The following is a 72,089-nucleotide window of genomic DNA, read 5'->3' as shown; positions in this document are numbered from 1 at the left end:
AAACGATGACCCCGGACCAGTCGAACGTTCCTAAAATGGTCAATTTTGATGACATTTTAACATTTAATCTTTTGACTGTAAATTACTGTTGGATGGGAATTATTACTTTTTCAACTAAAATAATTGTGTTTAAAGTAATTTCTGTGCCTGAAATTAGTCAAAATTGAAGCTTTTGAATAAGCAAAACTCTGTAAAAATGGCAATTTCTGTCACTGTGAGGGTTTAAAAAGTGGTTATTTAACATGAGGCACGATCCAATTGACATTTTGAATCATTTTTGGTACAGTCCAAAAAATCAATTTTCTGATGAAAAACGATGACCCCAGACCAGTCGAACGTTCCTAAAACGGTCAATTTTGATGAGATTTTGACATTTAATCTTTTGACTGTTAATTACTGTTGGATGTGAATTATTACTTTTTCAACTAAAATCAGTGTGTTTAAAGTCATTTCTGTGCCTGAAATTGGTCAAATTGAAGCTTCTGAGTAGGCAAAACTCTGTAAAAATGGCAATGTTGGTCACTTTGAGGGTTTAAAAAGTGGTTATTCAACATGAGGCACGATCCAATTGACATTTTGAATCATTTTTGGTACAGTCCAAAAAAATCAATTTTCTGATTAAAAACGATGACCCCGGACCAGTCGAACGTTCCTAAAATGGTCAATTTTGATGACATTTTAACATTTAATCTTTTGACTGTTAATTACTGTTGGATGTGAATTATTACTTTTTCAACTAAAATCAGTGTGTTTAAAGTCACTTCTGTGCCTGAAATTGGTCAAAATTGAAGCTTCTGAGTAAGCAAAACTCTGTAAAAATTTCAATTTTGGTCACTGTGAGGGTTTAAAAAGTGGTTATTCAACATGAGGCACGATCCAAATTACATTTTGAATCATTTTTGGTAGAATCCAAAAAATAAATTTTCTGATGAAAAACGATGACCAGTCGAACGTTCCTAAAATGGTCAATTTTGATGACACTTTAAAATTTAATCTTTTGACTGTTAATTATTGTTGGATGTGAATTATTACTTTTTCAACTAAAATCAGTATGTTTAAAGTCATTTCTGAGCCTGAAATTGGTCAAAATTAAAGCTTCTGAGTAAGCAAAACTCTGTAAAAATGGCAATTTTGGTCACTTTGAGGGTTTAAAAAGTGGTTATTCAACATGAGGCACGATCCAAATGACGTTTTGAATCATTTTTGGTACAGTCCAAAAAATAAATTTTCTGATGAAAATCGATGACCCCGGACCAGTCGAACTTTGCTAAAATGGTCAATTTGGATGAAATTTTAACATTCAATCTTTTGACTGTAAATTACTGTTGGATGGGAATTATTACTTTTTCAACTAAAATAATTGTGTTTAAAGTCATTTCTATGCCTGAAATTGGTCAAAATTGAAGCTTTTGAGTAAGCAAAACTCAGTAAAAATGGCAATTTCTGTCACTGTGAGGGTTTAAAAAGTGGTTATTTAACATGAGGCACGATCCAATTGACATTTTGAATCATTTTTGGTACAGTCCAAAAAATCAATTTTCTGATGAAAAACGATGACCCCAGACCAGTCGAACGTTCCTAAAACGGTCAATTTTGATGAGATTTTGACATTTAATCTTTTGACTGTTAATTACTGTTGGATGTGAATTATTACTTTTTCAACTAAAATCAGTGTGTTTAAAGTCATTTCTGTGCCTGAAATTGGTCAAATTGAAGCTTCTGAGTAGGCAAAACTCTGTAAAAATGGCAATGTTGGTCACTTTGAGGGTTTAAAAAGTGGTTATTCAACATGAGGCACGATCCAAATGACATTTTGAATCATTTTTGGTACAGTCCAAAAAATCAATTTTCTTATGAAAAACGATGACCCCGGACCAGTCGAACGTTCCTAAAATGGTCAATTTTGATGACATTTTAACATTTAATCTTTTGACTGTAAATTACTGTTGGATGGGAATTATTACTTTTTCAACTAAAATAATTGTGTTTAAAGTAATTTCTGTGCCTGAAATTAGTCAAAATTGAAGCTTTTGAATAAGCAAAACTCTGTAAAAATGGCAATTTCTGTCACTGTGAGGGTTTAAAAAGTGGTTATTTAACATGAGGCACGATCCAATTGACATTTTGAATCATTTTTGGTACAGTCCAAAAAATCAATTTTCTGATGAAAAACGATGACCCCAGACCAGTCGAACGTTCCTAAAACGGTCAATTTTGATGAGATTTTGACATTTAATCTTTTGACTGTTAATTACTGTTGGATGTGAATTATTACTTTTTCAACTAAAATCAGTGTGTTTAAAGTCATTTCTGTGCCTGAAATTGGTCAAATTGAAGCTTCTGAGTAGGCAAAACTCTGTAAAAATGGCAATGTTGGTCACTTTGAGGGTTTAAAAAGTGGTTATTCAACATGAGGCACGATCCAAATGACATTTTGAATCATTTTTGGTACAGTCCAAAAAATCAATTTTCTTATGAAAAACGATGACCCCGGACCAGTCGAACGTTCCTAAAATGGTCAATTTTGATGACATTTTAACATTTAATCTTTTGACTGTAAATTACTGTTGGATGGGAATTATTACTTTTTCAACTAAAATAATTGTGTTTAAAGTAATTTCTGTGCCTGAAATTAGTCAAAATTGAAGCTTTTGAATAAGCAAAACTCTGTAAAAATGGCAATTTCTGTCACTGTGAGGGTTTAAAAAGTGGTTATTTAACATGAGGCACGATCCAATTGACATTTTGAATCATTTTTGGTACAGTCCAAAAAATCAATTTTCTGATGAAAAACGATGACCCCAGACCAGTCGAACGTTCCTAAAACGGTCAATTTTGATGAGATTTTGACATTTAATCTTTTGACTGTTAATTACTGTTGGATGTGAATTATTACTTTTTCAACTAAAATCAGTGTGTTTAAAGTCATTTCTGTGCCTGAAATTGGTCAAATTGAAGCTTCTGAGTAGGCAAAACTCTGTAAAAATGGCAATGTTGGTCACTTTGAGGGTTTAAAAAGTGGTTATTCAACATGAGGCACGATCCAAATGACATTTTGAATCATTTTTGGTACAGTCCAAAAAATCAATTTTCTTATGAAAAACGATGACCCCGGACCAGTCGAACGTTCCTAAAATGGTCAATTTTGATGACATTTTAACATTTAATCTTTTGACTGTAAATTACTGTTGGATGGGAATTATTACTTTTTCAACTAAAATAATTGTGTTTAAAGTAATTTCTGTGCCTGAAATTAGTCAAAATTGAAGCTTTTGAATAAGCAAAACTCTGTAAAAATGGCAATTTCTGTCACTGTGAGGGTTTAAAAAGTGGTTATTTAACATGAGGCACGATCCAATTGACATTTTGAATCATTTTTGGTACAGTCCAAAAAATCAATTTTCTGATGAAAAACGATGACCCCAGACCAGTCGAACGTTCCTAAAACGGTCAATTTTGATGAGATTTTGACATTTAATCTTTTGACTGTTAATTACTGTTGGATGTGAATTATTACTTTTTCAACTAAAATAATTGTGTTTAAAGTAATTTCTGTGCCTGAAATTAGTCAAAATTGAAGCTTCTGAGTAAGCAAAACTCTGTAAAAATGGCAATTTTGGTCACTGTGAGGGTTTAAAAAGTGGTTATTTAACATGAGGCACGATCCAATTGACATTTTGAATCATTTTTGGTACAGTCCAAAAAAATCAATTTTCTGATTAAAAACGATGACCCCGGACCAGTCGAACGTTCCTAAAATGGTCAATTTTGATGACATTTTAACATTTAATCTTTTGACTGTTAATTACTGTTGGATGTGAATTATTACTTTTTCAACTAAAATCAGTGTGTTTAAAGTCACTTCTGTGCCTGAAATTGGTCAAAATTGAAGCTTCTGAGTAAGCAAAACTCTGTAAAAATTTCAATTTTGGTCACTGTGAGGGTTTAAAAAGTGGTTATTCAACATGAGGCACGATCCAAATTACATTTTGAATCATTTTTGGTAGAATCCAAAAAATAAATTTTCTGATGAAAAACGATGACCAGTCGAACGTTCCTAAAATGGTCAATTTTGATGACACTTTAAAATTTAATCTTTTGACTGTTAATTATTGTTGGATGTGAATTATTACTTTTTCAACTAAAATCAGTATGTTTAAAGTCATTTCTGAGCCTGAAATTGGTCAAAATTGAAGCTTCTGAGTAAGCAAAACTCTGTAAAAATGGCAATTTTGGTCACTTTGAGGGTTTAAAAAGTGGTTATTCAACATGAGGCACGATCCAAATGACGTTTTGAATCATTTTTGGTACAGTCCAAAAAATAAATTTTCTGATGAAAATCGATGACCCCGGACCAGTCGAACTTTGCTAAAATGGTCAATTTGGATGAAATTTTAACATTCAATCTTTTGACTGTAAATTACTGTTGGATGGGAATTATTACTTTTTCAACTAAAATAATTGTGTTTAAAGTCATTTCTATGCCTGAAATTGGTCAAAATTGAAGCTTTTGAGTAAGCAAAACTCAGTAAAAATGGCAATTTCTGTCACTGTGAGGGTTTAAAAAGTGGTTATTTAACATGAGGCACGATCCAATTGACATTTTGAATCATTTTTGGTACAGTCCAAAAAATCAATTTTCTGATGAAAAACGATGACCCCAGACCAGTCGAACGTTCCTAAAACGGTCAATTTTGATGAGATTTTGACATTTAATCTTTTGACTGTTAATTACTGTTGGATGTGAATTATTACTTTTTCAACTAAAATCAGTGTGTTTAAAGTCATTTCTGTGCCTGAAATTGGTCAAATTGAAGCTTCTGAGTAGGCAAAACTCTGTAAAAATGGCAATGTTGGTCACTTTGAGGGTTTAAAAAGTGGTTATTCAACATGAGGCACGATCCAAATGACATTTTGAATCATTTTTGGTACAGTCCAAAAAATCAATTTTCTTATGAAAAACGATGACCCCGGACCAGTCGAACGTTCCTAAAATGGTCAATTTTGATGACATTTTAACATTTAATCTTTTGACTGTAAATTACTGTTGGATGGGAATTATTACTTTTTCAACTAAAATAATTGTGTTTAAAGTAATTTCTGTGCCTGAAATTAGTCAAAATTGAAGCTTTTGAATAAGCAAAACTCTGTAAAAATGGCAATTTCTGTCACTGTGAGGGTTTAAAAAGTGGTTATTTAACATGAGGCACGATCCAATTGACATTTTGAATCATTTTTGGTACAGTCCAAAAAATCAATTTTCTGATGAAAAACGATGACCCCAGACCAGTCGAACGTTCCTAAAACGGTCAATTTTGATGAGATTTTGACATTTAATCTTTTGACTGTTAATTACTGTTGGATGTGAATTATTACTTTTTCAACTAAAATCAGTGTGTTTAAAGTCATTTCTGTGCCTGAAATTGGTCAAATTGAAGCTTCTGAGTAGGCAAAACTCTGTAAAAATGGCAATGTTGGTCACTTTGAGGGTTTAAAAAGTGGTTATTCAACATGAGGCACGATCCAAATGACATTTTGAATCATTTTTGGTACAGTCCAAAAAATCAATTTTCTTATGAAAAACGATGACCCCGGACCAGTCGAACGTTCCTAAAATGGTCAATTTTGATGACATTTTAACATTTAATCTTTTGACTGTAAATTACTGTTGGATGGGAATTATTACTTTTTCAACTAAAATAATTGTGTTTAAAGTAATTTCTGTGCCTGAAATTAGTCAAAATTGAAGCTTTTGAATAAGCAAAACTCTGTAAAAATGGCAATTTCTGTCACTGTGAGGGTTTAAAAAGTGGTTATTTAACATGAGGCACGATCCAATTGACATTTTGAATCATTTTTGGTACAGTCCAAAAAATCAATTTTCTGATGAAAAACGATGACCCCAGACCAGTCGAACGTTCCTAAAACGGTCAATTTTGATGAGATTTTGACATTTAATCTTTTGACTGTTAATTACTGTTGGATGTGAATTATTACTTTTTCAACTAAAATCAGTGTGTTTAAAGTCATTTCTGTGCCTGAAATTGGTCAAATTGAAGCTTCTGAGTAGGCAAAACTCTGTAAAAATGGCAATGTTGGTCACTTTGAGGGTTTAAAAAGTGGTTATTCAACATGAGGCACGATCCAAATGACATTTTGAATCATTTTTGGTACAGTCCAAAAAATCAATTTTCTTATGAAAAACGATGACCCCGGACCAGTCGAACGTTCCTAAAATGGTCAATTTTGATGACATTTTAACATTTAATCTTTTGACTGTAAATTACTGTTGGATGGGAATTATTACTTTTTCAACTAAAATAATTGTGTTTAAAGTAATTTCTGTGCCTGAAATTAGTCAAAATTGAAGCTTCTGAGTAAGCAAAACTCTGTAAAAATGGCAATTTTGGTCACTGTGAGGGTTTAAAAAGTGGTTATTTAACATGAGGCACGATCCAATTGACATTTTGAATCATTTTTGGTACAATCCAAAAAATAAATTTTCTGATGAAAAACGATGACCAGTCGAACGTTCCTAAAATGGTCAATTTTGATGACACTTTAAAATTTAATCTTTTGACTGTTAATTATTGTTGGATGTGAATTATTACTTTTTCAACTAAAATCAGTGTGTTTAAAGTCATTTCTGAGCCTGAAATTGGTCAAAATTGAAGCTTCTGAGCAAGCAAAACTCAGTAAAAATGGCAATTTTGGTCACTTTGAGGGTTTAAAAAGTGGTTATTCAACATGAGGCACGATCCAAATGACGTTTTGAATCATTTTTGGTACAGTCCAAAAAATCGATTTTCTGATGAAAAACAATGACCCCGGACCAGTCGAACTTTCCTAAAATGGTCAATTTTGATGACATTTTAACATTTAATCTTTTGACTGTTAATTACTGTTGGATGTGAATTATTACTTTTTCAACTAAAATCAGTGTGTTTAAAGTCACTTCTGTGCCTGAAATTGGTCAAAATTGAAGCTTCTGAGTAAGCAAAACTCTGTAAAAATGGCAATTTTGGTCACTGTGAGGGTTTAAAAAGTGGTTATTTAACATGAGGCACGATCCAATTGACATTTTGAATCATTTTTGGTACAGTCCAAAAAAATCAATTTTCTGATTAAAAACGATGACCCCGGACCAGTCGAACGTTCCTAAAATGGTCAATTTTGATGACATTTTAACATTTAATCTTTTGACTGTTAATTACTGTTGGATGTGAATTATTACTTTTTCAACTAAAATCAGTGTGTTTAAAGTCACTTCTGTGCCTGAAATTGGTCAAAATTGAAGCTTTTGAGTAAGCAAAACTCTGTAAAAATGGCACTTTTCGTCACTGTGAGGGTTTAAAAAGAGGTTATTTAACATGAGGAACCATCCTATTGACATTTTGAATGATTTTTGGTACAATCCAAAAAAACAATTTTCTGATGAAAAACGATGACCCCCGGACCAGTCGAACTTTCCTAAAATGGTCAATTTGGATGAAATGTTAACATTTAATCTTTTGACTGTAAATTACTGTTGGATGGGAATTATTACTTTTTCAACTAAAATGATTGTGTTTAAAGTCATTTCTGTGCCTGAAATTGGTCAAAATTGAAGCTTCTGAGTAAGCAAAACTCTGTAAAAATGTCAATTTTGGTCACTGTGAGGGTTTAAAAAGTGGTTATTCAACATGAGGCACGATCCAAATTACATTTTGAATCATTTTTGGTAGAATCCAAAAAATAAATTTTCTGATGAAAAACGATGACCAGTCGAACGTTCCTAAAATGGTCAATTTTGATGACACTTTAAAATTTAATCTTTTGACTGTTAATTATTGTTGGATGTGAATTATTACTTTTTCAACTAAAATCAGTGTGTTTAAAGTCATTTCTGAGCCTGAAATTGGTCAAAATTGAAGCTTCTGAGTAAGCAAAACTCTGTAAAAATGGCAATTTTGGTCACTTTGAGGGTTTAAAAAGTGGTTATTCAACATGAGGCACGATCCAAATGACGTTTTGAATCATTTTTGGTACAGTCCAAAAAATCAATTTTCTGATGAAAATCGATGACCCCGGACCAGTCGAACTTTGCTAAAATGGTCAATTTGGATGAAATTTTAACATTTAATCTTTTGACTGTAAATTACTGTTGGATGGGAATTATTACTTTTTCAACTAAAATAATTGTGTTTAAAGTCATTTCTGTGCCTGAAATTGGTCAAAATTGAAGCTTTTGAGTAAGCAAAACTCTGTAAAAATGGCAATTTCTGTCACTGTGAGGGTTTTAAAAGTGGTTATTTAACATGAGGCACGATCCAATTGACATTTTGAATCATTTTTGGTACAGTCCAAAAAATCAATTTTCTGATGAAAAACGATGACCCCAGACCAGTCGAACGTTCCTAAAACGGTCAATTTTGATGAGATTTTGACATTTAATCTTTTGACTGTTAATTACTGTTGGATGTGAATTATTACTTTTTCAACTAAAATCAGTGTGTTTAAAGTCATTTCTGTGCCTGAAATTGGTCAAATTGAAGCTTCTGAGTAGGCAAAGCTCTGTAAAAATGGCAATGTTGGTCACTTTGAGGGTTTAAAAAGTGGTTATTCAACATGAGGCACGATCCAAATGACATTTTGAATCATTTTTGGTACAGTCCAAAAAATCAATTTTCTTATGAAAAACGATGACCCCGGACCAGTCGAACGTTCCTAAAATGGTCAATTTTGATGACATTTTAACATTTAATCTTTTGACTGTAAATTACTGTTGGATGGGAATTATTACTTTTTCAAATAAAATAATTGTGTTTAAAGTCATTTCTGTGCCTGAAATTGGTCAAAATTGAAGCTTCTGAGTAAGCAAAACTCTGTAAAAATGGCAATTTTGGTCACTGTGAGGGTTTAAAAAGTGGTTATTTAACATGAGGCGCGATCCAATTGACATTTTGAATCATTTTTGGTACAGTCCAAAAAATCAATTTTCTGATTAAAAACGATGACCCCGGACCAGTCGAACGTTCCTAAAATGGTCAATTTTAATGACATATTAACATTTAATCTTTTGACTGTTAATTACTGTTGGATGTGAATTATTACTTTTTCAACTAAAATCAGTGTGTTTAAAGTCACTTCTGTGCATGAAATTGGTCAAAATTGAAGCTTTTGAGTAAGCAAAAGTCTAAAAAAATTGCAATTTTCGTCACTGTGAGGGTTTAAAAAGAGGTTATTTAACATGAGGAACGATCCAATTGACATTTTGAAGGATTTTTGGTACAGTCCAAAAAATCAATTTTCTGATGAAAAACGATGACGCCCGGACCAGTCGAACTTTCCTAAAATGGTCAATTTGGATGAAATTTTAACATTTAATCTTTTGACTGTAAATTACTGTTGGATGGAAATTATTACTTTTTCAACTAAAATAATTGTGTTTAAAGGCATTTCTGTGCCTGAAATTGGTCAAAATTGATGCTTCTGAGTAAGCAAAACTCTGTAAAAATGTCAATTTTGGTCACTGTGAGGGTTTAAAAAGTGGTTATTCAACATGAGGAACGATCCAAATTACATTTTGAATCATTTTTGGTAGAATCCAAAAAATACATTTTCTGATGAAAAACGATGACCAGTCGAACGTTCCTAAAATGGTCAATTTTGATGACACTTTAAAATTTAATCTTTTGACTGTTAATTATTGTTGGATGTGAATTATTACTTTTTCAACTAAAATCAGTGTGTTTAAAGTCACTTCTGTGCCTGAAATTGGTCAAAATTGAAGCTTCTGAGTAAGCAAAACTCTGTAAAAATGTCAATTTTAGTCACTGTGAGGGTTTAAAAAGTGGTTATTCAACATGAGGCACGATCCAAATTACATTTTGAATCATTTTTGGTAGAATCCAAAAAATAAATTTTCTGATGAAAAACGATGACCCCGGACCAGTCGAACGTTCCTAAAATGGTCAATTTTGATGACATTTTAACATTTAATCTTTTGACTGTAAATTACTGTTGGATGGGAATTATTACTTTTTCAAATAAAATAATTGTGTTTAAAGTCATTTCTGTGCCTGAAATTGGTCAAAATTGAAGCTTCTGAGTAAGCAAAACTCTGTAAAAATGGCAATTTTGGTCACTGTGAGGGTTTAAAAAGTGGTTATTTAACATGAGGCACGATCCAATTGACATTTTGAATCATTTTTGGTACAGTCCAAAAAAATCAATTTTCTGATTAAAAACGATGACCCCGGACCAGTCGAACGTTCCTAAAATGGTCAATTTTGATGACATTTTAACATTTAATCTTTTGACTGTTAATTACTGTTGGATGTGAATTATTACTTTTTCAACTAAAATCAGTGTGTTTAAAGTCACTTCTGTGCCTGAAATTGGTCAAAATTGAAGCTTCTGAGTAAGCAAAACTCTGTAAAAATGTCAATTTTGGTCACTGTGAGGGTTTAAAAAGTGGTTATTCAACATGAGGCACGATCCAAATTACATTTTGAATCATTTTTGGTAGAATCGAAAAAATAAATTTTCTGATGAAAAACGATGACCCCAGACCAGTCGAACGTTCCTAAAACGGTCAATTTTGATGAGATTTTGACATTAAATCTTTTGACTGTTAATTACTGTTGGATGTGAATTATTACTTTTTCAACTAAAATCAGTGTGTTTAAAGTCATTTCTGTGCCTGAAATTGGTCAAATTGAAGCTTCTGAGTAGGCGAAACTCTGTAAAAATGGCAATGTTGGTCACTTTGAGGGTTTAAAAAGTGGTTATTCAACATGAGGCACGATCCAAATGACATTTTGAATCATTTTTGGTACAGTCCAAAAAATCAATTTTCTTATGAAAAACGATGACCCCGGACCAGTCGAACGTTCCTAAAATGGTCAATTTTGATGACATTTTAACATTTAATCTTTTGACTGTAAATTACTGTTGGATGGGAATTATTACTTTTTCAACTAAAATAATTGTGTTTAAAGTAATTTCTGTGCCTGAAATTAGTCAAAATTGAAGCTTCTGAGTAAGCAAAACTCTGTAAAAATGGCAATTTTGGTCACTGTGAGGGTTTAAAAAGTGGTTATTTAACATGAGGCACGATCCAATTGACATTTTGAATCATTTTTGGTACAATCCAAAAAATAAATTTTCTGATGAAAAACGATGACCAGTCGAACGTTCCTAAAATGGTCAATTTTGATGACACTTTAAAATTTAATCTTTTGACTGTTAATTATTGTTGGATGTGAATTATTACTTTTTCAACTAAAATCAGTGTGTTTAAAGTCATTTCTGAGCCTGAAATTGGTCAAAATTGAAGCTTCTGAGCAAGCAAAACTCAGTAAAAAATGGCAATTTTGGTCACTTTGAGGGTTTAAAAAGTGGTTATTCAACATGAGGCACGATCCAAATGACGTTTTGAATTATTTTTGGTACTGTGGTAAATAAATAAATAATACCCTATTTTTGACTAGACTTATAGCATAACAGATAGCTCAATAAATAAGAGTCAAGATTCGAGGTAGTAGGAGTTTGTGCAGGTTTATTACAGCATAAGGACAGGATCAGGACAACCTGCATAGGAACAGAATGACAGGGCCCAGCAGGACAACTGGGGCCCAGCAGGGGAAAAGAGGCCCAGCAGCTGCTGGGGCTAGGTCTGGGATGAGCGCGCTCACATTCAATAACAAAACACAGGCATATATACATAGCGCGAACACATAGCATTACATTGCAGTAGACGTAGCAGTGGGTGGAGCAGAAGGCGTGACGCGTAGCAGTCGCGAAAGATAACAGTAAAAAGAGGTGTAACTGGGCGTATACATAGACATGTGGTGCAAACGTAACAGAATATGTCATGAATGGGCGGAAACATAGGAGGGGGCTACCTAAGGAGCCGGGACCTCTAACCTAATGGTGCGCGAAAACTAGCAATGACGTGTTACTAGGAGAAGCTGGGGGCTACGAACTCTGTGCTAGGAGCAGAGACTAGAGTCTGGAGGGTCGGAGCGACATGTACCTAAACCCTATCTGGTATCTAATGTTTAGGGAACATGTTGATATAAACTATAAGTCATGAGGGGAAAAGCTAACTTGATTCTAAGACTGGACCATGCATTATTCTACATGTAGTGCGTGATGAAGAATACTAAATGACCATTAAATACAGTATTTCTCTAACGTGGAGCCGGGTAGGCTAGACAATGACGGAAACTATTGATGCAGTTCAGTAGCTCAGGAATGCAGAAGAGGAGGACTGAACTGATAGCTGGAACTATAACATACTTTTGGCAGACTCAGAGGCAGAGCCAAGCTGCACCGGGCACTGCGAGGCAGGAAGTAAGTGAAGGGTCGAGGATACAGGTGGGGGCTGTATCGCTCCTCAGCGAGGCTTTCAGGAGACAGGAGCTGAATCTGTGGTCCGGGCCCTTTTGAGGCCTGGAAACGGGGACTTTATAATGGAATAACGTGCACACTGAGAAACGTGGCAACATTACTTTACATAGGCCTGATATTCGTAGTATTCACGAGGACTGGAAACTAACATACTAGAGGTGGACACAACTGGAATTGCGTCATTAATCGGACATGGGGAATAACATATGCATATTGGTCATGCACACATAACATATGATGGATGAGGCGTAGGGACACAGAACATGGCAAAAGTTACTTTTCCACATTCCCTCCTTGTCACTACGTTTCCATCAGGAAACATCAATTTTCATGATACCATCTATCATTTCATACAGTACCATTTGCTCGTCTCGAATTGTCTTGGAACGGGATTTAGAACGGGGCTTGGGACTAGGAATACAAGAGGTAGCACACATGCTGCAAATCGCAGGGCCACATTGTATACAGAGGCAGCAGCTAAATATGATCGCTACTGCTATACTTAGAAAGGACAGGACTTTCCATCCCCATGCGGAAATTATATTCCAGAACCAACCGGACCATGTCCAGGTGCCTGGATCTTGGTGTAACAGATGGGCAATTTTATGGAGTCTGGTTATAGCTGAATAAACAGACGGCGCGTTATTTGGAATGAAAATGCAGCAACTAGATCCGATGACTCTACAGGCCCCGCCCCTATCGGCCAGTATGACGTCAAGGACGAGACGATTTTGCAAAACGACAAATCTCATAGCAGATTGTTCTTCGGTTAGGTTACCTAGAGCAGAGGCAGTCTCATTAACTACAGCTTCAAGGGTTCTTGTTAACCTACGGATCAGTTTACTATTCTGGACAGGTCCTACAAAGAAGAAGAAACCTTTATTGAAATCTGTATACTGTTCTAGAGTAGTTTCAGTATAATCGACAATTGGGGACTCCCTTCTATGTCTAATGTGTACTAGATGTGTGTTTCTGTGATAATCAGATGGGGCTAGGAAAACAGGTGGCAGTAGGAAGGCAATGTAACAGGTTCCCTCCCAATCGAGGGGCAGACGGACATATGCAGTTTGACCACAAATGAAATAAGAATGACGTGAAGCTTTGAAAACAGATTTCCCACTGTCACTATACTGAATAACAGTAGTACATTCACTATGTCCTACATGTACAGAACCATAATTACGGACACATAATTCGCCTTTGACAGGTAGTACTGAAATAGCAGGTAAGTCTGGAGTAGTATCAGACTGAACATTCAGGACCATGAAATTCGACGAATAATTACCTAAATTATATACTTCATTTTCTAGATCTAAACCTGTTCTGTGGGGGAAACCTTGCTTGTCTGGAAAACATGTACTGTTAAGAAAAGACATATCTGTTGAGGATGACGTTAACGTGGACCATGCTCCACACGAACCATTGTGTGAGAATGGATAAGGAAAGAGTGGCAGAACTCCCTTTGATGTCTGGAAAGGGGGGAGTCGACCACACACCCAACAATTAGTGGCATTGCTGGTCTGGTGTGAATAATGTAACATACGGATAAATGTGTTGTTACGCATAGCAAGGCGGTAAGAATATTCGTGAGGAGGCAGATCACTAAACGTGTGCTCTACTGTAGCATTAGCAGACATATTTACATGAGGAACTGGAAAACACAGGAAAAGTGCGTAACTAGTGCAGGAAATCATTATGCTGAGAAATAATATGAAACTCAGAAAAACGATACATTGAAGTGAACTTCGACTGACTCTCTCACTATGGGGGTCTATTTTATACATGTCAGAAACAATCTAACCGTTTCACCTAGGGGAGGACTTATACAATCAAACTGACTGACTTATTTTACTAGACCTGAGCTTTAACTTATACTCCTGTTGCGGAGTTTTCTCTAACAAGGGAGGGGTTGTAATAATGTCTTGTGCGGGACAGTCCTTTAAAACAATGTTCTGGCAATCTTTCGAATCCTGGAAATCCTTGGAAATGTTTTTAGAAATTGGTTTCAATCCTTTGAAAAGTTTTACATGAGAAAGATGGACCCATCCTTTCCTGCCTTCCAACTTGACGGCAGTACGGGTGGTCAAGAGGACCTGGCGTGGCTCCTTCCAACGTGGTTCCAGCGGACTTGATCTGTCGAAATTCCGGACCATCACAAGGGAGCCTGGAACGATCTTGTGCGTTGCCACCTCGGTATTGTCTGGAAATGCGGCGGCAACCTGTGAACGACATGAGTTGAGGGCAGACATCAAGGAAGCTAGGTAATCTGTCAGCATATTACATGAAACATCGGTAATACTTCGGGGTCTAGGAGTACCCCACATGTTAGGGGGGCGGCCGAATACGACCTCATACGGGGACAGACCTGATCTGGAATGTGCGCCCATGCGCATATAAAATAAAGCGACTGGCAGAGCTATTAACCAGTCCACACCTTTGTCCTTACAGACTTTTGCAATGCGGATTTTCAGAGTCTGATTATGTCTCTCTACGAGACCGGCTGCTTCAGGATGGCGTACACAATGGAACTTCCACTGGTACCCTAACAAAAGGGAAACGTGCTTCATTAACTCTGAGGAGAATGGCTGACCGTTATCAGAATATACGACTCTAGGGAGTCCGTATCTAGGGAAAAATTCACGAACCAACTGCTTGGCAGTGGTCGCGGCTGTGTAATCTGGGACTGGATATGCTTCTGTCCACCTGGACAAAGCGCATACAACTACAAGGACATACTTGAAACCTCGACATCGCTCCATCTGAATATAATCCATCTGGAGGACCTCAAAAGGATGGTCAGGGGGCTGGAAACCACCTTGTTCCACCGGGACACTTTTACCTGGATTAAACTGACAACATATCATACAGGTACGGACTTTCTGCTTGGCTGCAGCTCGTAAATGCTTGTTGAACCAAATGTTCTGGATACTGTCTAACATAGCTTTTTCTCCTAAATGTGCTGGACTATGTGCGGTATTGATAATGACTTGAACCATAGAATCGGGGAGAAACCATGTGGCTCTACCCTTCGTTAACCATCCTTGATCTGTCTGGACCCCTCCTTGTTCAGACCATTTCTTGATTTCATCGGGAGTAGCATGTAACTGGATATCTATGACATCTTGTGTAGGGTCCTTAACTGTCATACATGTAATCGGATCTGGAGTATGTGTCATGTTAACTGGAATGTCTGGAGTCTGTGCTGTAAGCTTGGCTGTGCGGTCTGCTAGATCATTACCTTGGGAGATAATGTCAGTAACTTTCGTATGTGCTTTGCATTTCATGATAGCAATGGATGTCGGTAAATGTATGGCATCTAACAGGGCTTGAATAAGGAGACCATGCTGAATCTTGGTTCCATGAGAAGTCATGAAACCTCTCTCCTGCCAGAGCACTCCGAAGTCGTGTACAACTCCGAATGCGTAACGTGAATCTGTGTAAACATTAACTTTCAGGTTCTTGGCATGTATACAGGCTTGTGTCAGAGCGACTAGCTCTGCTGCTTGAGCGGACAAGGTATCAATACGGTGTGTTTCAATAACTTCAGTGTCAGTAGTCACTGCATACGCGGCGACTAGTTCTCCTGTATTAGTTCTCATACATGAACCATCCACATAAAGTGTCAGGTCGGGATCTGGTAACGGAATGTCTGTCAGGTCTTGTCTTGGCTTTGTCGTAATGTTAACTACTTCCACACAATCATGTGGGTCTGGATTTGAATTAACTGATGGTAACAGTGTAGCAGGATTCAGAACGTTGCAGCGTCTAATTTCTATGTGTGGCTGGAACAGTGTCAATTCATAACCTGTTAAACGTGCAATTGTCAAGTGCTGAGTTTGTGTTCGGTTTAAAAGAACTTCTACTGAATGTGGGACTTGTACTGTCAGGGAGTGTCCTAAAACTATAGAATCACTTTGTCTGATAGCTAGAGCTGTGGCTGCAACTGACTTGAGGCACGCAGGTAACGCCTGGGCGACTGGATCTAGTGTGCTCGAAAAATAAGCACAGGGCTTGTATTGTCCTGCTTGATCTTGTGTGAGAACAGACAATGCTGTACCTTCGCGTTCAGTAACAAAAAGTGTAAAAGGCTTACTGTAGTTCGGTGTAGCTAGAACTGGAGCTTGACATAAGGCTTTCTTTAACTCGTTAAAACTAAGTGTATGGTCAGATGTCCAAGGGAGGACAGTCGCTACGGCTGCCTCCTGTGTCGTTAACCGTATCAGTGGCTTGGCTAGAAATGCATACTGGGGAATCCATTGTCTACAATAAGAAGTAAGGCCGATAAAAGCACGTACCTCCTTCTGGGTTCTGGGCTGGGAAAGACTCGCTATTAACTGGATACGGTCTGGTGTCAACTGCCTACCCCTCTTGGACAGCAAGTGTCCTAAGTATACCACTTGCTGGACACAGAATTGAAGCTTCGAAGGTGACACCTTGTGCCCCATCTCGGCGAGAAAATACAGAACTGTAAGGGATGCTCGCTCGCAAGCACGTTCAGAACGGGCTGTGATCAGTAGATCATCGACATACTGGAGCAGGGCAGTGTCAGTTGGCATGTGAATATTGTCTAGTTGTCTCTTGAGTGCTTGACTGTAAATACTAGGACTTTCTGTGAAACCTTGAGGAGCGCGTGTAAACATATAGCTCCTTCCATTTAAACAAAATCCGAAAAGAAACTGGCTGTCTGGATGAATAGGAACACTAAAAAATGCATTCTTGAGGTCTATGACAGTGAAAAACGTGGCTTCGGAATCAATGGCTGTTAACAGGGAAGAAATGTCTGGGACAACTGGGTACTGAGGAATAATACATTTATTAAGCTCTCGTAAATCAATCACTAATCGATATACTGGGGGTGCATTTGGATCAGTACGTTTCATGACTGGAATGATCGGAGAATTACATACATTGGAGTCAGTTTCTACAACTACTCCTTGAGCCATGAGCTCGTCAATAATTTTGGATAAGGCTGCTACAGCCTCAGGTGGCAATCTGTACTGTCTGATTCGTGGTAACACTACACCTGGCTTGAGAGTCACACGATGGGGTGTGATTTGCATGTAACCTACATCAGTTGGACCTTGCGCCCATAAATGCTGCGGAACATTAGACAATCTCGAATCAAAATCTCGTAATACATAGTGACCCTTAAAGTCACGTAGGAACAGACGTATTCCCTCTGGGGAACAGCAAATAACTGCACCTAACTCTTTCAGTGTCCTAATGCCTAACAGATTTTCCGGACATGACTTAGTAAGTAACAGATCAGTAGTACGGGACAATGGACCTACCTCTAGAGTGACTGGCTTAGATATCTCATTAACTATTGGTTTTCCTGAAAATCCAAGGGAAACATTTCTTGAGCCTGAGAGTGGAGCCCCTGGAACTTCGGCATGACTAATTGTGGTCCTACTTGCCCCTGTATCGATCAAAAACTTTCTGTCTTTCCCTAATACTTGACTGTGAACATAGGGACCTTCTTGATCTACAGGTATCTCGATGAGAGGCAAGCCTACCTCCCTCTCTAGGCTGTTTCATGAATATGACTGATACTCTGGATACTCGGACTGTGCATACTGGTACATCTGTGACGTAACATGCTGTGTTGCAGCAATAGGCTGCGGTACTGAAACTGTCTGTTGTGCATTCTGTGGCTGAGGAATCTGTGAAACTTGTTCTTGTCTTGGCGGACGTGGTCTTTCTTTAGTCTTACCGGTAGCTATGTTGTGTTTCAGAACTGCACACTCGTTTATAAAATGACCTGGCTGTTTACAATAATTGCAGTTCCCTTTAACGGGAGCTGCAGGATGACTGGCTTGATTGGCTTGATTTGGACCCCTCTTCTGACTGTCTTGAGGAACAGATTGTGCAACTAGCACTTTCATTTTCGTGTCTTTCATACGTTTTCTTTCGTGTTCTTGCTCTTCTCTAATTCTATTCTGGTGGTACTGAAGCATCTGGAGCATCTGGGACGGAGTATTTGCTTGCCAGGTGCTTTCGACTTTTAAAACTCGGTTTTTAATTTGTGGACTTGAATTCTCGACTAATTTGGTGACGAAAAGATGAGGGTATGACTCACTACTTGTCTTGAGACCACTATTAATACTGAAACATTTTTCAAATCTAGAATAAAAATCACTAATATCTTCATCTTGTTTCTGTTTACAGGCTGAGATTGCATCCCAGTCTTCTTTCCTCGTTGTCAATAATCTGGGTAAAACTTGAATCAATAATTCTGGTAATTCTTTACATTTATCTCCAAGACCGGTACCTGGTACTCGTGCCTTGTCTTCAGCTTCTAGAGCTGTCCAATCGATCTTTTTCTCTCCCACCTCCCATTCTTTTTCCTTTAACTTTTCATACACCCCTGCGGGTAACAGGACCTTTAACATTTTAATGATATCTGGGTAAGTGTATTCTCCCATACGGAGCATGTCTTTTAATTCTCTATGGAACCCTGCTGGATCTTTGTCATGACAGGGAATTAATTTCTTCATTTCAAGAAGTTCCATCTTTGATATTGGAGTGTATACAAACACTCGTTGCATTACGCCACCCGCCCCTTGGACTGGGTGGACTTCTCGTAACGGATTCTGTCTGTCCATGTAGAATGGCTTATTTTCTGGGGGTGAAACATGAACAAAATGCGGGTTCAAAAACGTTCTATATTTGTGGCGCTGTTCTAGAATGACACTAATTAAATCGGTACCTAGACCTCTCCATCTATACTGGAGTAACTCGTTCAGGATATCGTGCAACGGACCTGGATCAGAATGTTGACCCTCATACAGAGTGATGAGGTGCTGGATCATATACATACCCACCAGTCGTTGCTCGGCTGGGGGCAGTTTTAGAAACATTTGTGCCACTATTTCGTCTGGAAAAGTGGTAGAATCAGTAATCCATCGGACTGCTGATCGGGCTAGTTCTTGTTCATGCATGGTACTTAATTCACTGTAACCGACTCGTGATTTCAGAATGTGATCGGTAGCTTGAAATACTTGTTCTAGAGAACCTTGTTCTGGTGCTAGATGAAAAATAGACTTGGGTTCTAGACGTAAATGGCGATCTGGAAATCTGGATTTTCCTACATACGCTATTCTGGCGGGATTCTCGTTCTCTTCCTCTTCAGGATCAGAGATACTTTCTTTCTCACTTACTTGTGCTGCTTTACGCTGGTCGTGTAACCTTATTATTTCTTTACGAATTTTCTTGTACATACTCTCCATGGCACTGACGGTCTTGTGCTTACCCTCGGCTATATTATCACTCCACCTTGTCAGGATTCTCATTTCGGCGGGATCTTTAGACGGGTAATCTTGTTCTCTTATTAGGCAATTGATCAAGAACTTTAATATCATGAGCTGAATCTCGGCTTTCCTTTGAGACATAATCTCGCCAATACTTTCTGGATCCTCCCCTGTACGGATGAAACGATATATTCTGTCTAGATCTTCTTTCATATTCGGTAAGGTGACTAGATACTCGGTCACTCTCCTTACACGTAAGGAATATAAAACCATAGTATATTCGCCTGGAACTGGATCATAGACACATTCGTTAAGGGCTTGCCTGATTTCTGTAACAGACTTATTACTTTTAGGAGTACGCTGTGATGCTTGAGCATGTAATTCGAGTGCCGATAAACGCTTGTGTGGCGGCGGGGTTTGAGGAGTAGCTCCTCCTGCGGCCCCTAAACTGGAGTCGTCTACTGAGGCTCTACGTCCTGGCAGAGTGGGAAATGGAACTGTAGGCTGGACCGGGGGTACCGTAACAGGTACTCCGGTGTCTGGAGGAGCGGGAAGTGCCTGATTTACAGGGACTAGCGGAGCGCGAACAGGATTTGCATATTCTGGGACTGTGTCGTCCAGATAGGACGAAATAAAAATATCAGCTGCGGTCGGTTTGTGACGTAGCTTGGTCGGAATTAATGGTGGCGGGAAATTACTGGGTGCCTCTGGGGTCGCTTTTGGCAAGCCTTCGGCAAGGAGAGGATACATACCCTTAATAAGGGCATGCCTCTGTCTGTCTGACTGTTCGGTTTTGACTTGTTCACCTATCTCGATTAATTCTCTTTCTTGGGCTCGTTCCTGGGATTCTCTACTTAACTCTGATTTTCTGACTTCCTTTTCCGTTTTTCTATGAGCTTCCTTACGCCATAACTCGATGGCATCTTTCTGTGACTGTCTGGCTTTCTTTTTCCATAATGCTTCTTCTACTCGCATGATACATTCGGCATCCCATGTACCCGATACGGGCCATCTATACTTTTCTTCTAACTGTTTGGTATACTCTACCCATAAATCTAGATACAATATGGCGCTTATGCCATGTTTCTGATACATAAAGTGACCTGGACTGTCCCTAGGCGGGACAGGAACTGCTTCCTCTAACAGACCCTTTCTAGTTTTTAACTGACGTAACTTGGAAAATATAGGCATGACTGAACTGTAATCTGGACACAATACAATACACAATAAAAACACGAAATCACATCGCACTCATACCACAACAGTAAATTACATGAAGAACATTATAAATAACAGTTCGAACAGAATATTACCTGGAATACTGAGAACAGAAATAGAACAGATTTTCTCGAGAACGGAACAGACTAGAGTTACTGGATGCACTGCTGTAACAGTACGGAACATACCGGTCCCATAAAGGGACACATCAAGACCCGTATCCACCTAGGTGAACACTTCGTTTGTGAGTCTGGGCACCACCAACCCACGGACCAGGAGTCAATTTAGATTGGTCCTGTCTAGATACTACCCCAGCAATGGTACTCACCGGGCAGCACGGAACGGAAGGCCTCGGACTGGACTGGACGACGGACGACGAACTTCGGACTTCAGTTACGGGTGGGCCTCCGGATACCTCGGACCTTGGACTCTCGGCTTGGGCTCTGGTCGGGACTCGCCGCATTCCTCCACCGTCTCGTTCGGATGCTGGACCGCCTCCTCCGTCTCCTCCGTGGGCCTGAGGGATACTTGAGCAGAAATATCTGCCACTGCGCAGAAGAGTTCCGTCACGACTGCAGAGGGTCAGGGGGTCGGCGTGGCTTCACCGACGCGTGGGGAAAGGGCAAGTCCCTATTCGGGCGCCATTATGTGGTAAATAAATAAATAATACCCTATTTTTGACTAGACTTATAGCATAACAGATAGCTCAATAAATAAGAGTCAAGATTCGAGGTAGTAGGAGTTTGTGCAGGTTTATTACAGCATAAGGACAGGATCAGGACAACCTGCATAGGAACAGAATGACAGGGCCCAGCAGGACAACTGGGGCCCAGCAGGGGAAAAGAGGCCCAGCAGCTGCTGGGGCTAGGTCTGGGATGAGCGCGCTCACATTCAATAACAAAACACAGGCATATATACATAGCGCGAACACATAGCATTACATTGCAGTAGACGTAGCAGTGGGTGGAGCAGAAGGCGTGACGCGTAGCAGTCGCGAAAGATAACAGTAAAAAGAGGTGTAACTGGGCGTATACATAGACATGTGGTGCAAACGTAACAGAATATGTCATGAATGGGCGGAAACATAGGAGGGGGCTACCTAAGGAGCCGGGACCTCTAACCTAATGGTGCGCGAAAACTAGCAATGACGTGTTACTAGGAGAAGCTGGGGGCTACGAACTCTGTGCTAGGAGCAGAGACTAGAGTCTGGAGGGTCGGAGCGACATGTACCTAAACCCTATCTGGTATCTAATGTTTAGGGAACATGTTGATATAAACTAGAAGTCATGAGGGGAAAAGCTAACTTGATTCTAAGACTGGACCATGCATTATTCTACATGTAGTGCGTGATGAAGAATACTAAATGACCATTAAATACAGTATTTCTCTAACGTGGAGCCGGGTAGGCTAGACAATGACGGAAACTATTGATGCAGTTCAGTAGCTCAGGAATGCAGAAGAGGAGGACTGAACTGATAGCTGGAACTATAACATACTTTTGGCAGACTCAGAGGCAGAGCCAAGCTGCACCGGGCACTGCGAGGCAGGAAGTAAGTGAAGGGTCGAGGATACAGGTGGGGGCTGTATCGCTCCTCAGCGAGGCTTTCAGGAGACAGGAGCTGAATCTGTGGTCCGGGCCCTTTTGAGGCCTGGAAACGGGGACTTTATAATGGAATAACGTGCACACTGAGAAACGTGGCAACATTACTTTACATAGGCCTGATATTCGTAGTATTCACGAGGACTGGAAACTAACATACTAGAGGTGGACACAACTGGAATTGCGTCATTAATCGGACATGGGGAATAACATATGCATATTGGTCATGCACACATAACATATGATGGATGAGGCGTAGGGACACAGAACATGGCAAAAGTTACTTTTCCACAGTACAGTCCAAAAAATCGATTTTCTGATGAAAAACAATGACCCCGGACCAGTCGAACTTTCCTAAAATGGTCAATTTTGATGACATTTTAACATTTAATCTTTTGACTGTTAATTACTGTTGGATGTGAATTATTACTTTTTCAACTAAAATCAGTGTGTTTAAAGTCACTTCTGTGCCTGAAATTGGTCAAAATTGAAGCTTCTGAGTAAGCAAAACTCTGTAAAAATGGCAATTTTGGTCACTGTGAGGGTTTAAAAAGTGGTTATTTAACATGAGGCACGATCCAATTGACATTTTGAATCATTTTTGGTACAGTCCAAAAAAATCAATTTTCTGATTAAAAACGATGACCCCGGACCAGTCGAACGTTCCTAAAATGGTCAATTTTGATGACATTTTAACATTTAATCTTTTGACTGTTAATTACTGTTGGATGTGAATTATTACTTTTTCAACTAAAATCAGTGTGTTTAAAGTCACTTCTGTGCCTGAAATTGGTCAAAATTGAAGCTTTTGAGTAAGCAAAACTCTGTAAAAATGGCACTTTTCGTCACTGTGAGGGTTTAAAAAGAGGTTATTTAACATGAGGAACCATCCTATTGACATTTTGAATGATTTTTGGTACAATCCAAAAAAACAATTTTCTGATGAAAAACGATGACCCCCGGACCAGTCGAACTTTCCTAAAATGGTCAATTTGGATGAAATGTTAACATTTAATCTTTTGACTGTAAATTACTGTTGGATGGGAATTATTACTTTTTCAACTAAAATAATTGTGTTTAAAGTCATTTCTGTGCCTGAAATTGGTCAAAATTGAAGCTTCTGAGTAAGCAAAACTCTGTAAAAATGTCAATTTTGGTCACTGTGAGGGTTTAAAAAGTGGTTATTCAACATGAGGCACGATCCAAATTACATTTTGAATCATTTTTGGTAGAATCCAAAAAATAAATTTTCTGATGAAAAACGATGACCAGTCGAACGTTCCTAAAATGGTCAATTTTGATGACACTTTAAAATTTAATCTTTTGACTGTTAATTATTGTTGGATGTGAATTATTACTTTTTCAACTAAAATCAGTGTGTTTAAAGTCATTTCTGAGCCTGAAATTGGTCAAAATTGAAGCTTCTGAGTAAGCAAAACTCTGTAAAAATGGCAATTTTGGTCACTTTGAGGGTTTAAAAAGTGGTTATTCAACATGAGGCACGATCCAAATGACGTTTTGAATCATTTTTGGTACAGTCCAAAAAATCAATTTTCTGATGAAAAACGTTGACCCCGGACCAGTCGAACTTTGCTAAAATGGTCAATTTGGATGAAATTTTAACATTTAATCTTTTGACTGTAAATTACTGTTGGATGGGAATTATTACTTTTTCAACTAAAATAATTGTGTTTAAAGTCATTTCTGTGCCTGAAATTGGTCAAAATTGAAGCTTTTGAGTAAGCAAAACTCTGTAAAAATGGCAATTTCTGTCACTGTGAGGGTTTTAAAAGTGGTTATTTAACATGAGGCACGATCCAATTGACATTTTGAATCATTTTTGGTACAGTCCAAAAAATCAATTTTCTGATGAAAAACGATGACCCCAGACCAGTCGAACGTTCCTAAAACGGTCAATTTTGATGAGATTTTGACATTTAATCTTTTGACTGTTAATTACTGTTGGATGTGAATTATTACTTTTTCAACTAAAATCAGTGTGTTTAAAGTCATTTCTGTGCCTGAAATTGGTCAAATTAAAGCTTCTGAGTAGGCAAAACTCTGTAAAAATGGCAATGTTGGTCACTTTGAGGGTTTAAAAAGTGGTTATTCAACATGAGGCACGATCCAAATGACATTTTGAATAATTTTTGGTACAGTCCAAAAAATCAATTTTCTTATGAAAAACGATGACCCCGGACCAGTCGAACGTTCCTAAAATGGTCAATTTTGATGACATTTTAACATTTAATCTTTTGACTGTAAATTACTGTTGGATGGGAATTATTACTTTTTCAAATAAAATAATTGTGTTTAAAGTCATTTCTGTGCCTGAAATTGGTCAAAATTTAAGCTTCTGAGTAAGCAAAACTCTGTAAAAATGGCAATTTTGGTCACTGTGAGGGTTTAAAAAGTGGTTATTTAACATGAGGCGCGATCCAATTGACATTTTGAATCATTTTTGGTACAGTCCAAAAAATCAATTTTCTGATTAAAAACGATGACCCCGGACCAGTCGAACGTTCCTAAAATGGTCAATTTTGATGACATATTAACATTTAATCTTTTGACTGTTAATAACTGTTGGATGTGAATTATTACTTTTTCAACTAAAATCAGTGTGTTTAAAGTCACTTCTGTGCATGAAATTGGTCAAAATTGAAGCTTTTGAGTAAGCAAAAGTCTAAAAAAATTGCAATTTTCGTCACTGTGAGGGTTTAAAAAGAGGTTATTTAACATGAGGAACGATCCAATTGACATTTTGAAGGATTTTTGGTACAGTCCAAAAAATCAATTTTCTGATGAAAAACGATGACCCCCGGACCAGTCGAACTTTCCTAAAATGGTCAATTTGGATGAAATTTTAACATTTAATCTTTTGACTGTAAATTACTGTTGGATGGCAATTATTACTTTTTCAACTAAAATAATTGTGTTTAAAGGCATTTCTGTGCCTGAAATTGGTCAAAATTGATGCTTCTGAGTAAGCAAAACTCTGTAAAAATGTCAATTTTGGTCACTGTGAGGGTTTAAAAAGTGGTTATTCAACATGAGGCACGATCCAAATTACATTTTGAATCATTTTTGGTAGAATCCAAAAAATACATTTTCTGATGAAAAACGATGACCAGTCGAACGTTCCTAAAATGGTCAATTTCGATGACACTTTAAAATTTAATCTTTTGACTGTTAATTATTGTTGGATGTGAATTATTACTTTTTCAACTAAAATAATTGTGTTTAAAGTCATTTCTGAGCCTGAAATTGGTCAAAATTGAAGCTTTTGAGTAAGCAAAACTCTGTAAAAATGGCAATTTTGGTCACTGTGAGGGTTTAAAAAGTGGTTATTTAACATGAGGCACGATCCAATTGACATTTTGAATAATTTTTGGTACAGTCCCAAAAAATCAATTTTCTGATTAAAAACGATGACCCCGGACCAGTCGAACGTTCCTAAAATGGTCAATTTTGATGACATTTTAACATTTAATCTTTTGACTGTTAATTACTGTTGGATGTGAATTATTACTTTTTCAACTAAAATCAGTGTGTTTAAAGTCACTTCTGTGCCTGAAATTGGTCAAAATTGAAGCTTCTGAGTAAGCAAAACTCTGTAAAAATGTCAATTTTAGTCACTGTGAGGGTTTAAAAAGTGGTTATTCAACATGAGGCACGATCCAAATTACATTTTGAATCATTTTTGGTAGAATCCAAAAAATAAATTTTCTGATGAAAAACGATGACCCCGGACCAGTCGAACGTTCCTAAAATGGTCAATTTTGATGACATTTTAACATTTAATCTTTTGACTGTAAATTACTGTTGGATGGGAATTATTACTTTTTCAAATAAAATAATTGTGTTTAAAGTCATTTCTGTGCCTGAAATTGGTCAAAATTGAAGCTTCTGAGTAAGCAAAACTCTGTAAAAATGGCAATTTTGGTCACTGTGAGGGTTTAAAAAGTGGTTATTTAACATGAGGCACGATCCAATTGACATTTTGAATCATTTTTGGTACAGTCCAAAAAAATCAATTTTCTGATTAAAAACGATGACCCCGGACCAGTCGAACGTTCCTAAAATGGTCAATTTTGATGACATTTTAACATTTAATCTTTTGACTGTTAATTACTGTTGGATGTGAATTATTACTTTTTCAACTAAAATCAGTGTGTTTAAAGTCACTTCTGTGCCTGAAATTGGTCAAAATTGAAGCTTCTGAGTAAGCAAAACTCTGTAAAAATGTCAATTTTGGTCACTGTGAGGGTTTAAAAAGTGGTTATTCAACATGAGGCACGATCCAAATTACATTTTGAATAATTTTTGGTAGAATCGAAAAAATAAATTTTCTGATGAAAAACGATGACCCCAGACCAGTCGAACGTTCCTAAAACGGTCAATTTTGATGAGATTTTGACATTTAATCTTTTGACTGTTAATTACTGTTGGATGTGAATTATTACTTTTTCAACTAAAATCAGTGTGTTTAAAGTCATTTCTGTGCCTGAAATTGGTCAAATTGAAGCTTCTGAGTAGGCGAAACTCTGTAAAAATGGCAATGTTGGTCACTTTGAGGGTTTAAAAAGTGGTTATTCAACATGAGGCACGATCCAAATGACATTTTGAATCATTTTTGGTACAGTCCAAAAAATCAATTTTCTTATGAAAAACGATGACCCCGGACCAGTCGAACGTTCCTAAAATGGTCAATTTTGATGACATTTTAACATTTAATCTTTTGACTGTAAATTACTGTTGGATGGGAATTATTACTTTTTCAACTAAAATAATTGTGTTTAAAGTAATTTCTGTGCCTGAAATTAGTCAAAATTGAAGCTTCTGAGTAAGCAAAACTCTGTAAAAATGGCAATTTTGGTCACTGTGAGGGTTTAAAAAGTGGTTATTTAACATGAGGCACGATCCAATTGACATTTTGAATCATTTTTGGTACAATCCAAAAAATAAATTTTCTGATGAAAAACGATGACCAGTCGAACGTTCCTAAAATGGTCAATTTTGATGACACTTTAAAATGTAATCTTTTGACTGTTAATTATTGTTGGATGTGAATTATTACTTTTTCAACTAAAATCAGTGTGTTTAAAGTCATTTCTGAGCCTGAAATTGGTCAAAATTGAAGCTTCTGAGCAAGCAAAACTCAGTAAAAAATGGCAATTTTGGTCACTTTGAGGGTTTAAAAAGTGGTTATTCAACATGAGGCACGATCCAAATGACGTTTTGAATTATTTTTGGTACAGTCCAAAAAATCGATTTTCTGATGAAAAACAATGACCCCGGACCAGTCGAACTTTCCTAAAATGGTCAATTTTGATGACATTTTAACATTTAATCTTTTGACTGTTAATTACTGTTGGATGTGAATTATTACTTTTTCAACTAAAATCAGTGTGTTTAAAGTCACTTCTGTGCCTGAAATTGGTCAAAATTGAAGCTTCTGAGTAAGCAAAACTCTGTAAAAATGGCAATTTTGGTCACTGTGAGGGTTTAAAAAGTGGTTATTTAACATGAGGCACGATCCAATTGACATTTTGAATCATTTTTGGTACAGTCCAAAAAAATCAATTTTCTGATTAAAAACGATGACCCCGGACCAGTCGAACGTTCCTAAAATGGTCAATTTTGATGACATTTTAACATTTAATCTTTTGACTGTTAATTACTGTTGGATGTGAATTATTACTTTTTCAACTAAAATCAGTGTGTTTAAAGTCACTTCTGTGCCTGAAATTGGTCAAAATTGAAGCTTTTGAGTAAGCAAAACTCTGTAAAAATGGCACTTTTCGTCACTGTGAGGGTTTAAAAAGAGGTTATTTAACATGAGGAACCATCCTATTGACATTTTGAATGATTTTTGGTACAATCCAAAAAAACAATTTTCTGATGAAAAACGATGACCCCCGGACCAGTCGAACTTTCCTAAAATGGTCAATTTGGATGAAATGTTAACATTTAATCTTTTGACTGTAAATTACTGTTGGATGGGAATTATTACTTTTTCAACTAAAATAATTGTGTTTAAAGTCATTTCTGTGCCTGAAATTGGTCAAAATTGAAGCTTCTGAGTAAGCAAAACTCTGTAAAAATGTCAATTTTGGTCACTGTGAGGGTTTAAAAAGTGGTTATTCAACATGAGGCACGATCCAAATTACATTTTGAATCATTTTTGGTAGAATCCAAAAAATAAATTTTCTGATGAAAAACGATGACCAGTCGAACGTTCCTAAAATGGTCAATTTTGATGACACTTTAAAATTTAATCTTTTGACTGTTAATTATTGTTGGATGTGAATTATTACTTTTTCAACTAAAATCAGTGTGTTTAAAGTCATTTCTGAGCCTGAAATTGGTCAAAATTGAAGCTTCTGAGTAAGCAAAACTCTGTAAAAATGGCAATTTTGGTCACTTTGAGGGTTTAAAAAGTGGTTATTCAACATGAGGCACGATCCAAATGACGTTTTGAATCATTTTTGGTACAGTCCAAAAAATCAATTTTCTGATGAAAATCGATGACCCCGGACCAGTCGAACTTTGCTAAAATGGTCAATTTGGATGAAATTTTAACATTTAATCTTTTGACTGTAAATTACTGTTGGATGGGAATTATTACTTTTTCAACTAAAATAATTGTGTTTAAAGTCATTTCTGTGCCTGAAATTGGTCAAAATTGAAGCTTTTGAGTAAGCAAAACTCTGTAAAAATGGCAATTTCTGTCACTGTGAGGGTTTTAAAAGTGGTTATTTAACATGAGGCACGATCCAATTGACATTTTGAATCATTTTTGGTACAGTCCAAAAAATCAATTTTCTGATGAAAAACGATGACCCCAGACCAGTCGAACGTTCCTAAAACGGTCAATTTTGATGAGATTTTGACATTTAATCTTTTGACTGTTAATTACTGTTGGATGTGAATTATTACTTTTTCAACTAAAATCAGTGTGTTTAAAGTCATTTCTGTGCCTGAAATTGGTCAAATTAAAGCTTCTGAGTAGGCAAAACTCTGTAAAAATGGCAATGTTGGTCACTTTGAGGGTTTAAAAAGTGGTTATTCAACATGAGGCACGATCCAAATGACATTTTGAATAATTTTTGGTACAGTCCAAAAAATCAATTTTCTTATGAAAAACGATGACCCCGGACCAGTCGAACGTTCCTAAAATGGTCAATTTTGATGACATTTTAACATTTAATCTTTTGACTGTAAATTACTGTTGGATGGGAATTATTACTTTTTCAAATAAAATAATTGTGTTTAAAGTCATTTCTGTGCCTGAAATTGGTCAAAATTTAAGCTTCTGAGTAAGCAAAACTCTGTAAAAATGGCAATTTTGGTCACTGTGAGGGTTTAAAAAGTGGTTATTTAACATGAGGCGCGATCCAATTGACATTTTGAATCATTTTTGGTACAGTCCAAAAAATCAATTTTCTGATTAAAAACGATGACCCCGGACCAGTCGAACGTTCCTAAAATGGTCAATTTTGATGACATATTAACATTTAATCTTTTGACTGTTAATAACTGTTGGATGTGAATTATTACTTTTTCAACTAAAATCAGTGTGTTTAAAGTCACTTCTGTGCATGAAATTGGTCAAAATTGAAGCTTTTGAGTAAGCAAAAGTCTAAAAAAATTGCAATTTTCGTCACTGTGAGGGTTTAAAAAGAGGTTATTTAACATGAGGAACGATCCAATTGACATTTTGAAGGATTTTTGGTACAGTCCAAAAAATCAATTTTCTGATGAAAAACGATGACCCCCGGACCAGTCGAACTTTCCTAAAATGGTCAATTTGGATGAAATTTTAACATTTAATCTTTTGACTGTAAATTACTGTTGGATGGCAATTATTACTTTTTCAACTAAAATAATTGTGTTTAAAGGCATTTCTGTGCCTGAAATTGGTCAAAATTGATGCTTCTGAGTAAGCAAAACTCTGTAAAAATGTCAATTTTGGTCACTGTGAGGGTTTAAAAAGTGGTTATTCAACATGAGGCACGATCCAAATTACATTTTGAATCATTTTTGGTAGAATCCAAAAAATACATTTTCTGATGAAAAACGATGACCAGTCGAACGTTCCTAAAATGGTCAATTTCGATGACACTTTAAAATTTAATCTTTTGACTGTTAATTATTGTTGGATGTGAATTATTACTTTTTCAACTAAAATAATTGTGTTTAAAGTCATTTCTGAGCCTGAAATTGGTCAAAATTGAAGCTTTTGAGTAAGCAAAACTCTGTAAAAATGGCAATTTTGGTCACTGTGAGGGTTTAAAAAGTGGTTATTTAACATGAGGCACGATCCAATTGACATTTTGAATAATTTTTGGTACAGTCCCAAAAAATCAATTTTCTGATTAAAAACGATGACCCCGGACCAGTCGAACGTTCCTAAAATGGTCAATTTTGATGACATTTTAACATTTAATCTTTTGACTGTTAATTACTGTTGGATGTGAATTATTACTTTTTCAACTAAAATCAGTGTGTTTAAAGTCACTTCTGTGCCTGAAATTGGTCAAAATTGAAGCTTCTGAGTAAGCAAAACTCTGTAAAAATGTCAATTTTAGTCACTGTGAGGGTTTAAAAAGTGGTTATTCAACATGAGGCACGATCCAAATTACATTTTGAATCATTTTTGGTAGAATCCAAAAAATAAATTTTCTGATGAAAAACGATGACCCCGGACCAGTCGAACGTTCCTAAAATGGTCAATTTTGATGACATTTTAACATTTAATCTTTTGACTGTAAATTACTGTTGGATGGGAATTATTACTTTTTCAAATAAAATAATTGTGTTTAAAGTCATTTCTGTGCCTGAAATTGGTCAAAATTGAAGCTTCTGAGTAAGCAAAACTCTGTAAAAATGGCAATTTTGGTCACTGTGAGGGTTTAAAAAGTGGTTATTTAACATGAGGCACGATCCAATTGACATTTTGAATCATTTTTGGTACAGTCCAAAAAAATCAATTTTCTGATTAAAAACGATGACCCCGGACCAGTCGAACGTTCCTAAAATGGTCAATTTTGATGACATTTTAACATTTAATCTTTTGACTGTTAATTACTGTTGGATGTGAATTATTACTTTTTCAACTAAAATCAGTGTGTTTAAAGTCACTTCTGTGCCTGAAATTGGTCAAAATTGAAGCTTCTGAGTAAGCAAAACTCTGTAAAAATGTCAATTTTGGTCACTGTGAGGGTTTAAAAAGTGGTTATTCAACATGAGGCACGATCCAAATTACATTTTGAATAATTTTTGGTAGAATCGAAAAAATAAATTTTCTGATGAAAAACGATGACCCCAGACCAGTCGAACGTTCCTAAAACGGTCAATTTTGATGAGATTTTGACATTTAATCTTTTGACTGTTAATTACTGTTGGATGTGAATTATTACTTTTTCAACTAAAATCAGTGTGTTTAAAGTCATTTCTGTGCCTGAAATTGGTCAAATTGAAGCTTCTGAGTAGGCGAAACTCTGTAAAAATGGCAATGTTGGTCACTTTGAGGGTTTAAAAAGTGGTTATTCAACATGAGGCACGATCCAAATGACATTTTGAATCATTTTTGGTACAGTCCAAAAAATCAATTTTCTTATGAAAAACGATGACCCCGGACCAGTCGAACGTTCCTAAAATGGTCAATTTTGATGACATTTTAACATTTAATCTTTTGACTGTAAATTACTGTTGGATGGGAATTATTACTTTTTCAACTAAAATAATTGTGTTTAAAGTAATTTCTGTGCCTGAAATTAGTCAAAATTGAAGCTTCTGAGTAAGCAAAACTCTGTAAAAATGGCAATTTTGGTCACTGTGAGGGTTTAAAAAGTGGTTATTTAACATGAGGCACGATCCAATTGACATTTTGAATCATTTTTGGTACAATCCAAAAAATAAATTTTCTGATGAAAAACGATGACCAGTCGAACGTTCCTAAAATGGTCAATTTTGATGACACTTTAAAATGTAATCTTTTGACTGTTAATTATTGTTGGATGTGAATTATTACTTTTTCAACTAAAATCAGTGTGTTTAAAGTCATTTCTGAGCCTGAAATTGGTCAAAATTGAAGCTTCTGAGCAAGCAAAACTCAGTAAAAAATGGCAATTTTGGTCACTTTGAGGGTTTAAAAAGTGGTTATTCAACATGAGGCACGATCCAAATGACGTTTTGAATTATTTTTGGTACAGTCCAAAAAATCGATTTTCTGATGAAAAACAATGACCCCGGACCAGTCGAACTTTCCTAAAATGGTCAATTTTGATGACATTTTAACATTTAATCTTTTGACTGTTAATTACTGTTGGATGTGAATTATTACTTTTTCAACTAAAATCAGTGTGTTTAAAGTCACTTCTGTGCCTGAAATTGGTCAAAATTGAAGCTTCTGAGTAAGCAAAACTCTGTAAAAATGGCAATTTTGGTCACTGTGAGGGTTTAAAAAGTGGTTATTTAACATGAGGCACGATCCAATTGACATTTTGAATCATTTTTGGTACAGTCCAAAAAAATCAATTTTCTGATTAAAAACGATGACCCCGGACCAGTCGAACGTTCCTAAAATGGTCAATTTTGATGACATTTTAACATTTAATCTTTTGACTGTTAATTACTGTTGGATGTGAATTATTACTTTTTCAACTAAAATCAGTGTGTTTAAAGTCACTTCTGTGCCTGAAATTGGTCAAAATTGAAGCTTTTGAGTAAGCAAAACTCTGTAAAAATGGCACTTTTCGTCACTGTGAGGGTTTAAAAAGAGGTTATTTAACATGAGGAACCATCCTATTGACATTTTGAATGATTTTTGGTACAATCCAAAAAAACAATTTTCTGATGAAAAACGATGACCCCCGGACCAGTCGAACTTTCCTAAAATGGTCAATTTGGATGAAATGTTAACATTTAATCTTTTGACTGTAAATTACTGTTGGATGGGAATTATTACTTTTTCAACTAAAATAATTGTGTTTAAAGTCATTTCTGTGCCTGAAATTGGTCAAAATTGAAGCTTCTGAGTAAGCAAAACTCTGTAAAAATGTCAATTTTGGTCACTGTGAGGGTTTAAAAAGTGGTTATTCAACATGAGGCACGATCCAAATTACATTTTGAATCATTTTTGGTAGAATCCAAAAAATAAATTTTCTGATGAAAAACGATGACCAGTCGAACGTTCCTAAAATGGTCAATTTTGATGACACTTTAAAATTTAATCTTTTGACTGTTAATTATTGTTGGATGTGAATTATTACTTTTTCAACTAAAATCAGTGTGTTTAAAGTCATTTCTGAGCCTGAAATTGGTCAAAATTGAAGCTTCTGAGTAAGCAAAACTCTGTAAAAATGGCAATTTTGGTCACTTTGAGGGTTTAAAAAGTGGTTATTCAACATGAGGCACGATCCAAATGACGTTTTGAATCATTTTTGGTACAGTCCAAAAAATCAATTTTCTGATGAAAATCGATGACCCCGGACCAGTCGAACTTTGCTAAAATGGTCAATTTGGATGAAATTTTAACATTTAATCTTTTGACTGTAAATTACTGTTGGATGGGAATTATTACTTTTTCAACTAAAATAATTGTGTTTAAAGTCATTTCTGTGCCTGAAATTGGTCAAAATTGAAGCTTTTGAGTAAGCAAAACTCTGTAAAAATGGCAATTTCTGTCACTGTGAGGGTTTTAAAAGTGGTTATTTAACATGAGGCACGATCCAATTGACATTTTGAATCATTTTTGGTACAGTCCAAAAAATCAATTTTCTGATGAAAAACGATGACCCCAGACCAGTCGAACGTTCCTAAAACGGTCAATTTTGATGAGATTTTGACATTTAATCTTTTGACTGTTAATTACTGTTGGATGTGAATTATTACTTTTTCAACTAAAATCAGTGTGTTTAAAGTCATTTCTGTGCCTGAAATTGGTCAAATTAAAGCTTCTGAGTAGGCAAAACTCTGTAAAAATGGCAATGTTGGTCACTTTGAGGGTTTAAAAAGTGGTTATTCAACATGAGGCACGATCCAAATGACATTTTGAATAATTTTTGGTACAGTCCAAAAAATCAATTTTCTTATGAAAAACGATGACCCCGGACCAGTCGAACGTTCCTAAAATGGTCAATTTTGATGACATTTTAACATTTAATCTTTTGACTGTAAATTACTGTTGGATGGGAATTATTACTTTTTCAAATAAAATAATTGTGTTTAAAGTCATTTCTGTGCCTGAAATTGGTCAAAATTTAAGCTTCTGAGTAAGCAAAACTCTGTAAAAATGGCAATTTTGGTCACTGTGAGGGTTTAAAAAGTGGTTATTTAACATGAGGCGCGATCCAATTGACATTTTGAATCATTTTTGGTACAGTCCAAAAAATCAATTTTCTGATTAAAAACGATGACCCCGGACCAGTCGAACGTTCCTAAAATGGTCAATTTTGATGACATATTAACATTTAATCTTTTGACTGTTAATTACTGTTGGATGTGAATTATTACTTTTTCAACTAAAATCAGTGTGTTTAAAGTCACTTCTGTGCATGAAATTGGTCAAAATTGAAGCTTTTGAGTAAGCAAAAGTCTAAAAAAATTGCAATTTTCGTCACTGTGAGGGTTTAAAAAGAGGTTATTTAACATGAGGAACGATCCAATTGACATTTTGAAGGATTTTTGGTACAGTCCAAAAAATCAATTTTCTGATGAAAAACGATGACCCCCGGACCAGTCGAACTTTCCTAAAATGGTCAATTTGGATGAAATTTTAACATTTAATCTTTTGACTGTAAATTACTGTTGGATGGCAATTATTACTTTTTCAACTAAAATAATTGTGTTTAAAGGCATTTCTGTGCCTGAAATTGGTCAAAATTGATGCTTCTGAGCAAGCAAAACTCTGTAAAAATGGCAATTTTGGTCACTTTGAGGGTTTAAAAAGTGGTTATTCAACATGAGGCACGATCCAAATGACGTTTTGAATCATTTTTGGTACAGTCCAAAAGATCGATTTTCTGATGAAAAACGATGACCCCGGACCAGTCAAACTTTCCTAAAATGGTCAATTTGGATGAAATTTTAACATTTAATCTTTTGACTGTAAATTACTGTTGGATGGGAATTATTACTTTTTCAACTAAAATAATTGTGTTTAAAGTCATTTCTGTGCCTGAAATTGGTCAAAATTGAAGCTTTTGAGTAAGCAAAACTTTGTAAAAATGGCAATTTCTGTCACTGTGAGGGTTTAAAAAGTAGTTATTTAACATGAGGCACGATCCAATTGACATTTTGAATCATTTTTGGTACAGTCCAAAAAATCAATTTTCTGATGAAAAACGATGACCCCAGACCAGTCGAACGTTCCTAAAATGGTCAATTTTGATGAGATTTTGACATTTAATCTTTTGACTGTTAATTACTGTTGGATGTGAATTATTACTTTTTCAACTAAAATCAGTGTGTTTAAAGTCATTTCTGTGCCTGAAATTGGTCAAATTGAAGTTTCTGAGTAAGCAAAAATCTGTAAAAATTGCAATTTTGGTCACTTTGAGGGTTTAAAAAGTGGTTATTCAACATGAGGCACGATCCAAATGACATTTTGAATCATTTTTGGTACAGTCCAAAAAATCAATTTTCTGATGAAAAACGATGACCAGTCGAACGTTCCTAAAATGGTCAATTTTGATGACACTTTAAAATTTTATCTTTTGACTGTTAATTATTGTTGGATGTGAATTATTACTTTTTCAACTAAAATCAGTGTGTTTAAAGTCATTTCTGAGCCTGAAATTAGTCAAAATTGAAGCTTCTGAGCAAGCAAAACTCTGTCAAAATGGCAATTTTGGTCACTTTGAGGGTTTAAAAAGTGGTTATTCAACATGAGGCACGATCCAAATGACATTTTGAATCATTTTTGGTACAGTCCAAAAAATCAATTTTTTTATGAAAAACAATGACCCCGGACCAGTCGAACGTTCCTAAAATGGTCAATTTTGATGACATTTTAACATTTAATCTTTTGACTGTAAATTACTGTTGGATGGGAATTATTACTTTTTCAAATAAAATATTTGTGTTTAAAGTCATTTCTGTGCCTGAAATTGGTCAAAATTGAAGCTTCTGAGTAAGCAAAACTCTGTAAAAATGGCAATTTTGGTCACTGTGAGGGTTTAAAAAGTGGTTATTTAACATGAGGCACGATCCAATTGACATTTTGAATCATTTTTGGTACAGTCCAAAAAATCAGTTTTCTGATGAAAAACAATGACCCCAGACCAGTCGAACGTTCCTAAAATGGTCAATTTTGATGAGATTTTGACATTTAATCTTTTGACTGTTAATTACTGTTGGATGTGAATTATTACTTTTTCAACTAAAATAATTGTGTTTAAAGACATTTCTGTGCCTGAAATTGGTCAAAATTGAAGCTTCTGAGTAAGCAAAACTCTGTAAAAAAGGCAATTTTGGTCACTGTGAGGGTTTAAAAAGAGGTTATTTAACATGGGGAACGATCCTATTAACATTTTGAATGATTTTTGGTACAATCCAAAAAATCAATTTTCTGATGAAAAACGATGACCCCCGGACCAGTTGAACTTTCCTAAAATGGTCAATTTTTATGAGATTTTGACATTTAATCTGTTGACTGTTAATTACTGTTGGATGTGAATTATTACTTTTTCAACTAAAATCAGTGTGTTTAAAGTCATTTCTGTGCCTGAAATTGGTCAAAATTGAAGCTTCTGAGTAAGCAAAACTCTGTAAAAATGGCAATTTTGGTCACTGTGAGGGTTTAAAAAGAGGTTATTTAACATGAGGAACGATCCAAATGACATTTTGAATCATTTTTGGTACAGTCCAAAAAATCAATTTTCTGATGAAAAACGATGACCAGTCGAACGTTCCTAAAATGGTCAATTTTGATGACACTTTATAATTTAATCTTTTGACTGTTAATTATTATTGGATGTGAATTATTACTTTTTCAACTAAAATAATTGTGTTTAAAGTCATTTCTGTGCCTGAAATTGGTCAAAATTGAAGCTTCTGAGTAAGCAAAACTCTGTAAAAATGGCAATTTTGGTCACTGTGAGGGTTTAAAAAGTGGTTATTTAACATGAGGCACGATCCAATTGACATTTTGAATCATTTTTGGTACAGTCCAAAAAATCAATTTTCTGATGAAAAACGATGACCCCAGACCAGTCGAACATTCCTAAAATGGTCAATTTTGATGAGATTTTGACATTTAATCTTTTGACTGTTAATTACTGTTGGATGTGAATTATTACTTTTTCAACTAAAATCAGTGTGTTTAAAGTCATTTCTGTGCCTGAAATTGGTCAAATTGAAGCTTCTGAGTAAGCAAAACTCTGTAAAAATGGCAATTTTGGTCACTTTGAGGGTTTAAAAAGTGGTTATTCAACATGAGGCACGATCCAAATGACATTTTGAATCATTTTTGGTACAGTCCAAAAAATCAATTTTCTGATGAAAAACGATGACCAGTCGAACGTTCCTAAAGTGGTCAATTTTGATGACACTTTAAAATTTAATCTTTTGACTGTTAATTATTGTTGGATGTGAATTATTACTTTTTCAACTAAAATCAGTGTGTTTAAAGTCATTTCTGAGCCTGAAATTAGTCAAAATTGAAGCTTCTGAGCAAGCAAAACTCTGTAAAAATGGCAATTTTGGTCACTTTGAGGGTTTAAAAAGTGGTTATTCAACATGAGGCACGATCCAAATGACATTTTGAATCATTTTTGGTACAGTCCAAAAAATCTATTTTCTTATGAAAAACGATGACCCCGGACCAGTCGAACGTTCCTAAAATGGTCAATTTTGATGACATTTTAACATTTAATCTTTTGACTGTAAATTACTGTTGGATGGGAATTATTACTTTTTCAACTAAAATAATTGTGTTTAAAGTCATTTCTGTGCCTGAAATTGGTCAAAATTGAAGCTTCTGAGTAAGCAAAACTCTGTAAAAATGGCAATTTTGGTCACTGTGAGGGTTTAAAAAGAGGTTATTTAACATGAGGAACGATCCTATTGACATTTTGAATGATTTTTGGTACAATCCAAAAAATCCATTTTCTGATGAAAAACGATGACCCCCGGACCAGTCGAACTTTCCTAAAATGGTCAATTTTGATGAGATTTTGACATTTAATCTTTTGACTGTTAATTACTGTTGGATGTGAATTATTACTTTTTCAACTAAAATCAGTGTGTTTAAAGTCATTTCTGTGCCTGAAATTGGTCAAAATTGAAGCTTCTGAGTAAGCAAAACTCTGTAAAAATGGCAATTTTGGTCACTGTGAGGGTTTAAAAAGAGGTTATTTAACATGAGGAACGATCCAAATGACATTTTGAATCATTTTTGGTACAGTCCAAAAAATCAATTTTCTGATGAAAAACGATGACCAGTCGAACGTTCCTAAAATGGTCAATTTTGATGACACTTTAAAATTTAATCTTTTGACTGTTAATTATTGTTGGATGTGAATTATTACTTTTTCAACTAAAATAATTGTGTTTAAAGTCATTTCTGAGCCTGAAATTGGTCAAAATTGAAGCTTTTGAGTAAGCAAAACTCTGTAAAAATGGCAATTTCTGTCACTGTGAGGGTATAAAAAGTGGTTATTTAACATGAGGCACGATCCAATTGACATTTTGAATCATTTTTGGTACAGTCCAAAAAATCAATTTTCTGATGAAAACCGATGACCCCAGACCAGTCGAACGTTCCTAAAATGGTCAATTTTGATGACATTTTAACATTTAATCTTTTGACTGTAAATTACTGTTGGATGGGAATTATTACTTTTTCAAATAAAATAATTGTGTTTAAAGTCATTTCTGTGCCTGAAATTGGTCAAAATTGAAGCTTCTGAGTAAGCAAAACTCTGTAAAAATGGCAATTTTGGTCACTGTGAGGGTTTAAAAAGTGGTTATTTAACATGAGGCACGATCCAATTGACATTTTGAATCATTTTTGGTACAGTCCAAAAAAATCAATTTTCTGATTAAAAACGATGACCCCGGACCAGTCGAACGTTCCTAAAATGGTCAATTTTTATGACATTTTAACATTTAATCTTTTGACTGTTAATTACTGTTGGATGTGAATTATTACTTTTTCAACTAAAATCAGTGTGTTTAAAGTCACTTCTGTGCCTGAAATTGGTCAAAATTGAAGCTTCTGAGTAAGCAAAACTCTGTAAAAATGTCAATTTTGGTCACTGTGAGGGTTTAAAAAGTGGTTATTCAACATGAGGCACGATCCAAATTACATTTTTAATCATTTTTGGTAGAATCCAAAAAATAAATTTTCTGATGAAAAACGATGACCAGTCGAACGTTCCTAAAATGGTCAATTTTGATGACACTTTAAAATTTAATCTTTTGACTGTTAATTATTGTTGGATGTGAATTATTACTTTTTCAACTAAAATCAGTATGTTTAAAGTCATTTCTGAGCCTGAAATTGGTCAAAATTGAAGCTTCTGAGTAAGCAAAACTCTGTAAAAATGGCAATTTTGGTCACTTTGAGGGTTTAAAAAGTGGTTATTCAACATGAGGCACGATCCAAATGACGTTTTGAATCATTTTTGGTACAGTCCAAAAAATAAATTTTCTGATGAAAATCGATGACCCCGGACCAGTCGAACTTTGCTAAAATGGTCAATTTGGATGAAATTTTAACATTCAATCTTTTGACTGTAAATTACTGTTGCATGGGAATTATTACTTTTTCAACTAAAATAATTGTGTTTAAAGTCATTTCTATGCCTGAAATAGGTCAAAATTGAAGCTTTTGAGTAAGCAAAACTCTGTAAAAATGGCAATTTCTGTCACTGTGAGGGTTTAAAAAGTGGTTATTTAACATGAGGCACGATCCAATTGACATTTTGAATCATTTTTGGTACAGTCCAAAAAATCAATTTTCTGATGAAAAACGATGACCCCAGACCAGTCGAACGTTCCTAAAACGGTCAATTTTGATGAGATTTTGACATTTAATCTTTTGACTGTTAATTACTGTTGGATGTAAATTATTACTTTTTCAACTAAAATCAGTGTGTTTAAAGTCATTTCTGTGCCTGAAATTGGTCAAATTGAAGCTTCTGAGTAGGCAAAACTCTGTAAAAATGGCAATGTTGGTCACTTTGAGGGTTTAAAAAGTGGTTATTCAACATGAGGCACGATCCAAATGACATTTTGAATCATTTTTGGTACAGTCCAAAAAATCAATTTTCTTATGAAAAACGATGACCCCGGACCAGTCGAACGTTCCTAAAATGGTCAATTTTGATGACATTTTAACATTTAATCTTTTGACTGTAAATTACTGTTGGATGGGAATTATTACTTTTTCAACTAAAATAATTGTGTTTAAAGTAATTTCTGTGCCTGAAATTAGTCAAAATTGAAGCTTCTGAGTAAGCAAAACTCTGTAAAAATGGCAATTTTGTTCACTGTGAGGGTTTAAAAAGTGGTTATTTAACATGAGGCACGATCCAATTGACATTTTGAATCATTTTTGGTACAATCCAAAAAATAAATTTTCTGATGAAAAACGATGACCAGTCGAACGTTCCTAAAATGGTCAATTTTGATGACACTTTAAAATTTAATCTTTTGACTGTTAATTATTGTTGGATGTGAATTATTACTTTTTCAACTAAAATCAGTGTGTTTAAAGTCATTTCTGAGCCTGAAATTGGTCAAAATTGAAGCTTCTGAGCAAGCAAAACTCAGTAAAAATGGCAATTTTGGTCACTTTGAGGGTGTAAAAAGTGGTTATTCAACATGAGGCACGATCCAAATGACGTTTTGAATCATTTTTGGTACAGTCCAAAAAATCGATTTTCTGATGAAAAACAATGACCCCGGACCAGTCGAACTTTCCTAAAATGGTCAATTTTGATGACATTTTAACATTTAATCTTTTGACTGTTAATTACTGTTGGATGTGAATTATTACTTTTTCAACTAAAATCAGTGTGTTTAAAGTCACTTCTGTGCCTGAAATTGGTCAAAATTGAAGCTTCTGAGTAAGCAAAACTCTGTAAAAATGGCAATTTTGGTCACTGTGAGGGTTTAAAAAGTGGTTATTTAACATGAGGCACGATCCAATTGACATTTTGAATCATTTTTGGTACAGTCCAAAAAAATCAATTTTCTGATTAAAAACGATGACCCCGGACCAGTCGAACGTTCCTAAAATGGTCAATTTTGATGACATTTTAACATTTAATCTTTTGACTGTTAATTACTGTTGGATGTGAATTATTACTTTTTCAACTAAAATAATTGTGTTTAAAGTCATTTCTGAGCCTGAAATTGGTCAAAATTGAAGCTTCTGAGTAAGCAAAACTCTGTAAAAATGGCAATTTTGGTCACTTTGAGGGTTTAAAAAGTGGTTATTCAACATGAGGCACGATCCAAATGACGTTTTGAATCATTTTTGGTACAGTCCAAAAAATCAATTTTCTGATGAAAATCGATGACCCCGGACCAGTCGAACTTTGCTAAAATGGTCAATTTGGATGAAATTTTAACATTTAATCTTTTGACTGTAAATTACTGTTGGATGGGAATTATTACTTTTTCAACTAAAATAATTGTGTTTAAAGTCATTTCTGTGCCTGAAATTGGTCAAAATTGAAGCTTTTGAGTAAGCAAAACTCTGTAAAAATGGCAATTTCTGTCACTGTGAGGGTTTTAAAAGTGGTTATTTAACATGAGGCACGATCCAATTGACATTTTGAATCATTTTTGGTACAGTCCAAAAAATCAATTTTCTGATGAAAAACGATGACCCCAGACCAGTCGAACGTTCCTAAAACGGTCAATTTTGATGAGATTTTGACATTTAATCTTTTGACTGTTAATTACTGTTGGATGTGAATTATTACATTTTCAACTAAAATCAGTGTGTTTAAAGTCATTTCTGTGCCTGAAATTGGTCAAATTAAAGCTTCTGAGTAGGCAAAACTCTGTAAAAATGGCAATGTTGGTCACTTTGAGGGTTTAAAAAGTGGTTATTCAACATGAGGCACGATCCAAATGACATTTTGAATAATTTTTGGTACAGTCCAAAAAATCAATTTTCTTATGAAAAACGATGACCCCGGACCAGTCGAACGTTCCTAAAATGGTCAATTTTGATGACATTTTAACATTTAATCTTTTGACTGTAAATTACTGTTGGATGGGAATTATTACTTTTTCAAATAAAATAATTGTGTTTAAAGTCATTTCTGTGCCTGAAATTGGTCAAAATTTAAGCTTCTGAGTAAGCAAAACTCTGTAAAAATGGCAATTTTGGTCACTGTGAGGGTTTAAAAAGTGGTTATTTAACATGAGGCGCGATCCAATTGACATTTTGAATCATTTTTGGTACAGTCCAAAAAATCAATTTTCTGATTAAAAACGATGACCCCGGACCAGTCGAACGTTCCTAAAATGGTCAATTTTGATGACATATTAACATTTAATCTTTTGACTGTTAATTACTGTTGGATGTGAATTATTACTTTTTCAACTAAAATCAGTGTGTTTAAAGTCACTTCTGTGCATGAAATTGGTCAAAATTGAAGCTTTTGAGTAAGCAAAAGTCTAAAAAAATTGCAATTTTCGTCACTGTGAGGGTTTAAAAAGAGGTTATTTAACATGAGGAACGATCCAATTGACATTTTGAAGGATTTTTGGTACAGTCCAAAAAATCAATTTTCTAATGAAAAACGATGACCCCCGGACCAGTCGAACTTTCCTAAAATGGTCAATTTGGATGAAATTTTAACATTTAATCTTTTGACTGTAAATTACTGTTGGATGGCAATTATTACTTTTTCAACTAAAATAATTGTGTTTAAAGGCATTTCTGTGCCTGAAATTGGTCAAAATTGATGCTTCTGAGCAAGCAAAACTCTGTAAAAATGGCAATTTTGGTCACTTTGAGGGTTTAAAAAGTGGTTATTCAACATGAGGCACGATCCAAATGACGTTTTGAATCATTTTTGGTACAGTCCAAAAGATCGATTTTCTGATGAAAAACGATGACCCCGGACCAGTCAAACTTTCCTAAAATGGTCAATTTGGATGAAATTTTAACATTTAATCTTTTGACTCTAAATTACTGTTGGATGGGAATTATTACTTTTTCAACTAAAATAATTGTGTTTAAAGTCATTTCTGTGCCTGAAATTGGTCAAAATTGAAGCTTTTGAGTAAGCAAAACTTTGTAAAAATGGCAATTTCTGTCACTGAGAGGGTTTAAAAAGTAGTTATTTAACATGAGGCACGATCCAATTGACATTTTGAATCATTTTTGGTACAGTCCAAAAAATCAATTTTCTGATGAAAAACGATGACCCCAGACCAGTCGAACGTTCCTAAAATGGTCAATTTTGATGAGATTTTGACATTTAATCTTTTGACTGTTAATTACTGTTGGATGTGAATTATTACTTTTTCAACTAAAATCAGTGTGTTTAAAGTCATTTCTGTGCCTGAAATTGGTCAAATTGAAGTTTCTGAGTAAGCAAAAATCTGTAAAAATTGCAATTTTGGTCACTTTGAGGGTTTAAAAAGTGGTTATTCAACATGAGGCACGATCCAAATGACATTTTGAATCATTTTTGGTACAGTCCAAAAAATCAATTTTCTGATGAAAAACGATGACCAGTCGAACGTTCCTAAAATGGTCAATTTTGATGACACTTTAAAATTTTATCTTTTGACTGTTAATTATTGTTGGATGTGAATTATTACTTTTTCAACTAAAATCAGTGTGTTTAAAGTCATTTCTGAGCCTGAAATTAGTCAAAATTGAAGCTTCTGAGCAAGCAAAACTCTGTCAAAATGGCAATTTTGGTCACTTTGAGGGTTTAAAAAGTGGTTATTCAACATGAGGCACGATCCAAATGACATTTTGAATCATTTTTGGTACAGTCCAAAAAATCAATTTTCTTATGAAAAACAATGACCCCGGACCAGTCGAACGTTCCTAAAATGGTCAATTTTGATGACATTTTAACATTTAATCTTTTGACTGTAAATTACTGTTGGATGGGAATTATTACTTTTTCAAATAAAATATTTGTGTTTAAAGTCATTTCTGTGCCTGAAATTGGTCAAAATTGAAGCTTCTGAGTAAGCAAAACTCTGTAAAAATGGCAATTTTGGTCACTGTGAGGGTTTAAAAAGTGGTTATTTAACATGAGGCACGATCCAATTGACATTTTGAATCATTTTTGGTACAGTCCAAAAAATCAGTTTTCTGATGAAAAACAATGACCCCAGACCAGTCGAACGTTCCTAAAATGGTCAATTTTGATGAGATTTTGACATTTAATCTTTTGACTGTTAATTACTGTTGGATGTGAATTATTACTTTTTCAACTAAAATAATTGTGTTTAAAGTCATTTCTGTGCCTGAAATTGGTCAAAATTGAAGCTTCTGAGTAAGCAAAACTCTGTAAAAATGGCAATTTTGGTCACTGTGAGGGTTTAAAAAGAGGTTATTTAACATGAGGCACGATCCAATTGACATTTTGAATCATTTTTGGTACAGTCCAAAAAATCAATTTTCTGATGAAAAACGATGACCCCAGACCAGTCGAACATTCCTAAAATGGTCAATTTTGATGAGATTTTGACATTTAATCTTTTGACTGTTAATTACTGTTGGATGTGAATTATTACTTTTTCAACTAAAATCAGTGTGTTTAAAGTCATTTCTGTGCCTGAAATTGGTCAAATTGAAGCTTCTGAGTAAGCAAAACTCTGTAAAAATGGCAATTTTGGTCACTTTGAGGGTTTAAAAAGTGGTTATTCAACATGAGGCACGATCCAAATGACATTTTGAATCATTTTTGGTACAGTCCAAAAAATCAATTTTCTGATGAAAAACGATGACCAGTCGAACGTTCCTAAAGTGGTCAATTTTGATGACACTTTAAAATTTAATCTTTTGACTGTTAATTATTGTTGGATGTGAATTATTACTTTTTCAACTAAAATCAGTGTGTTTAAAGTCATTTCTGAGCCTGAAATTAGTCAAAATTGAAGCTTCTGACCAAGCAAAACTCTGTAAAAATGGCAATTTTGGTCACTTTGAGGGTTTAAAAAGTGGTTATTCAACATGAGGCACGATCCAAATGACATTTTGAATCATTTTTGGTACAGTCCAAAAAATCTATTTTCTTATGAAAAACGATGACCCCGGACCAGTCGAACGTTCCTAAAATGGTCAATTTTGATGACATTTTAACATTTAATCTTTTGACTGTAAATTACTGTTGGATGGGAATTATTACTTTTTCAACTAAAATAATTGTGTTTAAAGTCATTTCTGTGCCTGAAATTGGTCAAAATTGAAGCTTCTGAGTAAGCAAAACTCTGTAAAAATGGCAATTTTGGTCACTGTGAGGGTTTAAAAAGAGGTTATTTAACATGAGGAACGATCCTATTGACATTTTGAATGATTTTTGGTACAATCCAAAAAATCAATTTTCTGATGAAAAACGATGACCCCCGGACCAGTCGAACTTTCCTAAAATGGTCAATTTTGATGAGATTTTGACATTTAATCTTTTGACTGTTAATTACTGTTGGATGTGAATTATTACTTTTTCAACTAAAATCAGTGTGTTTAAAGTCATTTATGTGCCTGAAATTGGTCAAAATTGAAGCTTCTGAGTAAGCAAAACTCTGTAAAAATGGCAATTTTGGTCACTGTGAGGGTTTAAAAAGAGGTTATTTAACATGAGGAACGATCCAAATGACATTTTGAATCATTTTTGGTACAGTCCAAAAAATCAATTTTCTGATGAAAAACGATGACCAGTCGAACGTTCCTAAAATGGTCAATTTTGATGACACTTTAAAATTTAATCTTTTGACTGTTAATTATTGTTGGATGTAAATTATTACTTTTTCAACTAAAATAATTGTGTTTAAAGTCATTTCTGAGCCTGAAATTGGTCAAAATTGAAGCTTTTGAGTAAGCAAAACTCTGTAAAAATGGCAATTTCTGTCACTGTGAGGGTATAAAAAGTGGTTATTTAACATGAGGCACGATCCAATTGACATTTTGAATCATTTTTGGTACAGTCCAAAAAATCAATTTTCTGATGAAAACCGATGACCCCAGACCAGTCGAACGTTCCTAAAATGGTCAATTTTGATGACATTTTAACATTTAATCTTTTGACTGTAAATTACTGTTGGATGGGAATTATTACTTTTTCAAATAAAATAATTGTGTTTAAAGTCATTTCTGTGCCTGAAATTGGTCAAAATTGAAGCTTCTGAGTAAGCAAAACTCTGTAAAAATGGCAATTTTGGTCACTGTGAGGGTTTAAAAAGTGGTTATTTAACATGAGGCACGATCCAATTGACATTTTGAATCATTTTTGGTACAGTCCAAAAAAATCAATTTTCTGATTAAAAACGATGACCCCGGACCAGTCGAACGTTCCTAAAATGGTCAATTTTGATGACATTTTAACATTTAATCTTTTGACTGTTAATTACTGTTGGATGTGAATTATTACTTTTTCAACTAAAATCAGTGTGTTTAAAGTCACTTCTGTGCCTGAAATTGGTCAAAATTGAAGCTTCTGAGTAAGCAAAACTCTGTAAAAATGTCAATTTTGGTCACTGTGAGGGTTTAAAAAGTGGTTATTCAACATGAGGCACGATCCAAATTACATTTTGAATCATTTTTGGTAGAATCCAAAAAATAAATTTTCTGATGAAAAACGATGACCAGTCGAACGTTCCTAAAATGGTCAATTTTGATGACACTTTAAAATTTAATCTTTTGACTGTTAATTATTGTTGGATGTGAATTATTACTTTTTCAACTAAAATCAGTATGTTTAAAGTCATTTCTGAGCCTGAAATTGGTCAAAATTGAAGCTTCTGAGTAAGCAAAACTCTGTAAAAATGGCAATTTTGGTCACTTTGAGGGTTTAAAAAGTGGTTATTCAACATGAGGCACGATCCAAATGACGTTTTGAATCATTTTTGGTACAGTCCAAAAAATAAATTTTCTGATGAAAATCGATGACCCCGGACCAGTCGAACTTTGCTAAAATGGTCAATTTGGATGACATTTTAACATTCAATCTTTTGACTGTAAATTACTGTTGGATGGGAATTATTACTTTTTCAACTAAAATAATTGTGTTTAAAGTCATTTCTATGCCTGAAATAGGTCAAAATTGAAGCTTTTGAGTAAGCAAAACTCTGTAAAAATGGCAATTTCTGTCACTGTGAGGGTTTAAAAAGTGGTTATTTAACATGAGGCACGATCCAATTGACATTTTGAATCATTTTTGGTACAGTCCAAAAAATCAATTTTCTGATGAAAAACGATGACCCCAGACCAGTCGAACGTTCCTAAAACGGTCAATTTTGATGAGATTTTGACATTTAATCTTTTGACTGTTAATTACTGTTGGATGCAAATTATTACTTTTTCAACTAAAATCAGTGTGTTTAAAGTCATTTCTGTGCCTGAAATTGGTCAAATTGAAGCTTCTGAGTAGGCAAAACTCTGTAAAAATGGCAATGTTGGTCACTTTGAGGGTTTAAAAAGTGGTTATTCAACATGAGGCACGATCCAAATGACATTTTGAATCATTTTTGGTACAGTCCAAAAAATCAATTTTCTTATGAAAAACGATGACCCCGGACCAGTCGAACGTTCCTAAAATGGTCAATTTTGATGACATTTTAACATTTAATCTTTTGACTGTAAATTACTGTTGGATGGGAATTATTACTTTTTCAACTAAAATAATTGTGTTTAAAGTAATTTCTGTGCCTGAAATTAGTCAAAATTGAAGCTTCTGAGTAAGCAAAACTCTGTAAAAATGGCAATTTTGTTCACTGTGAGGGTTTAAAAAGTGGTTATTTAACATGAGGCACGATCCAATTGACATTTTGAATCATTTTTGGTACAATCCAAAAAATAAATTTTCTGATGAAAAACGATGACCAGTCGAACGTTCCTAAAATGGTCAATTTTGATGACACTTTAAAATTTAATCTTTTGACTGTTAATTATTGTTGGATGTGAATTATTACTTTTTCAACTAAAATCAGTGTGTTTAAAGTCATTTCTGAGCCTGAAATTGGTCAAAATTGAAGCTTCTGAGCAAGCAAAACTCAGTAAAAATGGCAATTTTGGTCACTTTGAGGGTGTAAAAAGTGGTTATTCAACATGAGGCACGATCCAAATGACGTTTTGAATCATTTTTGGTACAGTCCAAAAAATCGATTTTCTGATGAAAAACAATGACCCCGGACCAGTCGAACTTTCCTAAAATGGTCAATTTTGATGACATTTTAACATTTAATCTTTTGACTGTTAATTACTGTTGGATGTGAATTATTACTTTTTCAACTAAAATCAGTGTGTTTAAAGTCACTTCTGTGCCTGAAATTGGTCAAAATTGAAGCTTCTGAGTAAGCAAAACTCTGTAAAAATGGCAATTTTGGTCACTGTGAGGGTTTAAAAAGTGGTTATTTAACATGAGGCACGATCCAATTGACATTTTGAATCATTTTTGGTACAGTCCAAAAAAATCAATTTTCTGATTAAAAACGATGACCCCGGACCAGTCGAACGTTCCTAAAATGGTCAATTTTGATGACATTTTAACATTTAATCTTTTGACTGTTAATTACTGTTGGATGTGAATTATTACTTTTTCAACTAAAATCAGTGTGTTTAAAGTCACTTCTGTGCCTGAAATTGGTCAAAATTGAAGCTTTTGAGTAAGCAAAACTCTGTAAAAATGGCACTTTTCGTCACTGTGAGGGTTTAAAAAGAGGTTATTTAACATGAGGAACCATCCTATTGACATTTTGAATGATTTTTGGTACAATCCAAAAAAACAATTTTCTGATGAAAAACGATGACCCCCGGACCAGTCGAACTTTCCTAAAATGGTCAATTTGGATGAAATGTTAACATTTAATCTTTTGACTGTAAATTACTGTTGGATGGGAATTATTACTTTTTCAACTAAAATAATTGTGTTTAAAGTCATTTCTGTGCCTGAAATTGGTCAAAATTGAAGCTTCTGAGTAAGCAAAACTCTGTAAAAATGTCAATTTTGGTCACTGTGAGGGTTTAAAAAGTGGTTATTCAACATGAGGCACGATCCAAATTACATTTTGAATCATTTTTGGTAGAATCCAAAAAATAAATTTTCTGATGAAAAACGATGACCAGTCGAACGTTCCTAAAATGGTCAATTTTGATGACACTTTAAAATTTAATCTTTTGACTGTTAATTATTGTTGGATGTGAATTATTACTTTTTCAACTAAAATCAGTGTGTTTAAAGTCATTTCTGAGCCTGAAATTGGTCAAAATTGAAGCTTCTGAGTAAGCAAAACTCTGTAAAAATGGCAATTTTGGTCACTTTGAGGGTTTAAAAAGTGGTTATTCAACATGAGGCACGATCCAAATGACGTTTTGAATCATTTTTGGTACAGTCCAAAAAATCAATTTTCTGATGAAAATCGATGACCCCGGACCAGTCGAACTTTGCTAAAATGGTCAATTTGGATGAAATTTTAACATTTAATCTTTTGACTGTAAATTACTGTTGGATGGGAATTATTACTTTTTCAACTAAAATAATTGTGTTTAAAGTCATTTCTGTGCCTGAAATTGGTCAAAATTGAAGCTTTTGAGTAAGCAAAACTCTGTAAAAATGGCAATTTCTGTCACTGTGAGGGTTTTAAAAGTGGTTATTTAACATGAGGCACGATCCAATTGACATTTTGAATCATTTTTGGTACAGTCCAAAAAATCAATTTTCTGATGAAAAACGATGACCCCAGACCAGTCGAACGTTCCTAAAACGGTCAATTTTGATGAGATTTTGACATTTAATCTTTTGACTGTTAATTACTGTTGGATGTGAATTATTACATTTTCAACTAAAATCAGTGTGTTTAAAGTCATTTCTGTGCCTGAAATTGGTCAAATTAAAGCTTCTGAGTAGGCAAAACTCTGTAAAAATGGCAATGTTGGTCACTTTGAGGGTTTAAAAAGTGGTTATTCAACATGAGGCACGATCCAAATGACATTTTGAATAATTTTTGGTACAGTCCAAAAAATCAATTTTCTTATGAAAAACGATGACCCCGGACCAGTCGAACGTTCCTAAAATGGTCAATTTTGATGACATTTTAACATTTAATCTTTTGACTGTAAATTACTGTTGGATGGGAATTATTACTTTTTCAAATAAAATAATTGTGTTTAAAGTCATTTCTGTGCCTGAAATTGGTCAAAATTGAAGCTTCTGAGTAAGCAAAACTCTGTAAAAATGGCAATTTTGGTCACTGTGAGGGTTTAAAAAGTGGTTATTTAACATGAGGCACGATCCAATTGACATTTTGAATCATTTTTGGTACAGTCCAAAAAAATCAATTTTCTGATTAAAAACGATGACCCCGGACCAGTCGAACGTTCCTAAAATGGTCAATTTTGATGACATTTTAACATTTAATCTTTTGACTGTTAATTACTGTTGGATGTGAATTATTACTTTTTCAACTAAAATCAGTGTGTTTAAAGTCACTTCTGTGCCTGAAATTGGTCAAAATTGAAGCTTCTGAGTAAGCAAAACTCTGTAAAAATGTCAATTTTGGTCACTGTGAGGGTTTAAAAAGTGGTTATTCAACATGAGGCATGATCCAAATTACATTTTGAATCATTTTTGGTAGAATCCAAAAAATAAATTTTCTGATGAAAAACGATGACCAGTCGAACGTTCCTAAAATGGTCAATTTTGATGACACTTTAAAATTTAATCTTTTGACTGTTAATTATTGTTGGATGTGAATTATTACTTTTTCAACTAAAATCAGTATGTTTAAAGTCATTTCTGAGCCTGAAATTGGTCAAAATTGAAGCTTCTGAGTAAGCAAAACTCTGTAAAAATGGCAATTTTGGTCACTTTGAGGGTTTAAAAAGTGGTTATTCAACATGAGGCACGATCCAAATGACGTTTTGAATCATTTTTGGTACAGTCCAAAAAATAAATTTTCTGATGAAAATCGATGACCCCGGACCAGTCGAACTTTGCTAAAATGGTCAATTTGGATGACATTTTAACATTCAATCTTTTGACTGTAAATTACTGTTGGATGGGAATTATTACTTTTTCAACTAAAATAATTGTGTTTAAAGTCATTTCTATGCCTGAAATAGGTCAAAATTGAAGCTTTTGAGTAAGCAAAACTCTGTAAAAATGGCAATTTCTGTCACTGTGAGGGTTTAAAAAGTGGTTATTTAACATGAGGCACGATCCAATTGACATTTTGAATCATTTTTGGTACAGTCCAAAAAATCAATTTTCTGATGAAAAACGATGACCCCAGACCAGTCGAACGTTCCTAAAACGGTCAATTTTGATGAGATTTTGACATTTAATCTTTTGACTGTTAATTACTGTTGGATGCAAATTATTACTTTTTCAACTAAAATCAGTGTGTTTAAAGTCATTTCTGTGCCTGAAATTGGTCAAATTGAAGCTTCTGAGTAGGCAAAACTCTGTAAAAATGGCAATGTTGGTCACTTTGAGGGTTTAAAAAGTGGTTATTCAACATGAGGCACGATCCAAATGACATTTTGAATCATTTTTGGTACAGTCCAAAAAATCAATTTTCTTATGAAAAACGATGACCCCGGACCAGTCGAACGTTCCTAAAATGGTCAATTTTGATGACATTTTAACATTTAATCTTTTGACTGTAAATTACTGTTGGATGGGAATTATTACTTTTTCAACTAAAATAATTGTGTTTAAAGTAATTTCTGTGCCTGAAATTAGTCAAAATTGAAGCTTCTGAGTAAGCAAAACTCTGTAAAAATGGCAATTTTGTTCACTGTGAGGGTTTAAAAAGTGGTTATTTAACATGAGGCACGATCCAATTGACATTTTGAATCATTTTTGGTACAATCCAAAAAATAAATTTTCTGATGAAAAACGATGACCAGTCGAACGTTCCTAAAATGGTCAATTTTGATGACACTTTAAAATTTAATCTTTTGACTGTTAATTATTGTTGGATGTGAATTATTACTTTTTCAACTAAAATCAGTGTGTTTAAAGTCATTTCTGAGCCTGAAATTGGTCAAAATTGAAGCTTCTGAGCAAGCAAAACTCAGTAAAAATGGCAATTTTGGTCACTTTGAGGGTGTAAAAAGTGGTTATTCAACATGAGGCACGATCCAAATGACGTTTTGAATCATTTTTGGTACAGTCCAAAAAATCGATTTTCTGATGAAAAACAATGACCCCGGACCAGTCGAACTTTCCTAAAATGGTCAATTTTGATGACATTTTAACATTTAATCTTTTGACTGTTAATTACTGTTGGATGTGAATTATTACTTTTTCAACTAAAATCAGTGTGTTTAAAGTCACTTCTGTGCCTGAAATTGGTCAAAATTGAAGCTTCTGAGTAAGCAAAACTCTGTAAAAATGGCAATTTTGGTCACTGTGAGGGTTTAAAAAGTGGTTATTTAACATGAGGCACGATCCAATTGACATTTTGAATCATTTTTGGTACAGTCCAAAAAAATCAATTTTCTGATTAAAAACGATGACCCCGGACCAGTCGAACGTTCCTAAAATGGTCAATTTTGATGACATTTTAACATTTAATCTTTTGACTGTTAATTACTGTTGGATGTGAATTATTACTTTTTCAACTAAAATCAGTGTGTTTAAAGTCACTTCTGTGCCTGAAATTGGTCAAAATTGAAGCTTTTGAGTAAGCAAAACTCTGTAAAAATGGCACTTTTCGTCACTGTGAGGGTTTAAAAAGAGGTTATTTAACATGAGGAACCATCCTATTGACATTTTGAATGATTTTTGGTACAATCCAAAAAAACAATTTTCTGATGAAAAACGATGACCCCCGGACCAGTCGAACTTTCCTAAAATGGTCAATTTGGATGAAATGTTAACATTTAATCTTTTGACTGTAAATTACTGTTGGATGGGAATTATTACTTTTTCAACTAAAATAATTGTGTTTAAAGTCATTTCTGTGCCTGAAATTGGTCAAAATTGAAGCTTCTGAGTAAGCAAAACTCTGTAAAAATGTCAATTTTGGTCACTGTGAGGGTTTAAAAAGTGGTTATTCAACATGAGGCACGATCCAAATTACATTTTGAATCATTTTTGGTAGAATCCAAAAAATAAATTTTCTGATGAAAAACGATGACCAGTCGAACGTTCCTAAAATGGTCAATTTTGATGACACTTTAAAATTTAATCTTTTGACTGTTAATTATTGTTGGATGTGAATTATTACTTTTTCAACTAAAATCAGTGTGTTTAAAGTCATTTCTGAGCCTGAAATTGGTCAAAATTGAAGCTTCTGAGTAAGCAAAACTCTGTAAAAATGGCAATTTTGGTCACTTTGAGGGTTTAAAAAGTGGTTATTCAACATGAGGCACGATCCAAATGACGTTTTGAATCATTTTTGGTACAGTCCAAAAAATCAATTTTCTGATGAAAATCGATGACCCCGGACCAGTCGAACTTTGCTAAAATGGTCAATTTGGATGAAATTTTAACATTTAATCTTTTGACTGTAAATTACTGTTGGATGGGAATTATTACTTTTTCAACTAAAATAATTGTGTTTAAAGTCATTTCTGTGCCTGAAATTGGTCAAAATTGAAGCTTTTGAGTAAGCAAAACTCTGTAAAAATGGCAATTTCTGTCACTGTGAGGGTTTTAAAAGTGGTTATTTAACATGAGGCACGATCCAATTGACATTTTGAATCATTTTTGGTACAGTCCAAAAAATCAATTTTCTGATGAAAAACGATGACCCCAGACCAGTCGAACGTTCCTAAAACGGTCAATTTTGATGAGATTTTGACATTTAATCTTTTGACTGTTAATTACTGTTGGATGTGAATTATTACATTTTCAACTAAAATCAGTGTGTTTAAAGTCATTTCTGTGCCTGAAATTGGTCAAATTAAAGCTTCTGAGTAGGCAAAACTCTGTAAAAATGGCAATGTTGGTCACTTTGAGGGTTTAAAAAGTGGTTATTCAACATGAGGCACGATCCAAATGACATTTTGAATAATTTTTGGTACAGTCCAAAAAATCAATTTTCTTATGAAAAACGATGACCCCGGACCAGTCGAACGTTCCTAAAATGGTCAATTTTGATGACATTTTAACATTTAATCTTTTGACTGTAAATTACTGTTGGATGGGAATTATTACTTTTTCAAATAAAATAATTGTGTTTAAAGTCATTTCTGTGCCTGAAATTGGTCAAAATTTAAGCTTCTGAGTAAGCAAAACTCTGTAAAAATGGCAATTTTGGTCACTGTGAGGGTTTAAAAAGTGGTTATTTAACATGAGGCGCGATCCAATTGACATTTTGAATCATTTTTGGTACAGTCCAAAAAATCAATTTTCTGATTAAAAACGATGACCCCGGACCAGTCGAACGTTCCTAAAATGGTCAATTTTGATGACATATTAACATTTAATCTTTTGACTGTTAATTACTGTTGGATGTGAATTATTACTTTTTCAACTAAAATCAGTGTGTTTAAAGTCACTTCTGTGCATGAAATTGGTCAAAATTGAAGCTTTTGAGTAAGCAAAAGTCTAAAAAAATTGCAATTTTCGTCACTGTGAGGGTTTAAAAAGAGGTTATTTAACATGAGGAACGATCCAATTGACATTTTGAAGGATTTTTGGTACAGTCCAAAAAATCAATTTTCTGATGAAAAACGATGACCCCCGGACCAGTCGAACTTTCCTAAAATGGTCAATTTGGATGAAATTTTAACATTTAATCTTTTGACTGTAAATTACTGTTGGATGGCAATTATTACTTTTTCAACTAAAATAATTGTGTTTAAAGGCATTTCTGTGCCTGAAATTGGTCAAAATTGATGCTTCTGAGCAAGCAAAACTCTGTAAAAATGGCAATTTTGGTCACTTTGAGGGTTTAAAAAGTGGTTATTCAACATGAGGCACGATCCAAATGACGTTTTGAATCATTTTTGGTACAGTCCAAAAGATCGATTTTCTGATGAAAAACGATGACCCCGGACCAGTCAAACTTTCCTAAAATGGTCAATTTGGATGAAATTTTAACATTTAATCTTTTGACTGTAAATTACTGTTGGATGGGAATTATTACTTTTTCAACTAAAATAATTGTGTTTAAAGTCATTTCTGTGCCTGAAATTGGTCAAAATTGAAGCTTTTGAGTAAGCAAAACTTTGTAAAAATGGCAATTTCTGTCACTGAGAGGGTTTAAAAAGTAGTTATTTAACATGAGGCACGATCCAATTGACATTTTGAATCATTTTTGGTACAGTCCAAAAAATCAATTTTCTGATGAAAAACGATGACCCCAGACCAGTCGAACGTTCCTAAAATGGTCAATTTTGATGAGATTTTGACATTTAATCTTTTGACTGTTAATTACTGTTGGATGTGAATTATTACTTTTTCAACTAAAATCAGTGTGTTTAAAGTCATTTCTGTGCCTGAAATTGGTCAAATTGAAGTTTCTGAGTAAGCAAAAATCTGTAAAAATTGCAATTTTGGTCACTTTGAGGGTTTAAAAAGTGGTTATTCAACATGAGGCACGATCCAAATGACATTTTGAATCATTTTTGGTACAGTCCAAAAAATCAATTTTCTGATGAAAAACGATGACCAGTCGAACGTTCCTAAAATGGTCAATTTTGATGACACTTTAAAATTTTATCTTTTGACTGTTAATTATTGTTGGATGTGAATTATTACTTTTTCAACTAAAATCAGTGTGTTTAAAGTCATTTCTGAGCCTGAAATTAGTCAAAATTGAAGCTTCTGAGCAAGCAAAACTCTGTCAAAATGGCAATTTTGGTCACTTTGAGGGTTTAAAAAGTGGTTATTCAACATGAGGCACGATCCAAATGACATTTTGAATCATTTTTGGTACAGTCCAAAAAATCAATTTTCTTATGAAAAACAATGACCCCGGACCAGTCGAACGTTCCTAAAATGGTCAATTTTGATGACATTTTAACATTTAATCTTTTGACTGTAAATTACTGTTGGATGGGAATTATTACTTTTTCAAATAAAATATTTGTGTTTAAAGTCATTTCTGTGCCTGAAATTGGTCAAAATTGAAGCTTCTGAGTAAGCAAAACTCTGTAAAAATGGCAATTTTGGTCACTGTGAGGGTTTAAAAAGTGGTTATTTAACATGAGGCACGATCCAATTGACATTTTGAATCATTTTTGGTACAGTCCAAAAAATCAGTTTTCTGATGAAAAACAATGACCCCAGACCAGTCGAACGTTCCTAAAATGGTCAATTTTGATGAGATTTTGACATTTAATCTTTTGACTGTTAATTACTGTTGGATGTGAATTATTACTTTTTCAACTAAAATAATTGTGTTTAAAGTCATTTCTGTGCCTGAAATTGGTCAAAATTGAAGCTTCTGAGTAAGCAAAACTCTGTAAAAATGGCAATTTTGGTCACTGTGAGGGTTTAAAAAGAGGTTATTTAACATGAGGCACGATCCAATTGACATTTTGAATCATTTTTGGTACAGTCCAAAAAATCAATTTTCTGATGAAAAACGATGACCCCAGACCAGTCGAACATTCCTAAAATGGTCAATTTTGATGAGATTTTGACATTTAATCTTTTGACTGTTAATTACTGTTGGATGTGAATTATTACTTTTTCAACTAAAATCAGTGTGTTTAAAGTCATTTCTGTGCCTGAAATTGGTCAAATTGAAGCTTCTGAGTAAGCAAAACTCTGTAAAAATGGCAATTTTGGTCACTTTGAGGGTTTAAAAAGTGGTTATTCAACATGAGGCACGATCCAAATGACATTTTGAATCATTTTTGGTACAGTCCAAAAAATCAATTTTCTGATGAAAAACGATGACCAGTCGAACGTTCCTAAAGTGGTCAATTTTGATGACACTTTAAAATTTAATCTTTTGACTGTTAATTATTGTTGGATGTGAATTATTACTTTTTCAACTAAAATCAGTGTGTTTAAAGTCATTTCTGAGCCTGAAATTAGTCAAAATTGAAGCTTCTGACCAAGCAAAACTCTGTAAAAATGGCAATTTTGGTCACTTTGAGGGTTTAAAAAGTGGTTATTCAACATGAGGCACGATCCAAATGACATTTTGAATCATTTTTGGTACAGTCCAAAAAATCTATTTTCTTATGAAAAACGATGACCCCGGACCAGTCGAACGTTCCTAAAATGGTCAATTTTGATGACATTTTAACATTTAATCTTTTGACTGTAAATTACTGTTGGATGGGAATTATTACTTTTTCAACTAAAATAATTGTGTTTAAAGTCATTTCTGTGCCTGAAATTGGTCAAAATTGAAGCTTCTGAGTAAGCAAAACTCTGTAAAAATGGCAATTTTGGTCACTGTGAGGGTTTAAAAAGAGGTTATTTAACATGAGGAACGATCCTATTGACATTTTGAATGATTTTTGGTACAATCCAAAAAATCAATTTTCTGATGAAAAACGATGACCCCCGGACCAGTCGAACTTTCCTAAAATGGTCAATTTTGATGAGATTTTGACATTTAATCTTTTGACTGTTAATTACTGTTGGATGTGAATTATTACTTTTTCAACTAAAATCAGTGTGTTTAAAGTCATTTATGTGCCTGAAATTGGTCAAAATTGAAGCTTCTGAGTAAGCAAAACTCTGTAAAAATGGCAATTTTGGTCACTGTGAGGGTTTAAAAAGAGGTTATTTAACATGAGGAACGATCCAAATGACATTTTGAATCATTTTTGGTACAGTCCAAAAAATCAATTTTCTGATGAAAAACGATGACCAGTCGAACGTTCCTAAAATGGTCAATTTTGATGACACTTTAAAATTTAATCTTTTGACTGTTAATTATTGTTGGATGTGAATTATTACTTTTTCAACTAAAATAATTGTGTTTAAAGTCATTTCTGAGCCTGAAATTGGTCAAAATTGAAGCTTTTGAGTAAGCAAAACTCTGTAAAAATGGCAATTTCTGTCACTGTGAGGGTATAAAAAGTGGTTATTTAACATGAGGCACGATCCAATTGACATTTTGAATCATTTTTGGTACAGTCCAAAAAATCAATTTTCTGATGAAAACCGATGACCCCAGACCAGTCGAACGTTCCTAAAATGGTCAATTTTGATGACATTTTAACATTTAATCTTTTGACTGTAAATTACTGTTGGATGGGAATTATTACTTTTTCAAATAAAATAATTGTGTTTAAAGTCATTTCTGTGCCTGAAATTGGTCAAAATTGAAGCTTCTGAGTAAGCAAAACTCTGTAAAAATGGCAATTTTGGTCACTGTGAGGGTTTAAAAAGTGGTTATTTAACATGAGGCACGATCCAATTGACATTTTGAATCATTTTTGGTACAGTCCAAAAAAATCAATTTTCTGATTAAAAACGATGACCCCGGACCAGTCGAACGTTCCTAAAATGGTCAATTTTGATGACATTTTAACATTTAATCTTTTGACTGTTAATTACTGTTGGATGTGAATTATTACTTTTTCAACTAAAATCAGTGTGTTTAAAGTCACTTCTGTGCCTGAAATTGGTCAAAATTGAAGCTTCTGAGTAAGCAAAACTCTGTAAAAATGTCAATTTTGGTCACTGTGAGGGTTTAAAAAGTGGTTATTCAACATGAGGCACGATCCAAATTACATTTTGAATCATTTTTGGTAGAATCCAAAAAATAAATTTTCTGATGAAAAACGATGACCAGTCGAACGTTCCTAAAATGGTCAATTTTGATGACACTTTAAAATTTAATCTTTTGACTGTTAATTATTGTTGGATGTGAATTATTACTTTTTCAACTAAAATCAGTATGTTTAAAGTCATTTCTGAGCCTGAAATTGGTCAAAATTGAAGCTTCTGAGTAAGCAAAACTCTGTAAAAATGGCAATTTTGGTCACTTTGAGGGTTTAAAAAGTGGTTATTCAACATGAGGCACGATCCAAATGACGTTTTGAATCATTTTTGGTACAGTCCAAAAAATAAATTTTCTGATGAAAATCGATGACCCCGGACCAGTCGAACTTTGCTAAAATGGTCAATTTGGATGAAATTTTAACATTCAATCTTTTGACTGTAAATTACTGTTGGATGGGAATTATTACTTTTTCAACTAAAATAATTGTGTTTAAAGTCATTTCTATGCCTGAAATAGGTCAAAATTGAAGCTTTTGAGTAAGCAAAACTCTGTAAAAATGGCAATTTCTGTCACTGTGAGGGTTTAAAACGTGGTTATTTAACATGAGGCACGATCCAATTGACATTTTGAATCATTTTTGGTACAGTCCAAAAAATCAATTTTCTGATGAAAAACGATGACCCCAGACCAGTCGAACGTTCCTAAAACGGTCAATTTTGATGAGATTTTGACATTTAATCTTTTGACTGTTAATTACTGTTGGATGTAAATTATTACTTTTTCAACTAAAATCAGTGTGTTTAAAGTCATTTCTGTGCCTGAAATTGGTCAAATTGAAGCTTCTGAGTAGGCAAAACTCTGTAAAAATGGCAATGTTGGTCACTTTGAGGGTTTAAAAAGTGGTTATTCAACATGAGGCACGATCCAAATGACATTTTGAATCATTTTTGGTACAGTCCAAAAAATCAATTTTCTTATGAAAAACGATGACCCCGGACCAGTCGAACGTTCCTAAAATGGTCAATTTTGATGACATTTTAACATTTAATCTTTTGACTGTAAATTACTGTTGGATGGGAATTATTACTTTTTCAACTAAAATAATTGTGTTTAAAGTAATTTCTGTGCCTGAAATTAGTCAAAATTGAAGCTTCTGAGTAAGCAAAACTCTGTAAAAATGGCAATTTTGTTCACTGTGAGGGTTTAAAAAGTGGTTATTTAACATGAGGCACGATCCAATTGACATTTTGAATCATTTTTGGTACAATCCAAAAAATAAATTTTCTGATGAAAAACGATGACCAGTCGAACGTTCCTAAAATGGTCAATTTTGATGACACTTTAAAATTTAATCTTTTGACTGTTAATTATTGTTGGATGTGAATTATTACTTTTTCAACTAAAATCAGTGTGTTTAAAGTCATTTCTGAGCCTGAAATTGGTCAAAATTGAAGCTTCTGAGCAAGCAAAACTCAGTAAAAATGGCAATTTTGGTCACTTTGAGGGTGTAAAAAGTGGTTATTCAACATGAGGCACGATCCAAATGACGTTTTGAATCATTTTTGGTACAGTCCAAAAAATCGATTTTCTGATGAAAAACAATGACCCCGGACCAGTCGAACTTTCCTAAAATGGTCAATTTTGATGACATTTTAACATTTAATCTTTTGACTGTTAATTACTGTTGGATGTGAATTATTACTTTTTCAATTAAATCAGTGTGTTTAAAGTCACTTCTGTGCCTGAAATTGGTCAAAATTGAAGCTTCTGAGTAAGCAAAACTCTGTAAAAATGGCAATTTTGGTCACTGTGAGGGTTTAAAAAGTGGTTATTTAACATGAGGCACGATCCAATTGACATTTTGAATCATTTTTGGTACAGTCCAAAAAAATCAATTTTCTGATTAAAAACGATGACCCCGGACCAGTCGAACGTTCCTAAAATGGTCAATTTTGATGACATTTTAACATTTAATCTTTTGACTGTTAATTACTGTTGGATGTGAATTATTACTTTTTCAACTAAAATCAGTGTGTTTAAAGTCACTTCTGTGCCTGAAATTGGTCAAAATTGAAGCTTTTGAGTAAGCAAAACTCTGTAAAAATGGCACTTTTCGTCACTGTGAGGGTTTAAAAAGAGGTTATTTAACATGAGGAACCATCCTATTGACATTTTGAATGATTTTTGGTACAATCCAAAAAAACAATTTTCTGATGAAAAACGATGACCCCCGGACCAGTCGAACTTTCCTAAAATGGTCAATTTGGATGAAATGTTAACATTTAATCTTTTGACTGTAAATTACTGTTGGATGGGAATTATTACTTTTTCAACTAAAATAATTGTGTTTAAAGTCATTTCTGTGCCTGAAATTGGTCAAAATTGAAGCTTCTGAGTAAGCAAAACTCTGTAAAAATGTCAATTTTGGTCACTGTGAGGGTTTAAAAAGTGGTTATTCAACATGAGGCACGATCCAAATTACATTTTGAATCATTTTTGGTAGAATCCAAAAAATAAATTTTCTGATGAAAAACGATGACCAGTCGAACGTTCCTAAAATGGTCAATTTTGATGACACTTTAAAATTTAATCTTTTGACTGTTAATTATTGTTGGATGTGAATTATTACTTTTTCAACTAAAATCAGTGTGTTTAAAGTCATTTCTGAGCCTGAAATTGGTCAAAATTGAAGCTTCTGAGTAAGCAAAACTCTGTAAAAATGGCAATTTTGGTCACTTTGAGGGTTTAAAAAGTGGTTATTCAACATGAGGCACGATCCAAATGACGTTTTGAATCATTTTTGGTACAGTCCAAAAAATCAATTTTCTGATGAAAATCGATGACCCCGGACCAGTCGAACTTTGCTAAAATGGTCAATTTGGATGAAATTTTAACATTTAATCTTTTGACTGTAAATTACTGTTGGATGGGAATTATTACTTTTTCAACTAAAATAATTGTGTTTAAAGTCATTTCTGTGCCTGAAATTGGTCAAAATTGAAGCTTTTGAGTAAGCAAAACTCTGTAAAAATGGCAATTTCTGTCACTGTGAGGGTTTTAAAAGTGGTTATTTAACATGAGGCACGATCCAATTGACATTTTGAATCATTTTTGGTACAGTCCAAAAAATCAATTTTCTGATGAAAAACGATGACCCCAGACCAGTCGAACGTTCCTAAAACGGTCAATTTTGATGAGATTTTGACATTTAATCTTTTGACTGTTAATTACTGTTGAATGTGAATTATTACTTTTTCAACTAAAATCAGTGTGTTTAAAGTCATTTCTGTGCCTGAAATTGGTCAAATTGAAGCTTCTGAGTAGGCAAAACTCTGTAAAAATGGCAATGTTGGTCACTTTGAGGGTTTAAAAAGTGGTTATTCAACATGAGGCACGATCCAAATGACATTTTGAATAATTTTTGGTACAGTCCAAAAAATCAATTTTCTTATGAAAAACGATGACCCCGGACCAGTCGAACGTTCCTAAAATGGTCAATTTTGATGACATTTTAACATTTAATCTTTTGACTGTAAATTACTGTTGGATGGGAATTATTACTTTTTCAAATAAAATAATTGTGTTTAAAGTCATTTCTGTGCCTGAAATTGGTCAAAATTGAAGCTTCTGAGTAAGCAAAACTCTGTAAAAATGGCAATTTTGGTCACTGTGAGGGTTTAAAAAGTGGTTATTTAACATGAGGCGCGATCCAATTGACATTTTGAATCATTTTTGGTACAGTCCAAAAAATCAATTTTCTGATTAAAAACGATGACCCCGGACCAGTCGAACGTTCCTAAAATGGTCAATTTTAATGACATATTAACATTTAATCTTTTGACTGTTAATTACTGTTGGATGTGAATTATTACTTTTTCAACTAAAATCAGTGTGTTTAAAGTCACTTCTGTGCATGAAATTGGTCAAAATTGAAGCTTTTGAGTAAGCAAAAGTCTAAAAAAATTGCAATTTTCGTCACTGTGAGGGTTTAAAAAGAGGTTATTTAACATGAGGAACGATCCAATTGACATTTTGAAGGATTTTTGGTACAGTCCAAAAAATCAATTTTCTGATGAAAAACGATGACCCCCGGACCAGTCGAACTTTCCTAAAATGGTCAATTTGGATGAAATTTTAACATTTAATCTTTTGACTGTAAATTACTGTTGGATGGCAATTATTACTTTTTCAACTAAAATAATTGTGTTTAAAGGCATTTCTGTGCCTGAAATTGGTCAAAATTGATGCTTCTGAGTAAGCAAAACTCTGTAAAAATGTCAATTTTGGTCACTGTGAGGGTTTAAAAAGTGGTTATTCAACATGAGGCACGATCCAAATTACATTTTGAATCATTTTTGGTAGAATCCAAAAAATAAATTTTCTGATGAAAAACGATGACCAGTCGAACGTTCCTAAAATGGTCAATTTTGATGACACTTTAAAATGTAATCTTTTGACTGTTAATTATTGTTGGATGTGAATTATTACTTTTTCAACTAAAATAATTGTGTTTAAAGTCGTTTCTGAGCCTGAAATTGGTCAAAATTGAAGCTTTTGAGTAAGCAAAACTCTGTAAAAATGGCAATTTTGGTCACTGTGAGGGTTTAAAAAGTGGTTATTTAACATGAGGCACGATCCAATTGACATTTTGAATCATTTTTGGTACAGTCCCAAAAAATCAATTTTCTGATGAAAAACGATGACCCCGGACCAGTCGAACGTTCCTAAAATGGTCAATTTTGATGACATTTTAACATTTAATCTTTTGACTGTTAATTACTGTTGGATGTGAATTATTACTTTTTCAACTAAAATCAGTGTGTTTAAAGTCACTTCTGTGCCTGAAATTGGTCAAAATTGAAGCTTCTGAGTAAGCAAAACTCTGTAAAAATGTCAATTTTAGTCACTGTGAGGGTTTAAAAAGTGGTTATTCAACATGAGGCACGATCCAAATTACATTTTGAATCATTTTTGGTAGAATCCAAAAAATAAATTTTCTGATGAAAAACGATGACCAGTCGAACGTTCCTAAAATGGTCAATTTTGATGACACTTTAAAATTTAATCTTTTGACTGTTAATTATTGTTGGATGTGAATTATTACTTTTTCAACTAAAATAATTGTGTTTAAAGTCATTTCTGAGCCTGAAATTGGTCAAAATTGAAGCTTTTGAGTAAGCAAAACTCTGTAAAAATGGCAATTTCTGTCACTGTGAGGGTATAAAAAGTGGTTATTTAACATGAGGCACGATCCAATTGACATTTTGAATCATTTTTGGTACAGTCCAAAAAATCAATTTTCTGATGAAAACCGATGACCCCAGACCAGTCGAACGTTCCTAAAATGGTCAATTTTGATGACATTTTAACATTTAATCTTTTGACTGTAAATTACTGTTGGATGGGAATTATTACTTTTTCAAATAAAATAATTGTGTTTAAAGTCATTTCTGTGCCTGAAATTGGTCAAAATTGAAGCTTCTGAGTAAGCAAAACTCTGTAAAAATGGCAATTTTGGTCACTGTGAGGGTTTAAAAAGTGGTTATTTAACATGAGGCACGATCCAATTGACATTTTGAATCATTTTTGGTACAGTCCAAAAAAATCAATTTTCTGATTAAAAACGATGACCCCGGACCAGTCGAACGTTCCTAAAATGGTCAATTTTGATGACATTTTAACATTTAATCTTTTGACTGTTAATTACTGTTGGATGTGAATTATTACTTTTTCAACTAAAATCAGTGTGTTTAAAGTCACTTCTGTGCCTGAAATTGGTCAAAATTGAAGCTTCTGAGTAAGCAAAACTCTGTAAAAATGTCAATTTTGGTCACTGTGAGGGTTTAAAAAGTGGTTATTCAACATGAGGCACGATCCAAATTACATTTTGAATCATTTTTGGTAGAATCCAAAAAATAAATTTTCTGATGAAAAACGATGACCCCAGACCAGTCGAACGTTCCTAAAACGGTCAATTTTGATGAGATTTTGACATTTAATCTTTTGACTGTTAATTACTGTTGGATGTGAATTATTACTTTTTCAACTAAAATCAGTGTGTTTAAAGTCATTTCTGTGCCTGAAATTGGTCAAATTGAAGCTTCTGAGTAGGCAAAACTCTGTAAAAATGGCAATGTTGGTCACTTTGAGGGTTTAAAAAGTGGTTATTCAACATGAGGCACGATCCAAATGACATTTTGAATCATTTTTGGTACAGTCCAAAAAATCAATTTTCTTATGAAAAACGATGACCCCGGACCAGTCGAACGTTCCTAAAATGGTCAATTTTGATGACATTTTAACATTTAATCTTTTGACTGTAAATTACTGTTGGATGGGAATTATTACTTTTTCAACTAAAATAATTGTGTTTAAAGTAATTTCTGTGCCTGAAATTAGTCAAAATTGAAGCTTTTGAATAAGCAAAACTCTGTAAAAATGGCAATTTCTGTCACTGTGAGGGTTTAAAAAGTGGTTATTTAACATGAGGCACGATCCAATTGACATTTTGAATCATTTTTGGTACAGTCCAAAAAATCAATTTTCTGATGAAAAACGATGACCCCAGACCAGTCGAACGTTCCTAAAACGGTCAATTTTGATGAGATTTTGACATTTAATCTTTTGACTGTTAATTACTGTTGGATGTGAATTATTACTATTTCAACTAAAATCAGTGTGTTTAAAGTCATTTCTGTGCCTGAAATTGGTCAAATTGAAGCTTCTGAGTAGGCAAAACTCTGTAAAAATGGCAATGTTGGTCACTTTGAGGGTTTAAAAAGTGGTTATTCAACATGAGGCACGATCCAAATGACATTTTGAATCATTTTTGGTACAGTCCAAAAAATCAATTTTCTTATGAAAAACGATGACCCCGGACCAGTCGAACGTTCCTAAAATGGTCAATTTTGATGACATTTTAACATTTAATCTTTTGACTGTAAATTACTGTTGGATGGGAATTATTACTTTTTCAACTAAAATAATTGTGATTAAAGTAATTTCCGTGCCTGAAATTAGTCAAAATTGAAGCTTCTGAGTAAGCAAAACTCTGTAAAAATGGCAATTTTGGTCACTGTGAGGGTTTAAAAAGTGGTTATTTAACATGAGGCACGATCCAATTGACATTTTGAATCATTTTTGGTACAATCCAAAAAATAAATTTTCTGATGAAAAACGATGACCAGTCGAACGTTCCTAAAATGGTCAATTTTGATGACACTTTAAAATTTAATCTTTTGACTGTTAATTATTGTTGGATGTGAATTATTACTTTTTCAACTAAAATCAGTGTGTTTAAAGTCATTTCTGAGCCTGAAATTGGTCAAAATTGAAGCTTCTGAGCAAGCAAAACTCAGTAAAAATGGCAATTTTGGTCACTTTGAGGGTTTAAAAAGTGGTTATTCAACATGAGGCACGATCCAAATGACGTTTTGAATCATTTTTGGTACAGTCCAAAAAATCGATTTTCTGATGAAAAACAATGACCCCGGACCAGTCGAACTTTCCTAAAATGGTCAATTTTGATGACATTTTAACATTTAATCTTTTGACTGTTAATTACTGTTGGATGTGAATTATTACTTTTTCAACTAAAATCAGTGTGTTTAAAGTCACTTCTGTGCCTGAAATTGGTCAAAATTGAAGCTTCTGAGTAAGCAAAACTCTGTAAAAATGGCAATTTTGGTCACTGTGAGGGTTTAAAAAGTGGTTATTTAACATGAGGCACGATCCAATTGACATTTTGAATCATTTTTGGTACAGTCCAAAAAAATCAATTTTCTGATTAAAAACGATGACCCCGGACCAGTCGAACGTTCCTAAAATGGTCAATTTTGATGACATTTTAACATTTAATCTTTTGACTGTTAATTACTGTTGGATGTGAATTATTACTTTTTCAACTAAAATCAGTGTGTTTAAAGTCACTTCTGTGCCTGAAATTGGTCAAAATTGAAGCTTTTGGGTAAGCAAAACTCTGTAAAAATGGCACTTTTCGTCACTGTGAGGGTTTAAAAAGAGGTTATTTAACATGAGGAACCATCCTATTGACATTTTGAATGATTTTTGGTACAATCCAAAAAAACAATTTTCTGATGAAAAACGATGACCCCGGACCAGTCGAACTTTCCTAAAATGGTCAATTTGGATGAAATGTTAACATTTAATCTTTTGACTGTAAATTACTGTTGGATGGGAATTATTACTTTTTCAACTAAAATAATTGTGTTTAAAGTCATTTCTGTGCCTGAAATTGGTCAAAATTGAAGCTTCTGAGTAAGCAAAACTCTGTAAAAATGTCAATTTTGGTCACTGTGAGGGTTTAAAAAGTGGTTATTCAACATGAGGCACGATCCAAATTACATTTTGAATCATTTTTGGTAGAATCCAAAAAATAAATTTTCTGATGAAAAACGATGACCAGTCGAACGTTCCTAAAATGGTCAATTTTGATGACACTTTAAAATTTAATCTTTTGACTGTTAATTATTGTTGGATGTGAATTATTACTTTTTCAACTAAAATCAGTGTGTTTAAAGTCATTTCTGAGCCTGAAATTGGTCAAAATTGAAGCTTCTGAGTAAGCAAAACTCTGTAAAAATGGCAATTTTGGTCACTTTGAGGGTTTAAAAAGTGGTTATTCAACATGAGGCACGATCCAAATGACGTTTTGAATCATTTTTGGTACAGTCCAAAAAATCAATTTTCTGATGAAAATCGATGACCCCGGACCAGTCGAACTTTGCTAAAATGGTCAATTTGGATGAAATTTTAACATTTAATCTTTTGACTGTAAATTACTGTTGGATGGGAATTATTACTTTTTCAACTAAAATAATTGTGTTTAAAGTCATTTCTGTGCCTGAAATTGGTCAAAATTGAAGCTTTTGAGTAAGCAAAACTCTGTAAAAATGGCAATTTCTGTCACTGTGAGGGTTTTAAAAGTGGTTATTTAACATGAGGCACGATCCAATTGACATTTTGAATCATTTTTGGTACAGTCCAAAAAATCAATTTTCTGATGAAAAACGATGACCCCAGACCAGTCGAACGTTCCTAAAACGGTCAATTTTGATGAGATTTTGACATTTAATCTTTTGACTGTTAATTACTGTTGGATGTGAATTATTACTTTTTCAACTAAAATCAGTGTGTTTAAAGTCATTTCTGTGCCTGAAATTGGTCAAATTGAAGCTTCTGAGTAGGCAAAACTCTGTAAAAATGGCAATGTTGGTCACTTTGAGGGTTTAAAAAGTGGTTATTCAACATGAGGCACGATCCAAATGACATTTTGAATAATTTTTGGTACAGTCCAAAAAATCAATTTTCTTATGAAAAACGATGACCCCGGACCAGTCGAACGTTCCTAAAATGGTCAATTTTGATGACATTTTAACATTTAATCTTTTGACTGTAAATTACTGTTGGATGGGAATTATTACTTTTTCAAATAAAATAATTGTGTTTAAAGTCATTTCTGTGCCTGAAATTGGTCAAAATTGAAGCTTCTGAGTAAGCAAAACTCTGTAAAAATGGCAATTTTGGTCACTGTGAGGGTTAAAAAAGTGGTTATTTAACATGAGGCGCGATCCAATTGACATTTTGAATCATTTTTGGTACAGTCCAAAAAATCAATTTTCTGATTAAAAACGATGACCCCGGACCAGTCGAACGTTCCTAAAATGGTCAATTTTGATGACATATTAACATTTAATCTTTTGACTGTTAATTACTGTTGGATGTGAATTATTACTTTTTCAACTAAAATCAGTGTGTTTAAAGTCACTTCTGTGCATGAAATTGGTCAAAATTGAAGCTTTTGAGTAAGCAAAAGTCTAAAAAAATTGCAATTTTCGTCACTGTGAGGGTTTAAAAAGAGGTTATTTAACATGAGGAACGATCCAATTGACATTTTGAAGGATTTTTGGTACAGTCCAAAAAATCAATTTTCTGATGAAAAATGATGACCCCCGGACCAGTCGAACTTTCCTAAAATGGTCAATTTGGATGAAATTTTAACATTTAATCTTTTGACTGTAAATTACTGTTGGATGGCAATTATTACTTTTTCAACTAAAATAATTGTGTTTAAAGGCATTTCTGTGCCTGAAATTGGTCAAAATTGATGCTTCTGAGCAAGCAAAACTCTGTAAAAATGGCAATTTTGGTCACTTTGAGGGTTTAAAAAGTGGTTATTCAACATGAGGCACGATCCAAATGACATTTTGAATCATTTTTGGTACAGTCCAAAAAATCAATTTTCTGATGAAAAACGATGACCAGTCGAACGTTCCTAAAATGGTCAATTTTGATGACACTTTAAAATTTTATCTTTTGACTGTTAATTATTGTTGGATGTGAATTATTACTTTTTCAACTAAAATCAGTGTGTTTAAAGTCATTTCTGAGCCTGAAATTAGTCAAAATTGAAGCTTCTGAGCAAGCAAAACTCTGTCAAAATGGCAATTTTGGTCACTTTGAGGGTTTAAAAAGTGGTTATTCAACATGAGGCACGATCCAAATGACATTTTGAATCATTTTTGGTACAGTCCAAAAAATCAATTTTCTTATGAAAAACAATGACCCCGGACGAGTCGAACGTTCCTAAAATGGTCAATTTTGATGACATTTTAACATTTAATCTTTTGACTGTAAATTACTGTTGGATGGGAATTATTACTTTTTCAAATAAAATATTTGTGTTTAAAGTCATTTCTGTGCCTGAAATTGGTCAAAATTGAAGCTTCTGAGTAAGCAAAACTCTGTAAAAATGGCAATTTTGGTCACTGTGAGGGTTTAAAAAGTGGTTATTTAACATGAGGCACGATCCAATTGACATTTTGAATCATTTTTGGTACAGTCCAAAAAATCAGTTTTCTGATGAAAAACAATGACCCCAGACCAGTCGAACGTTCCTAAAATGGTCAATTTTGATGAGATTTTGACATTTAATCTTTTGACTGTTAATTACTGTTGGATGTGAATTATTACTTTTTCAACTAAAATAATTGTGTTTAAAGTCATTTCTGTGCCTGAAATTGGTCAAAATTGAAGCTTCTGAGTAAGCAAAACTCTGTAAAAAAGGCAATTTTGGTCACTGTGAGGGTTTAAAAAGAGGTTATTTAACATGGGGAACGATCCTATTGACATTTTGAATGATTTTTGGTACAATCCAAAAAATCAATTTTCTGATGAAAAACGATGACCCCCGGACCAGTTGAACTTTCCTAAAATGGTCAATTTTTATGAGATTTTGACATTTAATCTGTTGACTGTTAATTACTGTTGGATGTGAATTATTACTTTTTCAACTAAAATCAGTGTGTTTAAAGTCATTTCTGTGCCTGAAATTGGTCAAATTGAAGCTTCTGAGTAAGCAAAACTCTGTAAAAATGGCAATTTTGGTCACTTTGAGGGTTTAAAAAGTGGTTATTCAACATGAGGCACGATCCAAATGACATTTTGAATCATTTTTGGTACAGTCCAAAAAATCAATTTTCTGATGAAAAACGATGACCAGTCGAACGTTCCTAAAGTGGTCAATTTTGATGACACTTTAAAATTTAATCTTTTGACTGTTAATTATTGTTGGATGTGAATTATTACTTTTTCAACTAAAATCAGTGTGTTTAAAGTCATTTCTGAGCCTGAAATTAGTCAAAATTGAAGCTTCTGAGCAAGCAAAACTCTGTAAAAATGGCAATTTTGGTCACTTTGAGGGTTTAAAAAGTGGTTATTCAACATGAGGCACGATCCAAATGACATTTTGAATCATTTTTGGTAAAGTCCAAAAAATCAATTTTCTTATGAAAAACGATGACCCCGGACCAGTCGAACGTTCCTAAAATGGTCAATTTTGATGACATTTTAACATTTAATCTTTTGACTGTAAATTACTGTTGGATGGGAATTATTACTTTTTCAACTAAAATAATTGTGTTTAAAGTCATTTCTGTGCCTGAAATTGGTCAAAATTGAAGCTTCTGAGTAAGCAAAACTCTGTAAAAATGGCAATTTTGGTCACTGTGAGGGTTTAAAAAGAGGTTATTTAACATGAGGAACGATCCTATTGACATTTTGAATGATTTTTGGTACAATCCAAAAAATCAATTTTCTGATGAAAAACGATGACCCCCGGACCAGTCGAACTTTCCTAAAATGGTCAATTTTGATGAGATTTTGACATTTAATCTTTTGACTGTTAATTACTGTTGGATGTGAATTATTACTTTTTCAACTAAAATCAGTGTGTTTAAAGTCATTTCTGTGCCTGAAATTGGTCAAAATTGAAGCTTCTGAGTAAGCAAAACTCTGTAAAAATGGCAATTTTGGTCACTTTGAGGATTTAAAAAGTGGTTATTCAACATGAGGCAAGATCCAAATGACATTTTGAATCATTTTTGGTACAGTCCAAAAAATCAATTTTCTTATGAAAAACGATGACCCCGGACCAGTCGAACGTTCCTAAAATGGTCAATTTTGATGACATTTTAACATTTAATCTTTTGACTGTAAATTACTCTTGGATGGGAATTATTACTTTTTCAAATAAAATAATTGTGTTTAAAGTCATTTCTGTGCCTGAAATTGGTCAAAATTGAAGCGTCTGAGTAAGCAAAACTCTGTAAAAATGGCAATTTTGGTCACTGTGAGGGTTTAAAAATTGGTTATTTAACATGATGCACGATCCAATTGACATTTTGAATCATTTTTGGTACAGTCCAAAAAATCAATTTTCTGATGAAAAACGATGACCCCGGACCAGTCGAACGTTCCTAAAATGGTCAATTTTGATGACATATTAACATTTAATCTTTTGA

This window comes from Lissotriton helveticus, chromosome 10, assembly GCF_964261635.1.
Source record: "Lissotriton helveticus chromosome 10, aLisHel1.1, whole genome shotgun sequence".
Taxonomy (NCBI): domain Eukaryota; kingdom Metazoa; phylum Chordata; class Amphibia; order Caudata; family Salamandridae; genus Lissotriton; species Lissotriton helveticus.
This window is presented reverse-complemented; position numbering follows the sequence as displayed.